Raw genomic sequence first — 72,089 nt, 5'->3', positions numbered from 1 at the left:
ATTTTATATTGATGGGAAAGTAATTGAAGTTACCAAACTATCCTTTTTTAAAATTGCCCTTTATACCAACGATTGTCCAAACGGTAGTATCCAGATATCGTCCTCCTTGTCTCCATCTTTGGGTGTCGTCTCTGTCTCCCTCGTTGTGCCCTTGTGTCGTTCAAAAATCACCTCAACCATCTGGCAAGGCACGGGTCGCGTCTGGTAACTTGAAACCGCAGGCAACTACAACTGAAGAACAAGGTTTGAGGTTATGTAGGTGTTCTGCATTGTACCTGTCTCGTTTCAATTAGGGTTCGAGTTCCCAGCTGTGGACATAAGCAAGGGTAAGTCCATGTTGCGTTGCAGACACTCCATCGCTACCTGATCCTGCGCTGCTGCATAACCGGTATCCATCTTAGTGTTATGGCTTGGCGTGTGTTTCTATTTTGTGTGTTATTATTTATTTATTTTATTTAAAATGATTACTTATCAATCGGTTTTGTATCCGTGTTTTGTGTTATATGTGTTTAATTTTGTATGGTCTGTTTAGGGTTTGTTGAATATAGTTTGTTCATGGTAAGTCAGAAACCGTAACCTTAGCTTACAAAATCCCAATTGCATTTATCGGCAATGTGTGATAATTTTTTGCTTGAAGTTTTGTTTCCTTCTTGAAAATGTTTATACGTTAGGCAATGGGTGACATTGTTGATTGGTTGTTTAGGGGTGTTAGATAACTAAATAGGAACTAAATTAGTTAACTATGGTCCTTTTTGCTCTAAAAGAAGCATAAGACTATAGTACTCATGGCAAAACCATAAATGCAAGGACTCCTTAATTGTGTTAATTACTCATTATTATAACTGCTACCCCCCCTCTACTATCATTTTAAGTTCTTGATATGGCTGTTTGTTTATAAGGTGACTATCGAATGCAGTCCTATTTGTGAAAATTTGATCAAAGTGGTATAAAAATTTGATGCATGGAACTGCGTGTGATTCCATGCCAATTGTAGAACTGGGTAGAACTATTCCAAGAGACCAAGATTCCATATGGGTCATTGGATATCGATTCCTTGAAATTCAGCAATGCTAAATAATCAGTCTCATTTCCTAATGCAGAGGTAGTTGTGTTTGGGCCAAACCACAATGAGTTCAAAGTAAAGAGAAGAAATAGGTGAAGGCCACTAGACCAAAATGCAGGTAACATGAGAGTAAAGGGCTTCATTTGGTTGAGGAATACAAGGTCACTGGATAGTGTGTTTTCTTTTGCTAAATAGGTTTATTGGGTTTTGATAATTCGGTGGAGACACGGGAGAGGCATATTCCTTCCTGCTCTTACTCTGCACTTAAATAGTGGAGGCAACATAATCAACATGACATCTTGAGTTTGAATTTGGATTGCCGATACCAAAAAAAAAAAATCAAGTCAATTGATCTGTTTTGTTTCCTAACATAAGCAAGATAATGATTTTGTGTGGACCAAGAGGCATGACATGGAGCCAACAATATATGCTTAATAGTCAATAGCCAATGCTTATAATAAAAGCTTGGCTTGGCCTTGATTTGTTTTGTACTTAAATAACTATGGCTATTAAATGGTAGCTATATTCTTTGTGTGTTTCATTTACTGTGCTTTTTTTTTTATTTTACATCCACGATGGTTGATAGTTCATAAGCTTAGACTTTTAGGTTTTTTTTATTTTTATTTTTTTAATACAAAGACAACAAAAAAAATCAAGGTCATGAATACCTATAGTAATAGGTCTGTGCAGCTTCTATTCATGGACTAGGATAGGTACCCCTTTTTATGATGTTGAAAACTAAAAGGTTAATAAATTATTAGGATGAAAGTAAAAAATAAACAAAAAAAATTTAAAAGTAAGAGAATTGATACGTACTTGACGTCGTCTTGTATTAATTAGTTCAAATGCATGTATCTCTCTCTAATTTGTCCTCTATTTTTGTTTACTAGTCAATAATCAATGATTCCGGTAGAAGTCAATGCATGTCTACCTCACCTTGATTACTATTTTTTCTATGTTGCTTAAACAATCATATCTTTGTGGGTGGAAGACTGGAAGGTGAGATTTAATGTTCATGCTAAGTAGTTGAATGTATTAATCTGAAAATACATAGGAATTTCTTAATGTTTAGTGAAAAGCCTGGTCTTGTTTCATTCTTCTGTCTTGTTCTCTCTGTGATTATTCCGCTTTTTTATTTGTTTGCCTCGTTGCCCTTGGAAGATGATCTTGCTTAGTCCATGATTGACTCTTTATTTGGAATGTTTATGCGCTTACGTTCAAATTAGTTTGTGGTATTGGTAGAGAGTGGTGGGTTGAGGTGATGATGAAGAGGAAAATAGAAAATTGTATAATTTGTAGTATTTTTTAGTACCCTATCATGTAAACACCAGTCATTAAAGAGGTCTGCAATAATTGTCATTTGCTTTTTTGTGAAACACCAGTCATCTAAATTGTCATTTGCTTTTATCTATTTCCAAGTTGTCTGCAATAATTGTACTTTTGATTTCTGCCTTGGACATTTTGCTTTGCCATTATATTATCAAATCTTAATCTCACGAAATTTTACCTCACTTGCAGCATCTTCAGTTTCAAGAAGTCAATCAGATGTTGTGAGGATCATGAGTCCTCCATTTGGTGATCATGTAGAGGATAAGCTGGTCAATTGGAGAGGATTATTCGTTATTGTCATTAAAGTTAATTGGTTGAAATTCAAGAAGAAAAGATAAATGATGTGATATAGTCATGTGGAATGTTCTTTTTTTTTTTTTAATTTATTAGATGCTTTGCTGTACTTTTTTTATTCATTTTCCATTTTCATGGACTTTGCAGATTGTTTCTGACTCAATGAGAGCATCTTCAAAGAGGAAAATAAACGGAACACCCATCAAGATGCTCATAGACCAAGAAATGTCCAAAGAAGTTGTTTCCAAGCACAATCCACCGAATGCAGTAGCAAAATTAATGGGACTTGAAGCCATCCCATTGGGAGAGCCTAATTTAGCTGTGGAGGGAAGCCAAAGAGGAGTTTATTCTCAACATATGTGTGGTCATTCAGGGACACCATTCCAAAAGCTGGGAACCACTTAGACTCAATGACAACTATAGAAAGTCCTTGTGTTGCTTCAGAAGGATCAGCTGATACCACACAAATGAGATCAAGCACAGAGAATGTTCCAATGCATGGGCTTTATGATTCAAATAGATCTGATGAATCCTTGGATCAGTCAGGAATACCAGGAAAACACCATCTTGGGGTCAACATAATATGATGAGGGGGTGTGAATCAAGATAATATCCACTTGGGGTCAATGGAATCTCTCTGTTTTTTTTTTACATTGTGGTCAAACAATTCTGTATTTGCTTGCTGTTTTCAATACATGTAAAGGAGTCTGTAAAATAGTGAGGGGGTGTGAAGATATTATGTATCCACTTTGTGGTTTTTTTTAGTTCATCATGATTAATAAAATAGAAGATTTACAAGTCTCCTGATTCTCCTGATTTACTAGTCTCCTGGTTAACATCACTTGCATCTTTTCCATCCCTTCAAGCTAAAAAAGTATGTAGCATATATTATATTAGACACATCCATGACAGCCAACAAAGTTACCATATATTTCCTTGACAAACTATTAAATTAAACATCAAATGAATGACTGTAAATGCAATCTTTGACATGGTCATACAATAAAAAAGCTCATGCTTCAACTAATAAACCACATGCAATCTTGGAAATTTTCAAAAAGTCAAATAAAAAAGTCCTTTAGTCAAATAAACCACATGCTTCAACTTATTTTTGTGCCCATCATTGCATGCTCATGCTTCCATCCCTGATGCTCAAGATTCACTTGCAAGAAGTTTTGTAAAATAGAAAGCTTATGAAATGGTAAAATAACTGATCAAGTGCTGGGTGAACTTTACAAAGGTTTTTTTTAACCCCACTCTTACTTCAATTATATCAAATACACATCTATGATATCAACTAGTCCAGTAGACAATCGTATATTCAGCAAATTAAATGTGTCTAGATTCATTAAAGACCCTTGGAAATTGTCAAATAAAGCAGCTAAGAAATTTGATACAATCGAAATTGCAAAAATCTATCATGTAAACACCAGTCAGAAATGCATAAAGCCCACTTTTCTCATTCATTTTATCTCTTTTCCACAAAGACTGTCATATTAAGTGATGACCAAAAGAGACAGAACCAAGACTATAATGACCAAACAAATAAGATCCCAACTCTTATTGGTTTTTTAAGGCTGCACACATATGAAAACATTGTCTTTAACTGAAAAGTGATTACTGATAACCCTTCAAATAAAAGACATTGGCTTACTTAAATGCCTAATAATATCTGTATCCTTATATTATATCTCTCAAACTATAGAACTGAAGTTGATAAAGTGAAGAATCAATTGGAAAATGGGGCAAATATATGGTAGCACTGATATGCGCATGAGGCAATTAAAAGAACTTATTAACCAGAATTCTCAAACCTCAAAATTTCATATAAAATTGCATTCAGTAGAAGTGAGTGTTGTTCCCTGCTTTATGTAGTCAATAGTGATCATTCCAATGTCAAGGTTCAGTGGAAGTTACAAAACCAATACTTACAGAGCAAAGACATCTTAACATCAGAAACAAATCCAATAGCTTTGGAATTTCACAAAAAAGACACTTGGAACATGTATCTTACATACAGGGAAGTACAATACAACATGTACAAATATTGTTTCAGCATATTCAGGTGAGGCAGATTAGAAGATAGTTGTAAAACCAAAAATTACAAAAGACTTTGATTTACATAAACCAAAAAAATCATAGTCCTTAACCATTAACAGTGGCAGTAGCACAACTTTAAACAAACAGATGATGTCAGTAGCACAGTCACACCCAAAAAAGTGGCACCAGTTAGGCTTCCATTCACAAACTATGTCTGCTTAGGCACAATTAATGTTCGAAATTTGCCAATAACCCAGCAACCAGGCACCTTCTATTTACCTCGGAGGATTGCATGAAAATATCTATCAGGCTACTGTCCTTACCCAGTATCACACCCACATGGACCCTCTGAGGCACAGTCAGGTCATCGTATGTGTCTAGCACATCCATAATTGACATTCGCCTATTGCTGCCATCTGCTTGGTGTTGAAAGCAAGACACCAATTTGTCGATGCTGTCAGTTGATTTGCGGTATGTCTGTGTAAGGTCTTTCATCACATCAACAACCTCAACCGTGAAAGGATCTTCACTCCTTTGCCTTTTCTTACCCTTTCTGGCAGTAACAGTGGACACGGGTGATTGAGGCACAGCCTCTTCTGCTGGACAGTCAGGTATGGGAGGATCTTCTAGAGGCTGTGGGATATAGTCACCCGTGAGGTCTAGGTAATCATCGAAGGGGACTCTAGTGTCATCAAACAAGGCAGGATCTCGTTCCATTTCATGTATTGCGTCATCTGCACCCACAACATGAACTCTTGTAGCTACATCCTTACCAAATATAGTTTCGTCCGTCCAAACTCTTGGGTTTCAGAACAGCGCGAAGAAGATTGTGAATGATCAAATATGGCACGCGATGAGAGATAGCTCCATTCACCAAATCGAAGTCAGACAACAAGTTGTTTGGTATGTGGCTGAGATTTTCTTCCTTATATGTGGATAAGACCAGGGGGTAACTTTGTCAAATTTTTCGTCCCTTTTCAAGTTGTCCGATATTATCTCAAAATACCATCGTTGAAATGGGTTTCTTCGACAGGGAAAATTGCCCTGATTTACACTACAACATCGATAGCTGGGGAAATATGATTGATGGCTAATTTTTAGATTATCCCTCAACCAAACGTGGACAACTCAGTTACCCACTACACTTTGCTGGGATACTTAGTGAAAATCCCGAACCAAATACAACCTAAGAAGCATTTCATAACATCATTTTTTGATCTACTTTTTATTTATTATATAAGATATATCAATCTATAAATTAAACTTAGATCAAACGAATATTCAAATAATGAATTTTTAAACAGATGAATTTCATACTGATCAATTAAAATTTTCTTCTTATGTATATGAGGAAGGATATTCTCACTACCAAAATTTTTCACTACCAACTTACTACCTATCTAATCACCATTGAATTAGCATTTTCTCTCTCTTCATAAACTTTTTAACATTCTCTCTCTTTGATCCAATGGTAATTAGATAGGTAGTAAGTTAGTAGTAAAAAATTTTGGTAGTCAAAATATCCTCCATCTATGTATATATAATAACCTCATTTTTAGATTAGTTTTATACCCAGGCTTGATTTTTTCAATATTATTTTTCAATACTAAATTCATTTTAAGGTAAATTCCTTGTATCATATGTATATAACTGTACACTGTTTATATTTAATTTTTACGCAATGGTTAAACATATTATTTTAATAATTCTTAATTTTTTGGTGAAGGAAATCTGTCATCGGGTTAAGAGTAAATGTCCATTTTGGTCTCGAACGAAAAACATAATCCTCACTTTAGTGTTTTACAAAAAAAAAAAAATTAGTCTGGAGGTCCTTAACAAATTTAAAGTAAAATGTGATTCCTCACAAATTCAAAAAAGACTCATAGTAGTCCCTCAAAAGGACTAAAATGGGTCCACTTTAAATCTCATAAGGACCAATCGACTAATATTTTTTTACAAGGGACTAAAACGGGAATTATATTTTTTGTTAGGGATCCAAAATAATATTTACTCCCAGGTTAAAATCAATTAATTGTTTCTATTTATCAAAATCAGAATGAATTTATTCTACATTAAATGACGCGCATTTTTGAAAAATCAAAATAAAAAAAGATATACTTTAAAATTTGAATTTGAACATCTGAATACTTTCATTCCTTAATTAAGAAAAGTATCAGATTTTAACCTATATATTGCTTACTACTTATTTTTTTACATCTATATTATATAAAAAATACTAATATTAATTTATGGATGTAATTGGTTGAATTATGTTAAGTATATTTTGAATCTTTAATGATTGGTGGTTTGATTTTTTTGAATTTTTCGTACAGATATATATTTATATTATTTTAATGTATAAAATCAGATCAGTGAAATGACCCCTGACTTCTCCGTTGAACCCGTAACTCCCTGACCTCGGCCAAGTCGATAGTCGGGCCAATTTTTAAACACTGGTACTTGCCTTTTACATAAAAAGAAAATAGAGTAAATACCATTTTAGGTCTCTAACAAAAAAAACACGGTCTCCACTTTAGTGCTAGTTTTTTTTTTTTTTTTGGATATTATTTTGCAAGGAAAATGGCACAATCATTTGAAAGTAAATTCCTTGTATCATACATAGAAAATTATAAACTAATATGGAAAATTGTAAAGTACTTAGATTCATTTTATGCAAAATGGAAAACAATATAATTTTTTTTTTGGTGGGCGATAACAACATAATTTTAATTGACAGCGCACTTGTGAAATATGAAAATAAATATTTATATATTTACCAAAAAAATAAATAAATATTTATATGCTTTAAAAATTGAAATTGGACATCTGAATACTTTCAATCCTTAACTAAGACAAAGTATCAACTTTTTCCATGGATATGTTTATTCATGATCTTATTTACCAAATAAGATATATTGAGTAGTACTTGCCTTTTTACATTTAAAATATTAATATTGGAGAATCCATTCAAACTGAGATCAACTTAATTTGATTTGCTTTGCTTCAGTTCAATTTCTTTTTTCTTCCAAGCAATTTTTCAGAAAAATATCCGTATACAAACAACTTCGATCTAGCTCTTACTTTGCATGGTTTCGTTACAAAAAAAATCATTTTAATTTATTTATTTTATTTGAATTTTAAGGTTATCTTTAATGTAACAAAAATAATATATGCATTTTTGTTAAAAAATAATTTTTGCACCAAGATAACCTATACCACTATTATATTATTTTCTTTTGGAATAATATAATTAAAAATTCATATTTTACTAGAATCTATTTATATTTTTTAAATACTTAAATATAAAATTACTTTACAAAGAAAATGTAAAAATATTGGAAAAGAAAATATAATTTGTCATATATAAATTTACAAAAAAGATATACATAGGAGTTTACATTTCTACAGTTTCTGTACGTGCAGCAATCAAATACTTGCCATATATATGATATTGTAACAACCAATTAGTGTTACTATCAGACAATTTCACCGTTAGATCGATTATATTGATTCAATGCTTATATTTATTTCCATTTTGTATGGTTATGATTCTCCATATTTAAAAATTATAACCATACAAATGTGAAAATAAATATAACCATTGGATCAACATATATAATCGATCTAACTGTGAAATTGATTGGTAGCAACACTAATTAGTTGTTACAACTTACAATATTCTTCCCCTATATATATATATATATATATAGATCAAAAAAGAGTAAAAAAGGAGATATTTTAATGATATCATTAAATACACATTAAGTTTTTCAAAAAATATAAAATATCATAAATGTTACGTTCGTAAGTATTTAATAACATCACCAAATACATATTAGTTTTAAAAGAAAATAATTAAATGATAAAGATTCCTTTACAGCATTTAGTAATATCATTAAATATATAATAAAAATAAATACATATTAGTTTTTAAAGAAAAAGAATTATATAATAAGATTCCCATGAAGCATATCACTAAATACACATTAATTTTTTTAAAAAAATATTGAATAATAAATGTTACTGAAAAAGAAGGAAAAAATATTTGTCCTTTTAAATGATCTAACTTTATGTTATTTTAGATACTAACCGTTGATTTCCGTCAATCAACAGTTAGGATTTATTGAATTTTATTGTGGATTTTATTCTATGAGAGGGTTTTTTCAAAGTGTAAGTTACAAATACACCATAATTTTCGTTCTAAAATAACGTCATTTCGGTAGGGGTGGCAATATGGGTTGAGCCCGGCGGGTCAACCCGCCAACCCGCCAAAACGGGACGGGTTGGGTTGAGATTTTCAACCCACCTCAACCCGCCCCGCCTAGAAGTGGGTTAAAACGGGTTCAACCCGCCGCGGGGCGGGTTGACCTGCCGGGTTTTAAATTTTTTTATTATTTTTTTACAATTAGGTAGTATTTCATTAGTACTTAAATTTTTGCGATATTCAATTTTTTTTTATCTAAGTACTTTCTAGAAAAAATAAAGAATAACAATTTTATTTATGACAAATGTTATCTATTTATAAATTCCTAAAGAATGTTTGACAAATATTAGTATACATTTAAGATTGAGACTAAAAAAAATATAAAGAAGTGTGAAATAAAATAAAATAATATTAAAAAAATTCATAAAATATAATTTATTTTTGAATTGTAATTAATTTTTTTTAATTGGCGGGTTGGTGGGTTGACCCGCCAACCCGTCAACCCACCATAAAATGGGATGAGTTCATTTTTACAACCCATATTTTTTGGCGTGTCAACCCGCCCCGTCCCGTTTTTGGGGGGGCGGGGCGGGTCAACCCAAATTGTCACCCCTACATTTCGGTGAACATTAGACAAATTTTTCTAAAATAACTTTAGAAAAAACGAACCCAATTTTAAATGATTCTTAACTTTTTTTATGAAGGAAATCTGTCAACAAATTAATAATCAATTATTAATTTCTATTATCAAAAAATTAATACGAAAATAAATCTAAAATAGCGCACATTTGTGAAATATCAAAATAAAAATTTAGATGCTTTAAAATTTTAAATTGGACATCTAAATACTTTCTTTCCTTAATTAAGACAAAGTATAAGATTTTTCCTTATATATGCTTATTGATTCTTTCAAATGACACAACTTATGTCATTTCACTCTTACACATAAGTGGAACCCACACTTTTTTTTTTTTTTTTTGCACTCTCTTTTTTCTTTATCTATCTCTTCTTCTCATTTAAATTGACACACAACTTTATATGGTTTAGAATTGACACATGTTTTTTTCCCATATATCAATCCATCTATAAATTAAAGTTAGATCAACCAATATCAGTAACTCTAATATCAGAAAATCGAAGGAAAAAGAGCTTGCATATTCGTTTGAAGTGTTGCATGATGCGGAGTTCATGTGACATTGTCGTCGGCAACTTAGACCTTGTGACAGAGATCCTTCTTCGACTGCCTGTGAAAGACGTGGCTCGATATAAGTGTGTTTCAAAGCAATGGTTGTCTCTCATCTCCAATCCTCTATTCTGTCATTCCCACACTCGTCGTCTATTCATCACCTCTACCCCTTGTTTCCTTTGGAAAGACATATCCGATTCGGAATTCGAGAGAATCCCCGTAACCAAATCTGACACTGACCCATCTCCGGTAAGAACCTACAAATTTTATAACACTCGTGGAGTCCCTTCAATTATGCAGTCGTGCAACGGTTTACTATTATGCAAAACTATATATGTCTCCTTCCGTGTTAAGATCATGCGTACATCCGTAGAAGTTGTTAACCCAACCACCAAGCACTTACTTAGACTTAAACCAAGTCTAATTTTTAATGATGAAAAATTATCTGCAATTTATTTGTGTTTCGACCCTTTGAGATCCATTCACTTTAAAGTTGTTTTGTTCCTAAGAGCAAAAAGTGGTAGTGGGAGTATCACAAATGATAAAACTTCTTGTCCCAACAAGTTTGAGATTAAAGAATATTCGTCAGAGACTGGTTCTTGGAATGAGGCTGTAGTCTTCTTTACAGGTTCACCAAATTTCATTGTTGATGCTGGTGTTTACTGTAATGGTGCTATACATTGGTACACTCCTGGTGAGAATTCTGTTTATTTTGATGTCTATCAGAAACGTTTTAACTCATTGCCAGAACCAGCATCCAATGACGGTAAGAATATGCATGTTAAGTATTTTGGGGAGTTTAAAGGGCATTTGCATTTGATACTAATTGAGAATGAGGAAAGTTTGGATTTTGATATTTTGGAGCTGAAGGAAGATTACTCCGCATGGATTGTGAGATATCATGTTGATCTTAATCTTATAGGAGATGCATTTCCGCTACACTTTCACCATCCATTTTCTGTGTTATGTGTTGTTCACCAAGCAAATGAAGAGGACTCGATCGTTGTGCTGTGGGTCGACTCCAAAATCGTTTCCTATAATCTAAAGAATCATACTTCGACAATTATCTATGAAGTAGATCTTCCATGGTACGTGAGTGGAGATGAAGCGGGTAAATTATTTGATCACTACTTTGAAATTCTACTCAATGTTGGATTAAATTAACCCCCAGCATATCAATGGTATACTCCAGAGTCAGAGAATCTCTCAGATGTAGAAGACAAAGAATCTATTTGACATTTTAAAATGTTTGTTGTCTTTGTTAGACCATAATCCCCCGTACCTTTTTCTATGTTGTAGTTTTCTTTGGTTGTTATTGTTTTCAACTATATTCCGTATGAGTTAATTTCATGTTGTTAAATTTTTGGTAAGGGAAATAGTTTGTTTCGGTTTTCAAATTTGAGTAATTACTTTTACAACCTGTGCTGGACTGAAATTGGCATTCAATGTGTAAAATATAGTTTTTCCTAGGCCAGACAATTTGGGAAAGCTTATACCTGCTGCATTGTTCGTGATATATATATATAATAAGGATACCTGATCTATTATTTATATGCACTTGTACTTTCATTTCAATCGTTTTATGCTGAGAACAATTTATCCCAAGAATTAATACTATCAAGTAATTCAGCTTAAAAAAACAAACTGACAAATGATTATGGTATTATATATTCTACTTGGGATTATAGGTTTAATTGTTAATATATGAAACGGGTCAACGATATTTAGTGAATTGAAATAAGATACATTTTTTTTTTAAAGAGTAATTTCCCAAATAAAATACATTATGGGTGATGTATTTGTTAAAGCACTTGTGAAAAAGATCAAGGTTTAGTTTCAGACACTTTCACAAAGCTAGTATCTTAATTAATTAGAACATCATTCTTTTTCTCAAAAAAAAAAAAAAAAACGACATTGTAATCTTGCCCTTTCAAACACATTTTAGAGTTCACATTAGGAAAATAGCTTGTTAATATGGTATTAAAGTTTCTATGCCCAAGTGATCATAAGGTACTTACTGTCTCATTCTTTTAATAAATATTTAACTATGAAATTTCTTAACACTTGCGAGAGTATGTGAATTGCCCACATTTCATGTCCAACAAACTCTTGTATAAAGAGATGCATTACAGATAATAAAAATAATAATAACTCAACCCCAAATTTAATTATTCAAGAAATGAAACATCTGCCACTGGTGAAGATTAAAGTGAACTCGGTCCCCACCATCATGCAGAACTTAAATCCTCTGTTCTCAATTTTATTCCTCCAATGAAATGCTATCAACTAAGAGAGAGGTTTTTCTTTACAAATCGAGAGGTGTAACATTTTCCTTACCACGAGAGTATTTTCCTAGGAAGACAAAATTATGGGGCGACAGAGAGAAGACAGAGGTTTAGAACACTTTTAAGGATGCTTATGACAAGCCAGATTTAAAGGAATAGGTGGATCAGAAAATGAACCACCTACGATTTGATCAAACACCCAATTGTTAGCAGCCTGAGTGTAATGAACACCATCCCAAATAACCGAAACCGATGGATCCTTGCATGGTTTTCCCAACAGGATCTCTTTTCCATGAATCTTAACCTTAGCCCCACATCCAATGTGCATATTGTAGTTGTACTTCCCACCGTGCCCACAACAAGCTCTCAGAGGTTCCTTAAAACCTGCATTCATCACATGAAATAATACTCTTATTTCCAAACATAAAACACATTCTCATGAACCAGACAAAGCCCCAACAAAGGGTTTACCATGCTTCCTTGCTTGACTAAAGAGAGAGTACTTGACCGAGTAAACATCAACATAGGTGATTGCTGCCAAGGGAAGTTCTTTTCTGAGTTGAAAAACAGCTTCTTTTAATTCACTATTGAAGAACTGAGCAACTTCATTATAAGGGATTGCACATCCTGATTTGTCCACTTGAGATGCTTTTAATGGATGAAGATCCAAGATATATGGCAAACAACCCACAGGACCCGTATTGTGAATCCAGAATGACCTTCCTCCATGATCATACACATACTAGCAATGCAAACAATTTCAACAAACATGCATGTTAATTATGTGATGCATTATGCATAAGCTAGGACATAGTTTTCTTTTTTTAGGAATTGCATTTAATAAAATGGATTACCTTCACTACGTTCTTGAATTGAATTAAAACATCGGGAACATAAGCTCTAACTTGATCTGTGGACATGTTGTGGAAATAACCCGCAGTCAAGTCATTCTGGCCAATATCAAATGTATATAATGCGCGAGAAAAATCTTCTGCTTCTGGTAACAACGTTTTATATACACCACCTACAAGGAAGAAAAAAATGATGACTAACATTTTCATATCTTTTTAATGGATTCCTACATACTTGGATGCAGTGGGGAGCCACTTGGTTCTTGCCACCAACTGATTTTAAATAATGCTACATATTTTTTTTTTAAATTATGGTATAGTTTTGATATTTGTTAGATTTTTAAAAATAATATAACAATGACACTAGCTAGATTTTACTAATTGGATCTTTTGGCACTAGCCGTGTCTTTTCTCAGGATCCGCCACTCTGTGGATGCCCTTCATTTCTTTAAGGAGAGTTCTATTTCACATGAAGACTATGAATAGATATGATGCACATAAAATAAAATTCATAATGTTGACATTACCTTTATTGCGAAAAAGTTGGGACCTGCGCTGGAAATCATTGAACTGATTGAATTGAACATCCAAAGAGAAAGGGCTGAAACCACCATACTGATGAAGGGTTGTATTCTGAGGTCTAATGGTTGATCCAGCAGTTGCAAAGTTGGCTCCATGCCTAAAATTTGAGCCAACCGCATCAAGGTATGCATTCAAGTAGGGTACGCCCAGCTTCTCAGCTTTTAATCCACAAAATGAAAAATGAACGCACAAATTAACATTTTCTTTTTGTCAAGATAAAAAAAGTTAATTAAATATTATGTCAATGTCATAGATAGATTTTGTTTATAAATATTGAATAGATTTTGTCAGGATTTCTTAATCCAATCTTTTCCATTTTGAATCGCCCTCCGTACGTGGCCTTAATTTTTATAAGAGCTGCCTTTCTTCCTACAGGATTTTCATTACTACATATTTTGTTGCACATGATTCTAAAATAATAGATGGTGACAAAAAAAAAAAACACAAATTTATTGACGTTCAAATCAACAACCAAATTAGAGATTAGTATTGCAATCAATTATTTGACTAATTAATCAAAAGCAGCATAAAAAATTATTGTGTTATGATCTTTCACAATTGTTTTTTAAATGATCAAATAGTGACCCTTTTTTTAATAACAAATTTGCCTTCTCAGATTCTCTACTGTTGCAATTTTCTTGAATTAAATTATTAGATTTGATAGCTACATGATATGTGAGAAGAATTTCAGTGGACTCGGACTACCATTTATTCACTGATCTGAATTAATCAAAATTATGCAATTAATGAAAAAAAATAAAAAATAAAAAATAACTTTTTATGTAAATGTCACTTCCTGAATGGACCATGTGGGGCTGGAGCACGAAAAAATTTTCACGTGCAGATGAATAATTTGAGGAACGAATCTTAAGCTAAACAAATCTTATACAATTAAACTATAATATAGTTCCATGGTGTGGTTGGATTCAGGAATTGTGTATACCGACATAGAGGGATAGGCTTACCAAATTTGTTTGTTATATTGATTCTGTCGGTGGAGAATTATAAAAGCCGAATAAAAACCAGAAGAAAATAAAACGGAAAATGATTTCAGTTCTTCTAAAACCCCTTTAAATGTATAATCTTTAAGAAAATTAAAGAAGCAAATTCTCACAGACATGGGATATTATTCTTAATTTAGAAAATTCCTAATCTTTATAACCAAGCACTTTCTAAATCAAGAGGATATCTCTTAGTATTTGGATTGAGTTTAATTTATGCAAGAAAAATAAAAAAAGAACAACATTATCCTAAGTTTTCTACTCATTCACCCAAAAAAACCATACAAACTAGTTTGAGTTAGCAAATGAGAAGATGAAAAAAAAAAAAGGATAGAGAAAAAGATGAAAGTACCTATAAAGTCAATGGTAAGACGGCCATCACAGTAGCGACCAGCAGGGTGATGGAAGTAGGACTCTCCATGAGGAGGACCAGCTTGTCCAAAGGCAGCAGAAAGACCTCCAGTGTCTGAATTTGAGTCCCCAAAGTTGAAGATGGCAGGGAAATAACACTGCCTTGAACTTGAAGCTGCTAATGATTTTGTAATGGAACAAAGTCCCACACTTAGCACAATCCAAAGGGTAATAACAACTTGTGTCAACTTGCACACAGCCTTCATATTCATATTATTGTAGCACCAGTGTCAAAAAGTTGAGGAAAAGGTTGGGACAATGGAGCCAGTGGCCAAAAGAAATATATATAGAATGATGTTACTCAACAGCAAAAAGGGGGTGAACTGTTTTACATCATATGTTTGGAGTTTATCCAGAGAGAGGAACCGCATTGGATTGAGAGCCCTGAAAGCACTATTGCTTTTTTCTTTGAAAGTCCATAAAGGCATCACATATTTTGAGATAAATTAGTAGGTAGTACATTGGTTTTATTCCAATTTGTTTTGCATAATTTTGATGAATCCATTTTATTCAAATTATTGATTTATTTGGAGGATTTTTTAGTTAATGTTGAGAAGATTATTAAGAATATTAATTGAATTCTATTTTCGATTTATCTAGTATAAAATCACGAGATGTGATGAATAGAACAATTAAGGATTTTCTAATGTTAAATTTTCACATAATTTTTGTCTTGTTGAAATTGGTGAAATTTTATCCAAATATATAAGTATTTATAAAAATAAATTTGAAATTTCAACATGAGTTATTTCATTTAAAATGAAAGTATTAAGTTTATTTGAATATCTTTTTAAAAACAAAAAAATTACTTTTTTTGAAAGATACAAATTTTAACTTCTAAAAAAAATCAAAATCAAAATTTAAAAGTCAAACATTTTTTTTCAAAAATTCAATATTTTTTTAAAAATCTAAATAACTTTAAATTTTGTAAAAAAAAACACTTTTAAAATAAATAGAGTATAAAAGCTGTTTTTTTTTTTTTTAAAAAAAAAAAAAGCCAAACAAACGGGCTCTTAGTTGGAGTAGTAGTAGCTATGTAGAATGAATTCAAACCAATTACCATGCTTTGAATTACAAAGAATAGGTGTGAGGAGAAAATCAAATGCTCTTGAACTCTGTCCAATTACAATTGCAAACCAAGTCGAATACCTTCAAAAGTCTCTCAATCTAAAATCCAATTTGATCATGTTCATTATCTGCCACAACACTAATAAACATCAAGAATTCTAACTACAATGACATTCAATTACAACATTACAAATGCATGGCCTATACATAGTAGGGACTATGAATTGCAAGGCCTTCCTTACCATGAAAGTAATGGGAAAAACAGTTTAATCTGATAAAAACAAAAGCATTGACATCTTTCTCATGAGTAACTAAACTGGCTATCCATAAATCTCTAGATGACTGATTCCACCTTCTACAGCATAATCCTATGCAAAAGGATTACCCCCAAAAGAAGCAACTGGTCCCTGTGTCTGGACATTCCTGTAAATTATCAACTCAAAAAATCAATGAACATCCGAAAACATATAAACAAAAAAAACCATACTACCAGAAGTTGCCCACGCTAACTTTATAGGGTCACTTTTTCCTATGATAGTGAGACTTGTTCCAATCTACCCCCATGCTGAAAATACACCTCCATATAATAAAGCAGCTTTTTATATTACTATTAATTAACAACAAAAATTTAAAATATAAAATAATATTAAAATTTTGCATACGTTACATGGAAAATTTATAGACTTTTCAACTATATAATATATTACAATTGCACATTGGATCTATTAAAGCCAGAACCCAATGGGCCAGCACAATCCGTTCAATATTGGCATACAAAGATCATGTGGCTTCAGTGACTTGATGAAGTTTACTCATGACTACCAAGGATATCCATGAAGGGTGGACAGTGGCGTAGCCACGTGAAGGCCAGCAGGTGCCTTGGCACCTGCTTGTTTTTTTTTGTTTTTTACTTATTATATATATTATGTAATTAATTATAATTAACTAAGGTAAAAATTATAATTTGGCACCACTTAAATAGAAAATCAAATACTCAATACAAAGTAACAACAAATCATGTAAATGCAAACAAATAATAAGGATGTATAGTATGGTTATTTTTGTATTTTACCTTTTTTTATTTTTTATCCTGTATATATTTTTTTTCTGCTTTATTCTAATAAGTTATGTTAGTTATTCTTACTCTTATTATTTAAAAAAGAAAGACTTCTACACTTAATCACAAAAATGAATAGATGACCTATCTCAAAATTTGGGCCCAACTAAATCAAATAAACACATTTAAAAGTAGGAAAAAGGGTTTGTCCTTTTAAAGGACACAAGGTTGTATCCTTTTAGTTTTTGACACTATATCTCACCGGTAAAACATAGTTATAATATGAAAAATTACTTTTTTTTTTTCTATTTCCTCAGTCACTTCAGCTGATGTGGAGAGAATTTTTTTTCCATGTTATAACTATGTCTTACCGGTAAGACATAGTGTTAAAAACTAAAAGGATATAATTTGTGTCATTTAAAAGGATAAACACTTAACCCTTGAAAGTAACAATCATGAAACTAAATAAATAATAGGACTATAATTATGAAATATGAAGGTCCATTGAACTATTTTGTTTTGGGTGATTGCACACACAAAGAATAGTCAAAAACCTAATTCCCAAATGTGAGAACTTTCCATCGTGCTTATGGCTGTTGCAAACAAGGGCGATGTTCTCTAACGTGAGATATTGAAACTTTAAGGAATAGAGATAATGAAAGAGGAGACGAAGGATAATGCTTATTATACATATAATTATTATATTTGTGTGTTTTCATATCCTTAGGATAATATTTGGTTTATTACTTATTATGTTGTGGGAGGAAAGTAAAATTCTTATGTTTGAAATGTTTACCGAAAAGGTTAGTGCATTTTTATATATTTGTTTTGATATATAATCAACGACAATTGTTCATTTGAACTTTTAATATTATGTGACATTATTTAGTACATAATTTAGATAACTATGTTAGAATTCATAGTAAATTTTTTTCCTGATAAATTTGTGTAATTACGATAAATATTTTGATAATTTAATATGTTAAATTTTTTGGCACCACCTAAATTTTTGAGCCGGCTCCGCCACTGGGTGGACCATTCAAAAACTTAAGACAACTAAGTGAAGGTCTTTCTCTCCCAATAGCATTTGCTTGCCTCCATTGTGAGTATTTTAGAGCATGTTATATTTTGAATCATTGATTTTGTATGAAAGGTGATATCAGAAACTCCCCAACAACATTTTTCTAACGGCGGTGACTGGTGACAACTGAGTTGAAAACGTCAATAACTTATTATCTTAGAAGAAAGAATAAAATCACAAGGTAAACACACATTGATAGATTACAATGCATCTCAACCGCCGTATCCAGGAAAAAAAAAAGGGCCATGTATAACTTACGGTATTTGGGAACTTGGTGGTTGTGCAGCCATGAGTGTGAAACCACCTATATAATTGAACCAAAACCAGAATAGGATGACAGTAAGAAAATCTTACCAGATATTTGAAATGCATTAAAATCCTACTAACAGATATAAGAATAGCATTTACTTGTGTGAACATAAATGAGATGATTCTAACAGCAGTGGAGATGAAGTCAGACAACTATAAATAAAATGTTGTTTGAACTTTTAGTATGAGTCTTGAAGGACTACCTTGTCCTGCAGAGGAAATATAAGGGTTCACTGAATTTTGAGGGAGCCATGGTTCAGCAATACCACTGTGGAAGGTGGGTGGTAACTGGGAATCCGGCAGAGCAGCTTGCAAAGAGCTGATATCAAGGAATTGCAATGGAAACTGCACACATATTACAGACAACAGAAAACTGAAGAACAAGTTACTATCTCTCTGTATCCTATATCCCAAAATCCACAGTCAAATTTAAAAATTATCAGTATGCAGCAGTAAAGGTTGAGCTTTAGACATACTAAAAACATCTAAATTATATGTAAATTCAGACGTTCAATACAAGCATGTTATGAGTTTAAATTACGGTGATATAAGTGTATACAGGACTAATACATCAACAAGAGAAAACTAGGCAGTAGTTTTCAGAATGTTAATTTCGATCATAATAGAAGGTGCTTTAGAATTATAAGCATATTTCAGGTTTCAGAAGTGAAGAAAGCATCAAATGGGACAAAAAAAGGAGCTTTCTAGAAAATCTACATAAAAAGTACTTTAGATTTTTGGAGCTGGGTGGTGGGGTAGCAACAATTTTTTATGGACAGTTAGAACATGACATACCATATTATTGTGCTCTACATCAGAATCATAGGGATAATCAAATGGATTAGTTGATTTACGGTTGATTTCATTAGGTTGAACCCCTCCCTGAAAGAAGAAACAAAATAAATGAATTAAAAAAAAAAATTAAAGTAAAACAAACAAACAAGATAGAACTGCCACTTGAAAAACAAGAAATCTCAAGCAATCTAAGATCACAAACCATCTGAGGATATGCAGATGGAGGATATGGTAAGCCACTAACAAAATGTGATGAGAGATCATGATCATCAAACCCGTTAACAGGGGCAATGCCTTGCATCCCACCTTTATTGGATAGCTGGTAAAAGAAATACATGTTGAGAATTTTTTCTATTTTCAAAAACATACAGACTATCATGCTAGTACATCATAAAGACACCAACCTCAGAAGCTTGTATTTCCAAAAACTGATCATCAGTTGACGGAAGATTGTGCACTTGTAATCCTTGATTAAGGGCATCCACAGGAATAGCAGTGCCAGAATCTTCAAATGCATTCCATGGCTGTTCAGTCTCAACATACCAAATCTGATTTAAGTTTCAATTTATTTCATGGTGTCTTCAATTTCGAAAGGTTTAAGAAAGCATAGGATATTGTGTATTTCTTATGGAGTATAGCACAAGAATACAAACCAGACATGCACCAAACTTCATAGTACTTACTTGACTCTTTGTGGCTGTAACAGAAACTTGTTCTTCTCCATTTTGCACACCATCATGCCATATATTAGATTTAACTGAAGAAGGAACACTAACACTAGATGTTTCAAAAGATGGCCATTGCATATTTGCATTTAAGATTAAAAATGGATCAAATATTTCCTGCAAAGAGTCAGCAGTTGAAGATACTGTTGCTGGAATTTCAACTCGTGCAGTAGATGTTGTGTGTTGAGGTGTGTCAAATGTTGCCCATCGTTCATTTTCGGGGACCGATAACTCTACTGACTTCTCATTTGAGGCTGAAGCAGATGGATGCTGAAAAGCATCAACAAAGAAGTCAACAGATGATGGTTGGGATGTTTGCGTGGGTTGAATCTCATTGATAGATGGAACAGCTGATAAAACAGATGTCTGAAACAGATCCACTGCTGAAGCCTTAAAAGGTGCAGCTGGCAACTGAAAAAGATCAACAGATGAAGCTGATGAAGATGATGGTTTATGTGCCACCGGTGCCTTGGAAAGATCTGAACTAACAGAACCTCCCAGACCAGATTGCTGTGGAACACAAGACACTTTATTCTGAAGAGATCCAGAAGCTTGGATAGGTTCTGAGAAAAAATCAACTAAACCACCAGAATTGTAAGATCTTAAGGATGACAGGTTGCTGTCTGTTGATCCTAGTGAAGTAGTTCTCTGGGAAAATAGTACAAATTAATGTCATGTAATAGAGAAACACATGATCAGCATACTACGGAAATAACATCACAAGCACTTTGAATATAACAAAAAAAAATCCCTATTCACCAAGAAAACTCAAACCACAATAAACTACCCAATTCAGTCAATCCCTCACCAATTTAGAAAGGTAGCTTTTGAAAGTCTGGACACCAATATTAAACAAATCAATCAGAAGTCCCATTTGTATTTCAGCAGACGTGAGAGTTAAAAAGAAGACTTCGCATCTTAACTTTTTAATGGACCGTTACAGATGCGATTGACATTAACAGACAGTGAAATCAAGTGAAAAACTGATCAAGAAGACACATTACAGACAAATACAGAGTTTTTTTTACATGCCTACAGCAGGATAAAATACGTTTTCAGCTTAATCCCAAATCTATGGCCTCCAATGTTAAGGGTAAAGAACTGAGATTTATATCTTTATAATTGATTCCTAAATGAAAAACCATTTTATCTGAACCAATATTTTCCAATACAAATTTTAGACATCTAAATCTTTTTGGTTCACATCAGATAATCAGAAAAGTGAAAATGTGAATAACCTTCAGAAGCACTCACCATTAATATTGATATAAGTTTATTAAAATAACTCCTCATGAGACCCCGACTTGCAAGGGTAGGGGTGAGGAAATTCTTGTATTGAACCTTACCCTTTCATTCACAAAAAAATAGTTTGGTCACTGCTCAAGGCTCACCCTCATTGATACAAGTTTATTATGGGAAAAAAAGTTATCTTTAAGCAAGCACGCATCTATTTATCTCCCATAGAAAAAAGAACAAAAAAAAAAAACCTGGGGATGATGAATTCCATCTGCTTCTCTCTTGGAATTTGTTTCCAGAGATGTACTTCTTGCATGAGACCATACATCTTCACTTGAACGGGCACCAGAACGCTGATAGGGTGGACTATTAAACCCAATATCCTTTTCAGAATTGGGAGAGTGAACATCAGATTTGAATTGTTCGCCACCACTAGACACAGAAAAGTCAGAAATTCTGGGACCAGATCCCTCATTTGCAAATCTGTCACCATATACTTGATCACTGAAACGACCAGGACTATAGATAATACTACTCATCTTTCCTTCATAGCGAACTTTATCTGAACCAGGTTTCCTGGTCAGTGCAGCTGCTTGTTTTCCATATCTTCGATCTTCATATTGGTAATCATATGGAGGACTTTGAGAAAACGAGTGATAAGAACTAGCACGCCTTGTATCATCTTCATGGATTCTAGGGCTCTACAATCAGTTGCAAATATAACATGTTCGGCATTAAACTAAAGGGTAAAAATTAATTCCGATTACAAGGATACTGAAGTAATCAATTATGTCTAGTGGATTTCGTTTGTAATTGCAAACATTTAACTTCAATGCAATTCAAAAGTAGAAAATTTACATTAAATACTTATAAGCACAATACAAGAAATAAAACCATGACGATCAATTTATTCATTTATTTCTTTGTATATTTCTTTACTCGTGCAATGTTTAGAACTGAATTGAGTTGAATTAAAAATCTAATATTTTAAAACAAGGGAAACACTAAAACATATTCTGCACTACCAAATATATCCATTACTTCAGTTTCGAGAAAAAATTGAGATATCCAACTCTAAGACTAAGGCAAAATAAGCTTCAGAGAAGAATAGTTATCCTGATAAACAAATAAAACCATTCCCTATTAAATCCCGACTAGCGAGGGTAGAGGTGAGAGTAATCCTTATACACAGCCTTACACTTGCATATTTGCAAAGAGGCTGTTTTCCGGATTCAAACTCGTGACCTTTCAGTCACAAATGAGCAGTTTTACCATGCTCGAGGCTCGCCCTCTTTTATATGCAGATAAACATCTAAAAATATATTGCCTGCACATCTCTTGGAGGCTTGTCAGAAGACCTTGCTGCAGCGTATCCTCGATCCACATATACATTCCTTATAAACTCTCTTATTTTATCAACATTGCTGCAAAATCAAAACATGATAACGTCACATAATGAGTTATATTCAGATATGTAAATATCGTGTTAATTTAATAGCCTTAACAGAAAACTAAAAAAATTGGACCTGCTATCTGGCAACCGCTGCCTTTGGAAGTCCCAATTTTTCAAATATATTTCCCTTGCACGCTGAAATGAAATAATCACAGATAAATCTAATTTTGACAAGGAAATAAAGTGGCACCAAATGTCAAAAGGAAGACGATCCACCATTGTACCTGGTTACCCCCATTTTGAAGAGCATCAACTTCTTGTGCAGTGAACTTTGCCATAGATACAGACTTCACACGATGGGTAAACTCACGACTGCATGATATAAAGTTAAAGAAGTAATTTCAACACTTGTAAATTATACCAAATAAAACCACTAATTCAGCTCCAACAAAATTACATGACTTTCCAAAAAGGATAAATAGTAAAAGTAAGACTACGAATAATTTATTACCATTTGATGGAAGCCAAACAAATGCAACAACAATTTAACAGCAATGAACAAGAAAAACACTTCTATTACTCAATGAGACTTTAGAGATACATGCTGTGACAGTATCCACAATAACAAAAGAGAAACAGAACATTTATAAACTCCATATTCTTCCTACAAACTTCAACAGATAACGATTACAAACTCCACTACCGGAAAATGACGAAAGAAAATGACAATGCAGAAATATAAACCAAAAGAGACCTCAACTCACCCTCAAAGCCAAAGACCTAGGCCTCAAGAGATCCTTTTCCCAATTCCCATTTCACTCAATACATGCATGCCTCACTACACACACTCCCCTCCCTTATATCCTAACAACCAAGAACCTTCTAGAATATTTCCCTAACTAACTAACTAATTCACTCATTCCTTCCCTTTCAGCCCATAAGCCCATCACCATTAAACTATAAAAAATATGCACACAGCATCATAAAGAAAGTGAACAGGATATAGAACATATTGTTAAACTACCCCCCATGAAACCTCAACTTGCAAGGGTAAAGTTGATGAAATCCTTGTACTCAACCTTACCCTTACATTTTTGCAAAAAGATAGTTTCTTAAATTTGAACATGTGACTTTTCAGTCATACAAGTGTAGCTTTACCACAGCTCGAGGCTCGCCCTCTTATATAGAACATATTGTTCAAAAAAAGAAAAAGCAAGGCTTATATTTTGTGTGAACATAATGGATTTATTAAATATAAAAATATATTATTTTCTTAAAAAGCAATCATTATTACTTTAGCGGCTTCCTCGTTTTCTAATTTTATCATGCATCAAGCATGGCACACAAGTAAAACAGAAGTTTAAAAGAACTCCCATTTCTGAGTTTAAGAGTTCCTCTAATTACAAGTGGATTATAAACTACAATAGAGATGAATGTTTTAAAGAATATTGAGGGCACTTAAAATTTTCACATATGCGTTATACATTTCAACCATAAGATCATCTAAAATCACCCATGCACTACAAACATTTTAAGACTTAAAAGTACTATTATATTATCACTGTCTTTGAATGCAAATAGAAACATAACAATTAGCTGAACCTGGTAATACAAAACCCAAGTATACTAACCAATATACTTAAATAAGGTGTTTATGATATATATATATATATAGTCTACACTCAAACCTGAATTTTAAAAGTCAAAACTTTTAACAAGGACTTTATATACGGAATGTGTTATCTCCATTGAAAATGCCAGGCACATTTAAACACTCCAGACTTGACAAACAATAAAAAGTAGCTTACCTTTCTTAAAAAGTAAATCAAAGACTGAAAGAACACAGAGCGTATATTTAATGAAATGAAAATGAACTCACTGTATTCCACTGCATGTCACGCAAACGAAGGACCAAAAATTCGTACAAACATATTGCGGACCCTGTACAAATAATTAAATTACATGTCAATTGACTGGGACTCATCATCTTATAATAGGAGAGATAAAACTTTCAAAAAGTATTTCTCTTCACAAATAGTCAAAAATCCATAAAATAATAATAATAATAATAAAATTATATAACCCCAAAATGGATACAAATAAACAGAACATCAAAGGTTCAATTGCAAATAAATAAATAAATAAATAACAATAATAATAATAATGATAAAATTATATAACCCCAAAATGGATACAAATAAACAGAACATCAAAGGTTCAATTGCAAAAAATAAATAATAATAATAATAATAATCCTCAAATACTTAAACAGATAACATCTTCAGCAAATACTATTTAGTATTTACTATGCAAATTTCATCTAAAGCATTTTAATTTTGGAGGACCCATCATAACTCAAAAAAAAAAAAAAAAATTGAAAATTTCAATTCAATGTTCAACTCAACTTCCTGAAACACTCCCAAGCTTTCTCATTTCAATCCAACCAAACCACTTCAGCGCCAAACGTTTCAACTCTGAATTAACCACATTACACGGAAACTCAAAACGAAAACGAATTGAAACCAAAAACACACTTCCATTAAAAAATTCGAGAAAACAAAAATAGAAAGAAAGAAAGAAAAGGAAGTGCGAAAATTTTACCATACTATTGCAGTTGATGCATCTTCGATTCGGCGGAAGCTTCATGAGACCTCTGATGATTTTCTCATTCCTCTCTTCTTCCTTTCTGCTTCCCATTTCCAAAACAATCACCAGAGAGAAACGGTAAACCCTAGAAACTGTAATCGAAAAGGGGGGGGGGGGGGAATTCCCTCAGAGATGCAAAATTTTCAGCTACGGTGACGGAAAATTCGACAAAGTGAAAACGACGACGTAGTGATGGTGGAATTCAATTTCGGCAAAGAAAGAAGTTCGAGTGACTCAGGAACTTGGAAACGCTCTGTGTGGTTTTTTTTGTTCACAGGAACAACTGAACAAGAAGAGAGACCAATAATGCACACATTTTCTTACAGTTTTTTTTGTTTTTTCTGGGAACAAATTTTAGTTATTTAAAATAAATAAATTTAACTCTGTTTGTTTTTATTTTTTTTAGTTTCCAACACACTCATCGTCTTCTAGTTTCAAGTTACAACTCAAAAGTTCACAGGATTATTTCTGAAAAGTAACGGAAAGAGACAAGTGTTAACGTTTATGTCTGTTTTTTTTTTTTTTTCTAAATGTTTTTGCTTTTTCGCTTTAATTTTTTGTTTTTACTTGTGCAGATTAAAATATTTCTAGAAAATAATGAAGGTGAGATTCAAATCTTGATTAAAATTCACATTAAAAACAAAAAAGAGTACAAGTTTTTTGGTTAAAGTAAGTAATAAAGAAAGGGTGTTTAATGAAGAAGGGGACAAGGGGACCCACTTTGAGGATTCCAATCAGATTCCAGCAGACAGTGACAAAACACACAGATGGGCGGAAGCTATCTTTTTCAGAAATATTAATTAACAATTTTGTGTGACATTTCAACACCCACATGTTAATTTGAACTTTATTTTATTTCTCAATACTATCACAATTTTGGAAATTGTAAATAATAATTAGTCAATTTAAAATATATTTAGATGGAATAATTATATTGCTTATCTATTTAATTTTTATATCCTTAAATTATATTTAAATCCACGATTGAAATAGAGAAAATTAAAATATATAGTTAGTTGAAAAAAATAAGAAGAGATAAACAATAATAAAATTATTTTCTTTAAGACCATTTACTTAAATTTAATCTAAAGGTAATAAAAAAATAAAAAAAATTAGAAAGATTAAATAAATAGGCAATATAACCATTCACATTTAAGATACGTTTAGTTTTAAATTTTTGTATGTGGTTTTTATGTTTTAATGGGAATATTCAATTTTATATATATATATATATATATATATATATATATATATTCAATTATATACATATATTCGATTTTATATATATATATATATATATATATATATATATTCAATTTTTTATTTTTTTATTCTTATTATACTTTATGAATTTATTTTTTACTGAAAATTTTAATTTAAAGAAAAGTCCACAATCTAAACTATTTAAAGTTAATTTATAATTTTTATTTTACTTATCTATCCCTTAAATTAGTCACAGTTAACTTAAAAATCCATAATATTACATTATTTCATATATTACCTTTTTAAAATTAAAATAGAATACATAAACATTTCAAAATACGTTATCTCCGCACATAATTTTTCTTTTACAATATAGCAGGACATATAGATGCACTAGATAGGTAAATTTAAAAAAAATAATAATAATTTTTTGAAGAAAAAAGTATGTGGTTTTTTAAAGAAAAAAGTATGTGGTTAAACATTTTAAAAATGATAAATGAGAATATAGTTTCTCTTGTCTCATGCCCGTGTAAAAAATAAAATGGAGCTAACTTTCTCTTCTTCTTTTTTCTCAAAAACTGTAAAATAGTATTAGGTGACCGGAAGAGTAACGACTTGACTACAATATCAATGCTATCATATGTGAAACTTCTGAAGATGTTTCTAATGGTTTGGTAAATCTGGTTAAGGACTGAACAGAGGGAAGTCATCTAATAATATCCTATCCTAATAGGGTGTGGAATGAGTTGTAGCAGAATGCCAAACAGGCAGGAGGTAGGAGAATTGTTCGCTCAGCAACACAACCAATCAACATAGTCAAAGTTGTCAAACCAATATCAACACAAAATATGTTATCCTAAACATGTCGGTTTAATTTTTTTTTTTATATATATATATAGAGGTAGGATATTCATACTATCAAATTTTTCTACTACCACTTCACTACCACTCTAATTACATTGGATTAGAGAAAAAGTTGATTAAAGAGAGAGAAAGAAAAATAACTTTTGAATCCAATGGTGATTAGAGTGGTAGTGAAATAGTAGTAGAAAAATTTAGTAGTATGAATATCCTACCTCATATATATATATACAGTTTTAATATTTCTAAAATGAATGTAGATAAGTTATCTACATTTGCTCTCAAAATAACGTCGTTTTGGGTTAGAAAATTAAAAAATTATAATGAAAAATACTATTATAACCCTGAAATAAATTATAATTATAAAAATACCGTGATTTCTGCCTCAAAACGACGTCATTTTGGGCTCAATGTAGATAAGTTATCTACATTGACCGTAGAAAAAGCAAACCCTATATATATATAGAGAAAAACTACTCTCATTTTACATTAGATCTCATTTTCTCTCACTTTAAAAATCACACCCCCTCTTTTTTTTTTCTTTTTTGCTTTTTAATAGTGGGCCTCACTTGGATTCTCTTTATAGCATGAAAGAATTACTCCCATGTAATATGAGACTAATATTCCCCATATATATATATATATATATATATATATATACACACACTATGGAGGTTTAATATTTCATTAGCTCATAATATAAATGTTCTATTACCCGGAATACTTATAATTCCAATATAATTTAAAAAAGATAGGATATTAGATCTAATTTTTTTTCATATATATTCTATATATTAATTGTTAACATTATCAAATCAGAATCTAAAAAGAGAGAGAAAAAATTAATTAAAATTTTGATCTAATGGTATTAAAAAAATAAATAGGATAAATATAAAAAGAAAAGTAAACATAATATCCTATTTCTGTAAAAAAATTATCATAAAAATTATATATCATAGCAAGAACTAATCAAATTAAAATCAGCTTGACATATATGAGTGCTATTTTAAAAGTCGGCAAGAAAGTGGAAAAAGGAAAGAAAGGGGTGGAGTGTCTGATTGGGAAGTGATTGGTGTCCGTTTGACAATTTTGCTCCTCATTAATTAATTAATAAATATTTTATCCTTGATTCAAAACTATCCACCAATATGCCCTCTTTAATCGATTAACTTGCATTTTTAATCGATTAAATGGTTGTTGGGAGATTTAATCGACTAAATCTTCCTACGTAATCGATTAAAAAATCATACTGACTTGTTTCCCTTTGTTGTCTGTTGAGATATTTAATCGATTAAATATGGAGATTTAATCGATTAAATCTCCCAACAACCATTTTTGCCTGTTTTGACCATTTAATCGATTAAAAATGCAAGGTAGTCGATTAAAGAGGGGCATTGATAGATAGTTTCGAATCAGGAGCAAAATGGTTATTAATTAATTAATGAGGGGCAAAAGGGTAAAAAAGCCCGTGATTGGTCCTATTTGAATTCTTTTTAAAAATAATTTTTGATTTTTAGAATAAAAATAAAACTTGTTTGATAAGGGTTGTTTCACGAAAATAGTTCTAATTCTAAAAGTTATAAAAAAAATTAGTTTTTAGAATTAAATTTAGAGGATACTTGAGTTATTTTTATTTTGTGTTTTAACTTTTAACTTTTAAAACAAACAAAAAATAAAAATAAAATATTTTATTAACTATCCTACAAAACAATTTTAAGAACAAAAAAAAATAGAACACTATCAAATATACATATAAGTAGAAACTTAGCCAAATATATTTTTATAAAAATTAATATTATAAAAATATTTTTTTGTTATAATAAATAAAAAACAAAAACTTAAAACTCCCAAGAGAAGTTTTTTTTTAAGGTATATACTAGTTTTTTAGAGTTTTCATATATATTCTTCAATTTCACTATTATTCTAAATTTGTAATTACTAATTTTACTCTTTACCCTAATAATACATCCTAACAACAAATTATTTCATCTCTCCAATAGTTTTATATAATCACTAAACAATTTTTAGTTTTATTTCTTAAACTCTTTTTTTTTAACTTTAGCTTAAAAGTAGCTTTTAGCTTAGAAAAGATATATCAAAAGAAATGGATTTCTTTCCTTTATCTTATTTAAATTTAACTTTAAATAAGAAAATGAATAGAGTACTTATCAATTTGTTTAAAAGTGTAAGTCAAAAATTAAAAATGTTTTATTTAATTTAAAATAACTTTTTCATTTTATATAATAATCTTTCATTTTCTTCTTTTTATTTTTAATCTTATTTTACATTTCATCCTAACATTAAAACAGAATCATTATATAGCCAATAAACTATTTGATCAGTCCAATAGAGATTGGATTAGACCACACACAATTAAGTCTGGTCTAATAGCAATCTAGATGTTAAGGAGCGATTTCTTTGTGGATATGTCAATGGGATCCTTATACAAGATGGAGAGTTTGATGATGGGTTGTCTTAATTAGCTAGGACAAATATGGGTATACTTGCAAGACAAGTCAATATTTAATCAATGAGCTTTAGTTAAGATGAATTAGATTATCATACATAGGCTTCAAGCCTATGTTATATATTAGTCGGTTGTCCTGCTTATAGCGCTTTAGTAGGTGACACTTAGTCTCATTGGTGGACTGAGTTGGCTCTTGCAGGCTATCCCGCGCGCGAGATGTCTATTTGTGGTCTATGCCTTCTAGGTGTAGGTGGAATCAGGTGTCTACCCTTTAGCTATTGGCTATTAGAGTGAGTGTAAAGTTCTAAGTTGCTGATATCATAGTTGTATGCGGGCGGGATGACATCAATGTAGGATTAACATGTTTCCTTAGCCTTTATTTATTTACTATTAGACCTTTTGATCCACTTATGGATTGGGTCTTATACCCTGCATAGGATAAGTCTAGCTCACTATTGAAGTTAAAATATTCATAACCCCTTTCATGAAATTTCACAAGCCTAATTAATGAATTATAGGTTAAAATCATGTTAAAAAACACATCAAAGAATAAATTCTTATTTTATTAGAACTGTGTCAAATCTTCAAGTCATGGAATCAAGTCACGGATATAAAAAGGACAATAGTTCTAATCATGTGCACAAAGATTTCGAGATATTAAAACCATAATTTAGTGAAGTCACTGAAGTGATGTCAAGCACATTCGTCTCTTTGATATATGCATGTCATATCTTCTATGACTATACATTTGATATACTTCATTTTCCAGTGCAGAATGAAGGTCGTTCTGCCCTTTTTAATAGGTTTAGTTATAAATTATAGTAGTTAAAAGCAGATTGCGGCCTATTGCGGCCAACCCTGAAAAATGCTATAGCGGGTTGCGGTTGCGAAAATAGCGTAAATAACAGAATAGACTAATAGAACCTAGATATACCACACATATATATGCTAAAAAATAAAAACAATCAATAATAATAAAGAATTGCTCCAAAACAAACAAAAATTTCAAGTAGTCAATTAAAAGATCCAAAACATATTCCATTATGTTTCCATATTTAAATGTCAAAAAGAACTAATTAGAATCTTGAATTCCACCATCACCAAAGTCTGCTTCAGCCTCACTGTCACTAGTATCTATATTGTACAGTTGTTCTGGCACATTTTCAAGTCCTTCAGTTTCTTTAATTTCCTTTCCCTTAGAGCTTGAAGGCAAAGCAATGGACTTTGTCTGCTGTCTAGTGTAAATTAAAGGCTCATCAGCATTAGTTACATCTGCAATGTCACCCCAAGTGATGGTATCATCCTTAAATACAAGTTCATTCTCATTCTATTCTCTATCACCACCCGTATCTCCTACCAACCATTCATTGCTTTCATCAATACCATTTAGGAGAATGGGATCAATCAGATCACGATTGTCAAATCGATATTTAAAAGTTTGGTTATATTTAATATAAACCAAGTCCTCCAACTTCTGATTCTCATGTCTACTTCGCCTCTTGGAATGAATCTATTTGATAATTAACAATAAAACATATTAGTTTCACAATCAGTTATGAAGCTCTATAAATAAAATCATTGAGCATGTACTTACATGCTAAAAAATACTCCAATTGCTCTCACATCTGGAAGAGCTGCAAGTCAGACTCAATACTTTAATGGCAATTTTTTTAGTGCTTTTGTTTGTGTTCCATACGTCCCCCACCATTGCACTATAATACAAAATATAATAACTCAATAATATGACTAGTTAAATAAATTGTAGTAATAAAAGCTTAAAGGGATCAAATACTTACGAATAGACACTTTATCCCTTTGTCTTTTGGCTGAGTCCATGCCAAAGAGACCCTGAGCTTTCTTATATAGTTCCAATTCATTCATAACTTGGTCCATCTCATATGTATTTGCAGTTAGCCTCTCGAAGCATTTTAAATAACCATTAACCACTTCTAAATCATCATCCAGCCTTGGATTAGAATAAAAAAATTGAGGGTTAAGATAATGCCCAGCTGCATGCAAAGGATGATGAAGTTGACAATCCCATCTTTTATCAATGATAGCTAAAATATCTTTATACTTATCTTCTTTTCCAATTCCACGAAATGCTTTTGAATTGCTTATTTGTCCCTATCCGTTGCTTCATAAATGTAATCCATTGTTGGCTTTTTTTCATTATCAACCATCCTCAGCACACCCACAATAGGCCTCATAGCCTTAAGACAAAAAACTACATCATTCCAAAAAGATGTACTGAGTACAATATCAGTTGTCCTTTTCCCCTTAGGGTCTTTGACAGTCTTAGATATTGACCACTTATCAGAAGTGAACATCCTTCGGAGGTTATTTTTCTGCTTATACAACCTCTGCAATGTCAGGAATGTGGTAGCAAACGTTGTCACTCCATGCCTCACCAATTCAGTTTTGCTTGTGAATTGCCGCATAGTGTTCAATGCCAGTGAATGATTATAAATGAAACCTACTAGACTGATGCCTCTTTTTATTGTCCTCTTTACTCTATCAAGCTTTCCAATGTCTTCTAGCATCAAATCTAAGCAATGTGCAGCACATAGAGTCCAAAACAAATGACATCGCTTGGCTTGTAAAAATTTCCCTAACATCACAAGCATATACTTAAATAAGAAAACGAGTCACAAATAAATTGAAATATTAACAATTGAATGAGTTTATTGTCTCTTACCAGCCAAAACATAATTGCTTCCATTGTCGGTCACCACTTGAACAACATTTTGTTCACCAATCTCCATCACAAAAGTGTCCAGAAGTTGACATAATTTCTAACCAGTCTTGACATAAGAAGAAGCATCAACACTTTTGACAAACATAGTTCCTGATGGACAATTCACCAATAAATTGATCAAAGTTCTACCGTTCTTATCTATCCATTCGTCAGACATAATAGAACATCCGTAGTTTACTCTCTCTATCCATGCTCCTTCAATAATTCCTTGGTGTACTCTAACTCCTTTTGAAGGAGTGTAACTCTACATTCATAATAAGAAGGAACCTTCAAATAAGTACCATAGTTCCCTATTGATTCAACCATCAACCTGAAACTTCTAGAGCGTACAACATTGAAAGGTATCCCATTCGTTACTAAAAACCTCTCAAATATTGAACTGTTCTGGCTCTAGCTTCTTATCACAAGCATCATTGATGCTTGTTTGCCTTTCCCCCAACTTGATGTTGTTTTCTGGTTTTTTTAAGAGAAGTAGGTCCATGGGACCTTTCACAATCTTGCTTTTCTTGGCAGGAACAGTAGAGGAATCACTGCCGGATGTTACTCCCTTTTTTCCAGTTCGAATGTTACGGATTTCTCCCACCTCTTCGAGCTCATCATCATCATCTTCTTGTAGCTCATTTAGGGAAGCATTTTTATGAGCTAGCTTCCTCTCATACGCTTCCTTCAAAGTATTTCTTACTTTTGGGGGGTTTTCTTACATGGCTCTACATCTCCCTTTATCCCCATTCGGTGGTATTTAGCCCTGGTAATTCCACTTGTTGTTGTCTTCTGACATAGTCACATGTCATATTCCTTTTGTTATTGATATCCTTCAAGGAATTCCATTGTCATGCCATATCACGATATGGGCCCGAGGGTTTAACCAAAGCACAAGAAGAATGAGACTCTTGTGTACTGTCATTGGTTGCCATCACTAGCTACATTTATTACTATATAGGGGAAAAAAGAAATCAAGTACACGGGTGATGTAAGTCTTGTGGTGCAATTACAGGAAAAAAAAAAGAAATGTGTTCAATAATTCACATTTATAAAATAGTAAAAAAAAATTATAATTATAACCTCCCTTTTTTAGTTTATAATATTTTTTTCAAAAAATATTATTTTGTATTTGAATACAAATTTTAAAATTATTTAAAATAAAAATTATGTATTTTCTTACTTATTTTACTAACAAAAAATTATTAAATTTTAAACATTATTAAGTGTGTTTAATAATCCACAGTTTGTAAAATAAAATAAAAAATATGTAATTTTTTTTATAAAAAAAATTTGTAATTCTTTTGTAAAAATAATTCAATTTTTTTAAAGTAAATTGAAAGTAATGTTTAACAAAAAATTGAAAGTAATGTATCAAAAAATAATTCACAGTTTGTAAAATATAAAAAAGTACATAATTTTTATTTAAGTAAATTGAAAGCTATATATCAAAAACAAAAAAAATTTGAAAGTAACATATGACCAGACTCCACATAGCATTAACCTATTATGAGAGTCAGAAAAAAATAACGAAGAAAAAAAAATGAAGGACAAAAAAAAGGGGGAAGAAATCAGGAAAAAAAATCCAAAAAAAAGAGGGTAGAAAAAAATAAAAAAATAAAAAAAGGAGGGTACAAAAAAAAAGAATAGAATAAAGTTAGAAAACTTATAGGATGCGTAGAAGCTGCCAACAAAAAGACAAAAAAGGAAGATGCAACTAGGAATCCGTGAAATAGAATATATCAAATAAAAAGAAATTAGAAAGCTTCCGACTTGAATAGATAGGTCTTTGTCATTTGGTGGAGTGCGTCAGTGGTATTTAAAAGAAAAAGAGAGGTCCAAAAGTTAAAAGAGAGGCCCAATGTTATTTTAATATTAAATAATGAAAAGGACAAAAATATCCAAGTCTTCTGTTTTGCCTATAAGTCTTTCTTCTTCGTTGCAGTACATCCGCATTTTTCACCGCTTCAGACGCTATTTTTAACCGCTATTGCAACCGTTTCAAACGCGACCTGTGACTGGTGCAATGCGGTGCGGTTGGACGCGATGGTCCTCCGCAACCCGCGAACGGCGACGTTTTTGACAAGTATGTTATAAATATTAGTATAAATGTAATAAAGGTTAGTCTGCATTGAGGAGTGACTGCCAACATGGAAAAGCGAGAAAAGAAAGAGATAAAAATAGTGGTGAGATGTCTTTACTTTTACTTTTGATCTGCTTTTTGCTTTTCTGCATAGTACGGTTACAAAACGCCTCCAAAAAGGGCACACACGTGCAATAAAGCAAAAAAGGATGTCGCGACATACAACAGCGTGAACAAAGATGCAGAACGAGTCTAAGTGTCAGAAAATCATCCTTGGGAAAACAAAGCAAATGAGACAGCTTAGTTCCAATCTTATTCCCTTTAATTAAAAGTCCATCGTCTGATTGAAGAAAGGAAGAGACATCTTCGATCCAATGTGTAGGGAATGACTTGCAATAATCACAAGATTGTCTCTATTTTTCCCAGCCTATAAATAAAAGATCAAATGAAGGCACAAAAATCTTTGGCATGTTGGTGTAACTTTAGTGCAACACCCTTCTCTGTTCTATTCTCCTCTTGAGACTCCTCACAAGAAAACTATCACTTTCTTGTTTATCACCGTATTTAGTTATTGTGTTTTAAGTTTCTGAGTCTGTAAACTTCTCTTGTACCATTTCATCTTCATGAACTTAAATCTCGAGTCTATGGGATCTCAAGTTGTTAAGATCATGTTTGTATTTTAAGCTATGTCTTTGAACATGAGCTAATTTCTTTTTGGAATGGAAAAGTTGTGAAGCTGTTAAATCTCTTTGACTGAATCTCTTGTATTTAGTTCAATGGGGTTTTTGTTGTTTAAGTGGAGTAATATCTTATATCAGCGGAACTTGAAAATAACTAAAAAAGAAACTTCCATAAGGAAAGAATTTCAGATAGTTGAACAATAGGAAGAAAGTGAAGAATGTGGAAACACTTTCACTGGTTGCCTTAGGAAAAAGGGACCCCCTTGTTCATTGAGGCTCTGCCTAGTGTAAATGTTAGGAATAAGGCCGCCATAGGAATATGAGGCTTTGTATACCATTTTAGCCCAAGGGATGAGGAATTAGTATTGGCAATGAAGAGACCTGAATAAATACTTTGGATGAGGTCTTGAGCATATGCTATAGTAAGTTTAATAGTGGATCAGTGTATCCATTCCTTTTCTTTAACTCGCCGTTCCATTCATCACTTCACCATGTTAATCCTGTTATTACTGCTTTCCGCTGCTCACCTCATTTTTTGCAAATTTTTCACATCACAAACAATATCTTTTCCTATGACTTATCGTTCCTCCTTAAATTAAGAAGAACTTAAATATATAATGATGTGAGGAATTTTTTTTAAGTTGCTCTACACCTTTTGTCACAGAGGGACACCACTTTGATACTGGGGAACGACTAACCAGAATATTTCAATACAGCTAATCCATTATTTTATTCTTTAACATAGTTTAAAATTAAGTTTGGCAATACTTTCTCTGTGCGAACAATAATCGGAGACTTAAACACTCCCCTTTATTACTTGATGCGTGCATTTGCGCAATTGGTCTTCATTCTTGGGAACAAATGTGTTTCCCGTGACTGAACTATAAAGAGACCATAAAGTTATAATCTTGGGAACGAATGTGTTTTTCTTGATAGACTGCAAGAAGACCAATATGTGACATCCTGAAAAACCACTAGAAGAAGAATCAGTAGAAGAACTCAAATCAGAATTGATCAGCTCGCTACGGAACCAAGCCTGCGACACCTCATCTAATCGTAAATCCCTAACTATAGCATCCCAAATACCATAACGCCTTATTCGATCGTCCTCCGGGTGCAATCTACCTTCTCGGTTGTCCGTGGACTCATCCATCTTTCGACGATGAAAAGATTTTAGCATCTGAGGAATATATCTGACAACGCGGATGGGGATAGGGCAACGAAAGAGCATTGGTAAATGTTGGTTTCTAGGGTCTCAGTTTATGTTACAGATAAGGCGTGAGAAAAAAGTATGTTGGGTTCGATACTTAGGGCGACCAGACTGCTGACCTACTTGACCATCAAAATGCTCAGCTCGACTGCCATGACCTCTAAGATTTCCCCACCGTCCTCCTCTATTTCGATTTCCTCTACGACCACGACGAGGAACCATGTTACGGATATCTTCTTCCTGGAAGCCTAAAAACTCAGGAATTCTTTCATAAGGCCCTTCAACTCCCCTAGTTCAGAAAGACCATCGAAACCACCACTTGGTCTGCCACCAAGACAACTAATCTCCCCCCTCTGCCACAGTAGGTGGAGGAGGACCGTGGAATGACTCTATTATTGTACCCGTAACTTCCATATGGCGAACAAACAGTTCGCGAATTTGAGACCCAACGTTTACTTCATTCAAATCGATCTCCTCAATCTTCGCTATTCCAACAAAGACATTGATAGAAAATGACCATACTCAACCTTTTTCCCTCACAAAAATAACGAAAGCATGAAAGAAAAACCAAAGAAAGGAAGAGTGATATACCTGCTAAAAGTAGTGAGTTTGGAAGAAGTGAAGAGATGAAACCGAAAACTTCAGTAAAGGGGAAGAGTGAACAAGATGAAAGTTCAGAGACAAACAAGAAACCGGAGAAAACAAAAGAAAAAGGGAGGGAAGACAATCTTCCTAAATAAGATCATTGGGCAAACGAAGAACGTTGGATCTGGGGCAGTTTTCTGAAATCAATGGCACAGATCGAAGACAAATGAAGAACTTTGGATCTAGGGCAGTTTTATGAAATCAATGGCGCGGATCAAGGGAAATTCTGCCTTTTTCTAAGAAAGCACACTTTCGCGCCGCATTAAATGCACCCCCACGCCGCATTAAATATGCCTCGTCGCGTTAATTGCAGCAGAAGATGAAGCGTAACTGCCGTATCAATCAAGAGAAAAACTGTCAAAAGAGGAATTTCCTCCACTCGGAAATTCACACGTGGCCACGACCAGCTATAGGAAATCAAGACCAGTAAGCATATGATACGATTACACAAAACGACACATTTGCAAGACCTTGCAAAATGAAGAAACAAGAAAACACTAAAACAATCTTAAGTAAGATGATAAAGAATTCTTGGCGACTGGATGCAACAACACCCTATCATTGGTGATCAGATGGAACCATTTCCCTTTATGAGACAACGATCAAGGCACGTTCGCCCTCCCACAACTCAGTTAGTGTATATGCTCGGGATTTGACCTGATACATCTTACTATCCTGACTCTGCAGGCTATTAAACCGGGGGGCTTCTGTTTTGACCAGCTCAAGTGGATAACCCTAAGCCTAGGCCCAATACCCCAGCCCACACTTAAAGCCCCTCAGGTCACCTTTCCCTCTGAGGAAGTAGGTACCTTTTCCCCTCAATCCCAGGAACACGCAGCCATGGTAACGCCTTATACAAAGGCAAATACAACTGACGGCGGATGAAACCATCCCATCCAGCCTCACTCGCCCTTTTCGCATTAAATGCTAAATCCCACCTATAAATACACATTACTGTTCAATTGGAAAACCACCTTGACCATTAAACATCATACCCTTCCCCCCTTTATCATTGTCTCATAGCATATGAAAGCTTCTGAAGGACCTTGGTTCATACCATTACCATAAGAGCTACCCTATATTAAGATATATCCGGTTTTTGATCGCCGGACAGCTCACAATTCTAGTCTATTAGATTACCCATTGAATTTATTTGGTAAAATTCAATTCATTCTTAATAATCTGCTTGGACATTGAATTCACTACTTTTCCATTTGCTTTTCTTAATTTGTCCTATCTCTATTGCTTCATTAGTCTGTTCTGATTGGCATATTAGTACAACCATAACACGTGAATCTGTTATAATGTGAATGTGAAATTTACAGCAGTTAAATTAGCCTTGCCTCTGATCAACATAGCAAACTGTATTTATAAGTACAATTTTGTCCTAAAGTTCATAAAGTCAGTCGTGTTAGTTAAACTTTGGAATCTATATAATTTGGATTATTGTTACAACTAGCGTGATAAGTGAATACAATTGCGCATATGAAATTGTTAAAGCTTAAAGGTATATTTTTTATTGCTATACATCGTATAGAATAAAATTTGGGCAATTATGGGATCTTGTATATTCATTCTTTGTAGTATACAAGCTGCTTGATTGAGTCTTCATTAGATAATTCTAGGACACCTAAATAAGTCTGATCATCATAGTTAAGGTCTTGTGTCTCAGGAGCTGAATTAGTTCACTTTCACTAGGTATATCAAAGTTTAAGTTCTATGCACGATTTTTTTTTTTTTTTTTTTGAAAAACATGAAACTCCTATCCACCCCCTCTAGGTGTTTCCTATTATCTCATGATTCTAGCCTGTTCCCAAATTGTTGTTTCACACTTCCTATAAAATAGTTTAGTTGGAGATTGATTATTTGAAAAGAAGTTACAATTTGGGTTAGTAATAGCAGGCACTCTATACAAGCATGAAAGGGGAAACAAGGGACAGATGAACTTTGGCACGAGCATTGGTAAGAAGGGCTGAGGTAGACATGGATGAGATTAGAAGGGTTTTCGAGGAGATGTATGAGAAGGAACTCGCTGAGGTTATACATGAAGGAATTCCATCTGGGGACTGCAGAGACTTTATAGTTGCTTTAGCTACAAGATCTAAAGTTCCTTCTTAAGTAGCTCCTTCTTCTTCTCCTAAAATCTATAGCAATAAAACTTGTTGAGAACAGTGTAATTCATATTAGCTTTCAGAGTTTGTTTTGTGAGTGACAAGAAGTGAAAAACTTGTTAAGCTTAACTAGTAGTGGCATACAATTATATATTGTGACAATGAAAAAAATGATGTCTCTTTCTATAAAGCAAAGCAACTTTGCATTGTTAAAAGTACTTCTTCTGTCTAACAACACACAACCTTTGTTCTTATATCTTTCTGCCTACTTCTTTATGCTATGGTTCTAGACTTGAGTCAGAAGCATATGAACTGTGTTATCACTTATCAGTTATTTGGGACCTGCTTCTCAGTACTTTAGCGAAACGTAATAAAATAATAAACAAATAAATAAATAAAAGGCTACTTGTCATTGTCCTCTTCATTTTAAATTTCTTCAATCATCAAGAAATTAGTGGCATCTAGTAGTCAATATTCTAAATTGTTTCTTCTCTCGGACCACTTATATCTTGCTGCATGCTATGATGTTGCCAAGTTGGTCAACTGATAAATGGGAGAGCATATAACTAACTAAACAGTAAACATATGAAGCTACAATAGATCAACAGTTATATTGAAGAAAACAAGATGCTACAATAACTTGACAAGCAAGTCCTTGAAAATAAAATTGCTGAATAAATAATAAGAGTTATAAATTAAGAATTTATTATTCTTATGTTAGATAAAAAAAAAAATTTATCTCTTACATATAAGTTTGAAGTGAGTCTCACTTTATTTTTTTTCTCTTTTTTCCTTACCGAGAATCTCAACTATACAAATAAATTTATTGGAAATAATAATTTTCTCGTGTAGAATAAAAAAATTATTACCCATAATCTAAATATAAAAATATTTAACTTTATTTTTTATAAGTTTATAACTTATTATTAATCTTATAATATTTAAGTGTACAACCGAAATTAAAATGAAGTGACGGCGACAACTCGCGATTGTTCCAGATCTTTCCTTCAGGGTTTTTCCTCTACAACGAATGTGTGGCAAGTGGCAACCACCACCGCCCGATTAAACTACATAAACCTTATCAAACGGGCCTCGTTTCCCACCATTTTTTTTTACAATTCTTAGGCATTCCACATTCGCCACCTGCCCCTTATCTCTCTATCGATGGCCACCATCCTCAGAACTCCGACATTCCGGCCACCACAGCCGTCGCGCACGGCATCCGCCAGCTCTTCCAAGTCCTCGAAACCCTCATGCGTTGTCGTTTCGTCTTTCAGACAGAGCACTACCTGCAGGAGGAGGCCCTCACCCCTCACCTCTCTGCGGTTCTCTAGCATTCCCTCCCTGCGGTCCGTCAAGTTCGTTCCTTTTGCTTTTGACGGCGACACCGAGGCCCCGCAAGTTCAAGAACCAGAGCTTGAAGTTCAGGTGAGTTTTTTTTTTTTTTTTTTTTTTTTTTTTTTAATTCTATGCATTTTTCTTTTATTAATTGTTTATCACCTTGTTTTGGAAGCTGAGGAAGTACATGAAATTGGAACCACGTTGAATTTTAGATTCCAAATGTGTCGAATTTTAGCATTTTCCGTGTGCAAAATTTGTTAGTGAGAAGAGATGTATTGAAATGAGAGTTTTTTTTTTTTTTTTTTGCCCCTATGAACTTGCTATTAGAAACAGGGGAATGTTAATTAGAGGGGAAAATTTGCTTTTGATATTTGGTAAGGACAACTACTTCATGTCATAGTAACACCTGAAGTACTCACCTTATTGCAAAGTCTTGGGAGGCCATTTTTTTAGCTTGTGGTATTTTTCATTGGATAAGATTGAATGGATATTTGATATGGTGGATTAACTTTGAAATCCCCTTATTATGATCATACATTTTGTATTGCGATATCAACTATCAGTTTAAGCTTGGTTTTGTTCTTAGTATCTTATTTTCCTGTTCTTTTGCTCACTTTCTTAATTTTAGTTATATGACGTACTAAATGCGGAAATGTGCCTTTGATCCACTAATATTTTATCTCTCTTCTCTTTACAATGGGACCCACTCATTTTTATGTTAAGTGTGACAGAAATTTTTTTTAGCAGCAAAAGCAGAAACATTTTTCCCATTATTTAATTTGAAGGAGTGTGAAAGCTAGGCAAAGCTTAAATTTTGAGTGACATTTGTAAGTTGTGAGCTTGTAAATGCTTAGGGATGTGGGTGGGAGACCAATAGGGTGAAAGAGGATGTAGGACTGTGATCAGAGTAAAGGAAGAAAGGAATCTCAGGATATAACCAGAAACAAATTTGTAAATTCTAAATATAAAAATATGGAGCATAACATGCTGCAAAGGAACTTCCAGAAAATTTAGGCTTTGAGATAGTTGGCATTCACCCAGTTCCTTCAAAAGTATTATCGGTATGCTCTTGCAACAAAATTCTGTAATTAGACCCACATTAGATGTACTATAATGTCCCACAAGATTGCCCATAGACTAAAATGTTTGGATGTTCAATGTTAATGCTACCAATTAATGTTTGATGGTACTATGATATTGTAAAAAGACCACTTCAAGGGTAGGGGTGAGGAAATTTCTTGTACACAACCTTACACTTGTACTTTTGCAAAGAAGTTGTTTCTTGGATTCAAACCCATGAGGCAATGACCTTTTAGTCACCAAGGAGCAGCTTTACCGCCGCTGTAGGCTTGCTTGAGTTGAGGGTACCATGATATAGTTTTTAAAATTAATTTTGCAGTAGATAAGCTTGTGATGTGGGGCTAGAGTCTATCTAGGGTTACTTCTACTAAGGAGCAGAGGATTGAGAAAATAAAGAGTCAAACACAGCCAATGGGTGGTTCTTCTGGTGTAATGTAACAGATCAGGAAAGAAGAATGCTTTTCTTGATAATTATGTGTTTAATACTTAGGAAATAGGATTGCTGAGGCTTAGCTTTTATGGTTCAAGCTAAGACCTTTTAGATTCCACGACCTTCCAACCTAATTTCGTAGGTATATCAAATTGCAATTATTAAACTACAAGTCTACAACTTCATAGGCGCAACTTAGAAGAAAGCAAGTACAAGAAAACAACTCCCAAATTGTAATCTTTGACAGACGCGAGCCCATCTGGCGTCCTTGGGATTTACGAGTAAGACTCTTGAACACTTAATTTAAATCTAACCTAAAATACTACCTATAAACAGAAGCCACAAAAATCAATAATAATAATAAAAAAATCCACTCCCAATTAAACTCTGACTAGCGAGGGTAGGAATGACCGAATGAGAACTGAGAACAATCCTTATACGCAGCTTTATCCTTGTATACTTGCAAAGAGGCTTTTTCTTGGACAAAAATCAATAATGATATCTTGAAATTACAAAGATAACCCCACTACGAATTATTTTTGTTTTTACTGATCCTGTATTAACTAGTTTACTCTCCCCCCATGAGTTTACTTAGTTTGACAACCTTGTAGGCAAGTATTATGATATGTGGTATTTTTCCTGTCTATATTTTGTGGCTTTCCATGTCTCTCATTCTCCTTTCTATTTTATTTTTTAGTTTTTTAATATTATATTTTTGTGTTTTGTATGTTATTTTCTTAAGCATTTGCAGGATCACCATCATCTTTATCACAATGCTTGTTTCTTGTTCTTCCTAATTTAAGAAACATTTTAAAATTACATAAAGCCTTGTTGACGTTTATGTGTGATTACCAATCTCACTCTTCTTAGTGGAGCTTTTTTTTAACTACCCCTTCCCTCTTTTCTGAGTATGATTTCACCCTTGAGGAATACATATATTTGACATTTGGAATTTTGGCCACCTCTAATAAATGAAATAGTGGTCAAGAATTTGAAGTTTTAGTTTTAGTTCCTTGTCCTACCTCAATATTCTGATACACTAATGTAACAGGACTCTTCAGAAGGTGCTGTTAGTGTGGAGGACAGTACAGGGGATAACGAGGTCAGCGATGCTGGTGAAACACCTGCTTCACCTTTCATAGTGTTACTGCAATCTTACAAAGAAGCATTAGCTGATAATGATGAAGTCAAAGTTGCTGAGTTGGAGAAATCATTAAAATCCATTGAAGATGAGAAAATAGGTCTTGAAGGGAAAATAGCTTCTTTATCTGAAGAGTTATCAATAGAAAGAGATCGGATTCTAAGGATTAGTGCAGACTTTGACAATTTCCGGAAGAGGACTGAGAGAGATCGCCTTTCACTGGTCACAAATGCTCAGGGGGAAGTTGTGGAGAGTTTGTTGCCTGTATTGGATAATTTTGAGAGAGCAAAAGCTCAGCTTAAGTTGGAAACTGAGGCAGAGGAGAAAATAAGCAACAGCTATCAGAGCATATATAAACAGTTCAGTGAAATTCTATCCTCACTTGGAGTTGAATCAGTGGAGACAGTTGGAAGACCCTTTGATCCATTGGTAAGTTAATCAGCATTTTCAATTTATAGTAGAATTCAAATATATTTGACTTCCAAGAAAAAAAATCTAGTTATCATGTAGTTGATACTTGATAATGTTTTATCTAAAAATGAAACTGATAAGTTCAATTTTTTTTAAAGCTTGGAGTGTACCAAACAGTTTATATTACATTGCTTTAATACAATATATTTTGTTTTGTACACCAGCCAGTTTAATTGTCAATTTTGTTGGTGGACACTTTGCACTTAAGCTCTGTTTGACTTCTGCAATATAGTTTTTGTTGTCTTTGAATTGTTGCAATATTTCTTTCGAGATTTTCAAGTCTTTTTTTCTTTCCATGAAAATGTTGTAATTTTTGTTTTGACATGTCCCACCTCTCTTTTTTCACATAATGCTGTCATCTATGATTGATGCAGGCACACAAACCAGTTGGCTCGAAATTCAATCGCGTGCTTGATGAATTTTTTCAAACATTTAATCAAGTTTGTTCAGGTTTCCTGAAGACCTTGATACGCTTTTAAGTCAAAGCAATTCTTGATTGTTTCGAGCCAACTTGGTGAGTTTAAAATTGTTTCCAAAAAATGTCAAGGAAAAAAAGGCGTTGCAGCAAAAATATGTATGAGAATCTCAACATATTTTCTTAGAGAATTATTTTCAGTTGGTTGCTGTAAGATGATTTATTTGACTCAACATTTTGTATCAGCTACTACCTGGAATGAAACTAGACGCCTGGGTCTGTTTTTCATGAATTTTTTATTTAGTAGTTTTTGAAGGTATGGGAGATAGACAGTCATGAGCATTTTTCTGATGAATATATTTTCATTTTACTTGTAAAAGCTACATGAAGCAATTATGCGTGAGGATTCTGCGGAATTTGAGGATGGCATCATTATTCAAGAATTCAGAAAGGGTTTTAAACTTGGTGACCGCCTCTTGCGTCCATCAATGGTGAAGGTATCAGCTGGTCCAGGACCTGCGAAGCCTGAACAAGAAGCACCGCAAGATGAACATGTCACAAGTGAAATTTCTGAGGGCAGTGAAGAGAATGAGGGCAGCCCAGAAACCCAGTCTGCTTGAAAGGCCAAATCTTTTGCCAGGATTCAGTTTTGTAAAATGATATCAGTTTAATCTCCAGGAACCTAATGTTGGGTGTAAAGTTGCTCAAGAAATATTCCAGCCAAGTTCAAAGGAAGTTAGTATTGTGAGATTTTGAATTATGATTTCAGATTTTTATGCCCTTTTGCATGGCTTTGGTAGAGATGACTAAATTTTCAGAGGTAACATTTTTCTGAAAGGACACTGAGTAAGTTTCCACTGTTCAAGTGCTTGGCACCTGGAATTAGGAGTTTCAGATTGTGAGCTTTTTAATTATTTTATTAAAGGTTTTATAATGACATAATGTCTTCATCATATTGCCCATTAGGCCATTACAAAAGGAAGAATATTGCATAATGTATTGTATTCTTTGGTTAAGCGGGTTTTTAGATGATTTCTTAAAGATTGTTTTTATTTTCCTTTTTGCAAGCCCAATATGTATAAGCTTGCGGTTAGATTTCCACAACTCAAATATGCCCAGTTCATATAGGCATCATGATTTTTTTTTTTCTTTTTTTTTGAATACTATATATTAGGCGTCATGATTTGACGGTACGGAGTTAATTTAGTGCAAAGCCCATGAATCTTAATAAATTTCAACTTTTGTTCTCTACATTTTCTAACCACCATATTCCTCTACTGTAAGTGTGATGTGAAGATTAGTGTGTTCCTAGAATCGAAATTAATCACTCAGCCATAAAATTGTACGAAAGGCATGTTCCAGTATTTTTTTTCTCACAATTTTAGTAGTTGTAAGTACTTAACAGTGTTTCATCCAAATGCAAATTAACTTATTTTTCAAAATAAGCTCTGATTAGCTACTTAAACCATAAGCTAATTGTTTAAGCTACAATTTCTTATCGAAGCTTTAAGTTTTATTTTAATATTTTTTCCAAACGGGACCTAAAAGTTAGGGTTCATCTAAGTTGTGCATATTTTAATAGTTGACGAAAAATAGGGGTTAAAAGTTTAGGATTGAAATTACTTTTTCTTTTTTTTGAATATCAGAAATTACTTTTTCTGGGTCTAACAAAAAAGTGATAATATCAAAATTAGAATGCAACTTTTTTTTTCTCAATAATTAAAGTTTAAGTGGAGTTAGACAATGATATTTTATTAGGAGAGGACAGATCTTTCAATCTCTTCGAGGATTTTTGGAAGGAATTACTGATCGTTCACCAACGAAATTCTCATATCGACCAACGAGATTTGAACTCACATTTTTATTTGTATTTTATTGTACTCGTTTTAACCATTCCTATAGTATACGAAAATGAATTTAAATGATTGTATTTTAATCAAATAATAATAATAAGTAACAATCAAAATACTCTATCTCATTTCGATTTTACTCGTTTACTTATTTTTTTTTTTTTAACCTTTATGTTTTCTGATTGAACAAGCACAAAAACTGTTTAGAACGAGGATATGTCCACGATCTATCGGTTCTCACTTCTCACTGTACTTGGCCACACGTCATTTGTGAATCTTGATCAAGTCCCTGCCTTTGCCTTAACCTGACCTTATAAGGGGCGTTGGATTCGGATCCTCTAATGTGAAAATTCACATTACTATGTCATGTGGAGAATCATAACCATACAAAGGTAGATCAATGGTAAAAAAGTAAGAGAGAGAAAAAAATGATAAAATAGGTAGTTATAAAATCATAACCGTTGATTTAGCTTTGTATGGTTGTGATCTTCTCACATGACCATATCATTTTTTTTGACACATGAGAGGATCCATTTCCAGAGGCGTTTGGTAAAGGAGATATTTTTTTTACTAGGTAAATGCAATTATAGAAATAGGGTAGAAAACTGAGTTTGGTAAGAAAGTTAAAAAAAGTTGTTTGTGTTAGAATAGGAAGTTTTGAATTTGAAATATTGTAAATGTATTTTTGAATTACTGTTTGTAACAGAAAGTTTGTTTAGGGAATTGTTAGAGGATTTTTAGGCTTTAGATTTATTCTGTTTATAAATGACTTGTGTATAAATACACCTCAATTAAAGAGGTAAAGTATGAATGAATTGAAAGTATTTTAGTATTCAGCAGTTTTACATGGTATCAGTTTAGAGTTTACGATCCAGGCACATCAGTTTCTTATTTTTTATTCTATCTGAACCATTTTTTTTAATATCCCACTTATCCGACCCGCACCCACCCGTCACTTTTTATTAAAACACCTGACCCGGATCCAACCTCTTCTTTCCCCTACCTTGCGCCGAATCCCTAATTCCATCTAATGGAAAACGAAAATACAAACAGCAACCCCCCCCCCCCACCTTCCCCACCTCACGTCGCTGCCAACGTCCCACCGTCCAACATCATTATCCAGCAAGAAACCTCCTCCTTTCCGGTTACCCTCATCCTTGATGAATCAAACTACTCGCTTTGGTCCCAGCTTATGGAGATGCGAATTGGTGCCCGAACCAAGTCTAGTTATATCACCGGAGCTACGGCGAAGCCCACCGTCACCGATCCTACCTACGACGCCTGGGTGACGGACAACACGAAGGTGAAAAGTTGGCTCATCTAATCGATGAGTCCTCCTCTGATGCAGCGGTTTATCCGCCTTGAATCTGCCGCCACCATCTGGACGCGACCTGGGGAACGTTCTATGACGGTTCTGATGAGACCCTCATCTTCGAACTGTATCAGCGTGCTTTCTCCACCAAATAGCTTGGCCACCCCCTTTCAACCTACTACAACGACCTTCTGTCCATCTTTCAAGAGATTGACCACCGGTTATCCTCCTCTGCTGCCACCGTCGCTGATGTTGTCCAGAACCACTCCTCCATGGCGCGCATGCGCTTGTACATTTTCTTGTGTGGATTAGACTCGGACTTTGCTCAGGTTCGAGGGGAGATACTTCGGAAGGATCCTAAATTGGATCTTGAGGGAGCTTATGCCTTCCTCCGCCGTGAATATCAACAAAGAGTCACCATGAGCCGACCAGCATCTACACCGGAATCCTCCGCCCTGGTCTCCCACGTTCGTCGCTCCTCCACCACGACCCCTGCTCAAAAAACTCGCAAGGATCCATCACTCAGCAAACCTTTTCTTTGCAGTCATTGTGGAGATTCTGGACACTCCAAGAGTCGCTGCTACGAACTCATTGGATATCCCGAATGGTGGGATTTCAATAAGAAAGCACGAAGGAAAATTCTGAACAAAGCACTGCCTCTCTCCTCTGATACAGGGCCTCCTCCTTCAGCAAATGCAGTCTACGAAGGAATTCTAGGTGAGTCTCATGCTTTCTCTACATTATCTGAAATTGATTCATGGATAATTGACACTGGTGCATCCGATCATATGATTCGGGACCCTCATCTCCTCTCTAATTTTTCCCCTTCCCCTAAAACTGTAATTTCTACAGCCAATGGTGGAACCTCTGCCATTGTTGGTCAGGGTTCAATCTCTCTTTCCAATCGGTTACACCTTCAATCTGTGTTAGTCGTTCCCTCCCTTGATTTTAATCTACTCCCTGTTAGTCAACTAACCTCTAATCTTAATTGTTCTGTGATTTTTTTGCAAAATAAATGTATTTTCCAGGACAACCAAACACAGGAGACCATTGGTTATGGTGTTAGAAAATGCAAGTTGTACTTCTTGGATGTCTCATCTGGTAGCAGTGACTTCCCCCCTCGTGCATCTACTACTTCGGCTGTGGAGTCTGCAAAAAACCGTATTTGGTTATGGCATAGGCGATTAGGCCACCTTTCTTTTAGCTATCTGAATAAATTATTTCCCAATTTCTTTTCTGATGTCAGTATTAGTGATTTTCATTGTTCTGTTTGTGAATTGGCCAAGAGCCATAGGAATCCTTTCTATCCAAGTTTGAATAGAAGTATTATTCCCTTTCAAGTGATTCAAAACTTTTGAAGGCTATAACTTTTGACTCGGGTATCCAAATTAGGTAATTCTCTTTTTGATTCCACATAACTTTACGAGATCTACGCAATGACATCTCATTTGATATATTTTATTTCTCACAAACATAATTTTAATTTGCAAGAATGGTATTATAAGAACGGTTAAACCCAGAAGCCTCTAAGTTCTGGGTTTGTCATTTACTATAAAAAAATAAATAAAATTTTGATTTTTGATTTAAATTTTTTTTATTATAACAAAAATTTGGTTTGTGATTTAAATTAAAAATAAAAATAAAAATTATTATTAATAAGGAAAACAAAATAAAGATTTGATTTGTGATTTAAACTAAAAAATCAATTTGAAAAATCTGTAGAAATAAAGGAAATAATTAAATAAATATTCTAAATCTGTAAGGAAGAAGGATATTATTTTTGAAATTAATGATTAATGCTATAAGCTTCTGGGCTATTATTCGTGGTCTGAAATTAATGATGGCTTATGAATGTTTTTCAAAAATAAAATTACATAAATTAGGCGTGATTGTCTCTTGATTGAAACTCAATTTAGACATGATTGGTGACGTGTCAGGTGTTGACACGTGTTGACATCTGTCACATTTTTAAACTCAGAAGCATCTGAGTTCTGCGTTTGTGATTTAATATAAAAAATAAATCAAGATTTGATGTGTGATTTAAATTAAAAAATAAATTTTTTTATTTTTATTATAAAAAAAATTTGATTTGTGATTTAAATTAAAAGTAACAATTATTATTAATAAAGAAAACAAAATAAAGATTTGAATTGTGATTTAAACTCAAAAATCAATTTGAAAAATCTGTATTAATAAAAGAAATGGATAATACCTGGGATATTGGAGAGAGGGTATAGTATGGCCCAAGCGCAATTACTGAGCGTGTGAATGTTTTTGACACGTGGACTTTCTTTTTAATGATTCACATCCTACTATACGCAAAGAAAGAATTTTTTATAATTATCAGTCAAATCACCTGCCTCAACTCATTAACCTGGGATTTAAAAATAAAACACCTAAAAATTTAAACTATGAATCAATTGATACAGTTTAAAACTCTCTGATTCGATTATCAAATAAAATTATTTGGAATTACTGACAAAAATTATTCCATTAAGTCTTAGCTTATTTGCTTTAAATAAAATATGAATTTATAATCTCGAAATGGATAATACTTAATGCTAAATTATTAGGTGCCTTCTTAAAGATATTAAAAGGGATAAAATCCTATAAAAGGTTAAACTTTTACAAGTTCATATTATAGAAAAAAAATTATAGTTTTTTAATATACATATAAAGAGCTTGCGCGAGCGTGTGTATAACGGATGATATAAAAGCTTGTATATAAAGGATAGTGAATCCACAATATAAAAAGAAAAAATATTAATTTGTTAATTTTTATTGAATGGAAAACGTAACATTTATGATATAGAATTAATGTAAATTTTATAATAGTCACAAAAGAAAACAAGTTAAGTCCAACAAACCAACTCACATAATCAATCAAAGTTTTGTTTGGCTGTAATAAGCCAAGGTGAAAATTAAGGTACATGACCCTAAAAAATTTGACCACACTGATAAAGCATCTTTATAATATGTTGCTTAGATATATAATTACAACTTTATATATATTTACCTTTGTCAAAGTAAAAGATAATAATCGTGGTAAAGGTTGGTTCCATTATAAGAATCAAACTAGTTCACTTATACTTAGTATTCAAACAACCTAAAATTTGGGGCTTTTTGACCCTTATGACCCTTAATTAATAATTAATTACCAAATTGCCCTTCATTCAAAACTATTTCGAAAATTTACCCTCCCTAACAAACATAACACCAATCTGCCCCTGTTTGACCGTTGACTACGAAGCCTACCTGGGTACACCATTACCTACCCGGGTAATTTTTGAAACTTTTTATCTACCCGAGTATGTAGGGGTGTACCCGGGTAGAGTTCTTGAATCTGGAAAAATGGTTGAATTATTTACCCGGGTATGGAGCAATGTACCCGGGTAAACATCGACGGTAGGGTTTTAAAATACCCCAGCAGCCCCATTTCGAAAACCCACAAAAGGGGTACCCGAGTAGAGCTGCTGGATGAGTGTCTTCTTGAGCGATTTCAGGCATAATCTTGCACCAATTCGTCTTGTTTCTGATCATTATTCGCGGACCTTGCAACCTCTCTGCCTTCTACCGATTGAAATCGATCAAAGGTGCATTTTTTTTCTTCAGTTTTTTCAATTATGTTATGATTTCTGTTCTGATTCATTGTATTTTCGTTTATATCATTTGATTCTGTCCGAATTATTTTATCAATTTGTATGTCATACGCTTACCATAACCCTAACCCTAACCCTAACCCTGAATCTAACCCTAACCCTAACCCTAACCCTGAATCTAACCCTAACCCTAACCCTAACCCTAACCCTAACATGTATCTAATTTCTGATTTTGGTTATTTTTTCAGTTTAATAGTGTGACACAATGACCTCTCGACGCGTTTCAAAGCTGCCAGTGACCCATTCCGAGAGAAGAACAAAGAGTCATCACGATGGGTCGTCATCCTCTCAGCCCCAGGCTGCTTCGAGTCAGGCTCCGGACTTGACGTTCGGATGTTGTATCCATATGTTCCCTGTATCCTCTCCTGTATCAGAGCTGGTCTTGTGAATGGATCTTCCTTTAACATATCTGGAAAAAAAAATAACTTTACCATATTCTCAATTAATCTGAATCATTAAATACACAGTAGAATACATACTCATTATAGCCGCACAAATGACATTTGAATCCAACTGTCTATGATCCTGTGCTAGGCCTTGATTTAGGCATGTGTGACCTTGACCCCATTTACGGACCACCCAATTAGCTCCCTTCTTCGGCTTAATTGCCCTCATATACCAGGGACAACCGTCAGCATGGTTTTTACACTACATAACAAATCTTGACTCGTCGCTTTTTTCAACTATGGCTGTCCTGCGCCCCTTCATACAATGTATCTTCACAGCATGTTGCAATTCTGGTTTGGACCCAAATTCTTGTTGCAAAAATAACGGATCTCCTAACTTCCAACCTCCGTGCAAGTCATCATCGCCATATAGGATCTCCAACTCGTCATTAGGGTGCGCCCAGTTAATGAATGAATAATGTTGCCTTTCATTCCAGAATGGCTCCTCAGACCCTGCATCTAAAGATCAACTCTCATTTGTCTGAATGAATACCACCACAAATAATAAATTGTCTAAAGCAAATGTTCAAATTTAATAACTTACCACTACTGACTGGGTCGACATGAAGTGGTGACAAGGCTGGGGTACCGAGACTTACGGCGCTCATGTCAGCCTCAAAATTACCGTCCACGTCAGTGTCTGACGAATCACCTTCTGGAATAGCACTTTCAGGTTCTCCCTCATCTTCGCTGTCCACATAGTCCTCGTCTTCATCCTCTTCATCCTCATCCAATGCTACCTGAGGAGGTGCAGAAGATCGTACAACTGTATCTTCTTGACCGGTACAGTGTGCAGTAGTGGTTGTATGCACCGGTAAAGATGAAGATTGACCAACATCAACTTCAACATATATCTCAATATATTTTAATACTTTCCATTCAACAAACGCATCTGTTACGAACTCCACATCTTCATCATCATTTATATCGTTTCCAATGTAGTATATTGTATCCATATCCACTACAGTCTCTAACCTGGCTATCATGCGGTGGATGGAATGTATGCCTTCTGACCCCATTTTTTGAAGAATTCTCTCCTTCAGTTCATTGCATGTAGTGCCCACTTTGATTTTCATCGTTTTTGTTTTTCCTTCAAATCGGACACCGTTCGGACCTTCAAAATGCCTCCCATTGTAGTAAATAACTATAGGAACCATGTTTGGACTTGAACTCATCTTTCACACAAAAATTAGATCTAGGTTTTGGGTTTGGAGGTTGGTTCGGATTTTTGAGCACAAAATGGGAGTGTGGAGATGTAATCTCAATGTCCCACCAAGATTCAGCTTTCTGAAATGATGAGATGAAATATGTGTGATGTTTCGGATTAGAGAGGGTAAGAGAGAGAGATTTGGGGTTTCAAAAACCCTATACCTCGCAACAATGGCCGAAACCCATACATATTGGGGTTTCTGGACGCGATTTACCCGGGTACACTGCTCCATACCCGGGTAAATAATTCAACCATTTTCCCAGATTCAAGAACTCTACCCGGGTACACTCCTACATACTCGGGTAGATAAAAATTTTTCAAAAATTACCCGGGTAGGTAATGGTGTACCCGGGTAGGCTACGTGGTCAACGGTCAAACAGGGGCAGATTGGTGTTATGTTTGTTGGGGAGGGTAAATTTTCGAAATAGTTTTGAATGAAGGGAAATTTGGTAATTAATTATTAATTAAGGGTCATAAGGGTCAAAAAGCCTAAAATTTGGTGTTAAAATGATAGTTAAAAAGATGCTTCATTTGTCATAAGGATAAACTAATTCAAGTAATAACTTAAGAAAAAAAGAAAGCAAGTAACAAATGGCAGCAATTACAAATATCAGAAATTTCACAAATTTCAATGAAATCTCTACAAAGCCTTACTCGTGCCTCATTTAAATCATCATATATTAAACTCACTAGTCATTACCACCCCTTATTAATTCATCTTAAAAAAGAAAACGATAACATAAAAAAAACTGTAAAGAAACAATATAGAGTGGGAAAATGGAAAATTGAATTTTTTTAGGATTAATAATTTATTATCATTTAAAAACCCAGAAAAGATATTATCATTAGTTCGTCACATGATTTGATTTTTTTTCTGTTCAAATGATGTAATTTTAGTTTTAATTAAAATAATCGATCTTAATATTTTTTGTTATATATATGGCGCAATCTCGTTAGGATACATGTATGAGCACAGATAATCATGACACCACATTCATTTTCTCGTTTCTTTTTTCTTTTTTTTCTCACTGCTGATTTCCATTATTCTACGCGGTTTCTATTTACGCTTACCTAGTTCTATTATTAGTGAGGTGAATCCTAGTTAAAAGTGTAAGTATAAATAAAAATAAACTACTAGGACTAAAATTGGGTTCATAGTTCAATTTTTTGGGTTAGTTTAGGTCTAAGTGGCTTCTTCTAGAAAATCTCACTAAAACTTATCATTTTATATTTAAAAAATTAAAAATATATGAAGTTATGTAATTAAGTTGGGTTAGATTTTTTTTTTTTTTTAAGGTATAGGTTGTTCTACTTACCATTTTTTTTATCTACCTTTGCCTATCACTCTTCAATATTGTTAGATCAGAATCTCAAGAAGATAGAGAAAGATAAATATTAGTTAAGATTTTGATCTAACAGTGTTGGAGAATAGTAGACAGAAAAAATGATAGGTAGAATAACCCATCTCATTTTTTAATTATTAACTTAGTGTTACTGAAAAACTCTGGAAAAATATTATTATTATTATTTGTTTGTAGATAAGTTTTAATTTGGTTTCTTCTATTATAAAAGTTTGATTTTAATTTATTAATTAAAATATATTTTATATATGACTTTTAGATATCTAACGCAATTGACGTTGCATTTAAAAGCGTAATTTACTCTCCTTTTTCTTCTAGCATACGTAAGTCTTTATTTCTTCTAGCATACTCTTCTTAGAAATGCATTGATTCAGTGCCCCATGTTCAGCGAAAAATATTTAAGGGTCCTTGCACCAAGTTAGGTGGATGTGAGGGGTTAAGAAGCTAGCGTTACGCCATTATTCACAAAGTGATGCACCACATTGGTGCCCAGATGTGGTGAAATGTGAGCTAGACTCTTCACAATTTTTTTTTTTTTTTTGATAACAGACTCTTCACAATTTTATGTGCTAGTATGGGGGTAAGAAATGCATAGGGGTGGGGATTCACTTGAGTAGTTGGAATCTAGGAACTTTAATAGGAATTTTGAGGGAATTAGCACATTCCTTTGTTAGAAGTAGGGGTGTGTAAAGAACCAAAAAATTAAATTGAATTATGAATTGAACTGAACTGCTCTTAAAATAATTAATTTTTAAAACAGTATATTTATACCAAGGGTCAGGATTCAATGATACTACTAATACAAGGCAGGGAACACATGGTCAACTAGCTTAAAGCGAGTACTTTTGAATTTTGATTGATTCAACTGTTGAATTATAATTGGCATACTGAGCTCACAAGTTAAATATGATAAAAATTGGAAAAAAAAATAAGTCTTATACCATGGTTGAATTTCTCTTATGTTTGAAAACTCTATAACTTGTTAAGATATTTGATTGGTGTACAAAACTATTTCAAAAATAACATGAATACTTGTACTATCTATGAGAGGTAACAATGTGGATTAAATTTATGTCACAATTTACAAAAAAAGTCACTTGATCCTTATCCTTTTACAATAAAAAATTAGAAAAGAAAGAGGAAAAAAAAAACTTTTCCTTATCGGCAAGTAAAACATCAGTCGTAACTCGTAACATGTGGGGACTCCAGAAATTCCAACAACTTTGTAAACAGTTCCTCTTGAAATAATGTCTTATTAATAATTTTTTTTGAAAAGACAACCTATGATACCATACCAGAAAGAACAAATATTAGGTCAATACTCACCTTCTTCATACCAATCTTAACTTTTGTATGTTGAGCACATCACAGAAGTCCACCAACTTTTCTTTCACACATTTGTCAATCTTCTCCCGTATCTTGGCTCTCTGTTTTTCTTGCCAAGAATTATAAAACCATATAATTATGCCACATTGTGTTATCTAGTCCACCCAATCCCCACTTCCCTTCATATAAATACTCCTCAACCCAACCGAGTCTGTCCTACTCTCTTAGGCTTACCGTCTAGGTGGAACACCACATACATATCATATGGCTCTTGCACTCAAGCTCAATAGCATTTCAAATATTCATCACGTAATTTCACAAGAACACATCATGCATATAAACCATTCCTCCATGAGGTATGATGGAACCAACAATGGCAAAACCGAGGACACGAAAGCTTATCTGTAGTGCCAAAATCTCTATCCAAAGGCTCAGTAAAAACAGGCAACCCAACAGTCTCACCACAAGTCAATTGCAATCTATTCGTTATGAATACACAAGTTAATATTCAGAAATCTTAATTTCATAACCATTAAACAAGGTCTTCTCTTTCGTTTTCATCCTTTCTAATTCATAATTATTAAGCATTAAGCCCCACAATTAAAGGTATTAATGTTTCCCAACAGTAACACTGACTTCCTAGGGCCTAATGCCCAAATGGGGACTTTCCCACGCAATAAAAATTGATTTCTGGTCATTCTGACAGGTAGGAATCGATTACAAAACCTTGGGAATCGATTCCTGCACTTGGTAATCGATTCCCAACAAGAGGGAATCGATTCCCACGCGAACATAACAGATTTCTGCAGAATTTTTCTGCATAATCTGCGACCCAAATGCTTCCCCAAGGTTCAAGGTTCGGTTTTTCTCAAAAATAGATGTTCAAAAACACTAAACAAGCATAGATTAACAACTTTTAACTTGATTAACCAAAGTTCCATCTTTTAGTGACTTAATTAAGCTAAAATCATGTATTTCAAAAGGAATGATCATGGTATACCTATGGAGTCTCAAAAATAGTAGAACAATGTCCTCTTGGAGCTCTTAAATTAGTCCCAAAATCCAGATCACACAAGGCCACGAAATTTGATCACAAGCTTGGCCTTTTACACCAAAAGGTGGCTTCTTGAAACCACAAATGGCATGGAAATGGCTCCCACTCCTCACCACCACAAGGTCAGCAACCTCTATATAAGCTTATAGAGTAAAGCCCTTTAATATATCGAAATGATGTATAACTTAATCAGGTCTAAGGGGCTGGGATTAGGCCTGATAAGGAATTTGATGTATTAATATTGTTTACAAGTACAATTTTCAAGAACTAATATATCATTTCAATATTAATATATTAATTTTTAAAATATTGGAAGATATTATCTTATAAGGTACTATACCAAACACTAAGTAGTATTAAAATTTAATCAAGTCTTATACTATCAGATCTTATACTATGAAATCTTATCTATTAATATGCACCAAACATACCCTTATATACATAAAATGGAATTTCAAGCTGGTAATATGGACCGCAGGGACAAGTCTCGACTGTCAGAGGTGTTATCCCAAATGTTCAAGTGCGACATTTGTCTGAATTTACAGCTCACTAGAAGTACCATTCCTATTTCAAAAGAAAAAAGATCCACTTAAGATTGAGAAAACACAGGTGAAATTCATTTTTTCTTTTTAATTTTTCTTTTCTTTTCATATGAGCCTACATAGAACCCACATATTTTTATATGCATAAAAAATAAAATTATTTCCTACGACAAACATTTAACCACACCGAAGACTATATTATTTTCGAATTAGTATTTAACCACATCGAAGACTAAATTTCAAACTAGTTTACGAAGTGATCAATCCAAGGATCAAATTACACATATTTCTTTTATAAAAATGTGTAATTGGGTACGAATATAAAGATAAATCTATCTTCTACAGAATGAATTACATTTTTTCTCTAGCATATCTTAAATGAAAAATTAAGCGCAATAACAATTTCCCATTACAAATGACCCACCGAAGGCACAATTTTGCTAAAATGATATACTTAGAATTTATTTTTGTTTACAATCTCTTATAATGATATATTAACCATTGATTTTTGTTAATCAATGGTTATCATTTATTACAAATTAATAATTAATTAATAAGTTTAATTTATGAAAATAATAACAATTGATTGACGAAAATCAACGGTTAAATATAATTGTAAGAGGTTGTAAACGAAAATATGTTATAAATATAATCTTCTTCCAATTTATTTATAATTAACAACATTTTAATTAAAAATAATATATGTATAAATACGTGAGTAATATTATTTCAAAACTTGTGGCCAGAAAGTAAAACAAAATATGGGCTTATGTCATTAATGTGGGCTTCTGGGAAAAGCCCAAAATGTTTCTGAGGTAAGTGTCTCAGTCGGTGGGCTTTAATTTGTCATTTAATTTCGTAACTTGCAATTTGCAAAGTATCAAAATCAGAATCACTGCCCCTCCTTCCTTCTTCTCTTCTCTTTGTTCGTTTCGTCTTTGATCTTCAGCCTAACTCTACGTTTCTTCACAACATGGCCACCGCTTCAGGTGCTTCTTTTTTTCTTCGTTAAATTTGGATAATTCTTTTTAGCGATTCTCGTTGTCTAGGGTTTCTGCTATCAATCCCGCTTTATTATTTTTGGAGCACCTGTCATTTTTTTTTCCTGCACAATTTGTTTCTCAAAGCTAATACTCAATTACTCATCGTGTATTGTTATTAGTTAATACGAGATTGTAATCCTGGCAGGGTTGGAGAACATGAAGATTCTAAAATTTTATTTATTTGTTTTTCGATTAGATTTAGGCCAATTGGTTTAAGCTGTTTGCATCATTGTTTAATACTATTTCTACCTCAGATGATTAATATTTATATAATACTATTTCTATATAATACTATTTCTACCTCAGATCATTGTTTGCATCATTGCATTGATATTTATATAATACTATTTGTACCTCAGATGATTAAAATTAATATATAGATAATGTATTAGATTGTCACATGAAAAGTGAAAAAAAATGAGATTTATAAAGGCCAACCATGTCTCTTCTTTTTTGGGCGATTTCAAAGGAACAAACTCCGCTTTATTTGAGGGAGAGTGTTTTTGTAAAATGATTCAAAACATCAATATTTTCGTAATTTTTTATTAAAATAATAATGTTTTAATTTTTTTTTCCTTTTTATTGCTTTCATTATCATAATGATTAATTACCAAGAGATATATAATTTTTATAACCGCTTATCGGATAATAATGACAAAAATTACAAATCAGGAAATATTATCATATCAGAATCTTCCCAATTTTTAAAACACAGTCATAAATCAAATTAGGGATTTGGTTTTAATTTATTAAGATTACCTTCCATTCAAACAAAATTAGGATTTCCCTTGAAAGAAATAGGAAATAAAAGGTCATCTCCTGGTCAAATTCGTTGACTCCCAAAACACACGGTCAACTCTGTGTATATCAGGAACTCCAGAAGGAAGGTTTTTTGTTTCTTATCATTAAAAAAAATCTAAAAAAAACACACACATCGTATCATTAAAATTTCAAAAGAGGCAAAACGGAAAGGCATTTATTGCTAATTGGATTGAACCCTTTTCGAGGTAAATTTAGATGACTCACCTTTTTTTTCCTGATATCTCTATTTTGTACCTTAAAATCTCTCTCTCACCCATTATAGTAGCTTCAGAAACTCTAATATCAGTAGATTCTACATTGCTATTTGCAATCTCAGTCCTTGTGCCATTCATTATTTTCTTGAAAGTTGAAACTGATCAGCGAATCCTTAACGTAACACTGTTGAATAATCAGGTTGGCTTCAATTTATTTTCATCTATTCTCACTCCTTTTCTTTTGTTTTTGTATACAATGTTCTAAAATCCTCGTTTTGGTTATTATATTATTTTTTGTTCTCTGCCATTCAAGAATGAAGAAATATTAAAAAATTTCAATTTCTGGAAAAAATTTCATGCCTACACATGAATACAACAATTGAAATTCCTCTTCTTCTTTTTTTCTTTATGAAAAAAAATATCTTTTTCACGTTTTTTGAGTTGACTCGAGTCAACTCACCTGGTTTTTCTATTCTGGCTTGATTTAAAAGGTTGAAAAGAACTTGAGATAACCAATGAATAAATTATATATATATATCAACATCGTCTTATTGATTTAGTAATACATTATATCAACACTGAATTATATATTGGTTTTTCAGAATTTGGGTTATTTGCTTTATGTATGGCTAGATTACTTTGATGCTCAGTTTCCTATGTCATGCTTATGAATGTGGTAGTGAACTTATGCTGGTAGTATGTATGCATAGTTAATGAATTCATATTCTATACACACATACACAATACATGTTGTTTGGATTTAAGTTACTATGTAAGATTGTCATGTTGGTGTTTGAATCATTGAATGACTGATAAATAGATAACCTATATTATAATATTCGGATGTTAATCCATTATCTCATATTAATTCCCTGTTTTTTCTGCAGTAGGAATGGACCTTGTACTTTCACTGCAAGGAAAGTCAAATCCTCAGACTGAAGATAAGTTGTTCTTAAGGTGCTCAGATTCCTTCGAAATTCAAACGAGAGGAAAACACAGATATGGTTCAAAGAAGAGAAAGGTTCAAGAAGGCATTTTGGCAAGTTCAAAGAAGAGAAAGGTTCAAGAAGGCAGAGGAGACATTTTGGCAAGTTTAAAGAATACTAAACTTCCTTCCAGGAAAGTACACGAGCCAAAGAAGAGTCTTTCTGGCTTGAACAAGAAAAGAAAATTGGAAGACAATATCAGGATTAACAATTTGGAAGAAGATGAGGAAGTTCTTTTTCTTCCAAGGACAAAGTCAAGAAGGCAAACTAGAAATATGGACAATATGAAGGTGACTGTGTTTCTGAATGCTTATTTCTTACATTTATGAAAAGTGTCTTAGTTTATGACATTTTTTTGGTATTTAAGCCTTATAACACAGTTTAATAAGTGCTTTACTATTTGTGTTAACAGGATACGGAACAAAATTCCAAAATATGTCATCAATGCATGAAAAAGGAAAGAGCAGCATTTGTACCATGTACTAAATGTCAAAAAATGTACTGTTTGTGGTGCATCAAGAACTGGTATGTTTTTTTTACATCTAAATAATCATTCGAAAGGTTTATTTATTTGTTCATCTATTTTATTAGATACCTTTACAAAATATAACTATTTTCTTATTTTTGCACATAGGTATCCCGATATGAAAACAGAAGATATTGCAGCGAGTTGCCCCTTTTGCAGGAAAAATTGCAACTGCAATGTCTGCTTACGGTCAAAGGGAATGATTAAGGTTTAGTTTACTATAGTGTCTAGTGGACACCCTTATTTTTTCTCTTGTTCAAAAGTATATTTTTTATTCCTTTGTCTTTGGCCTTGTCCTCTAATTTGTTATCTCCATTCAGACATCTAACGGGAAGTTCACAGATTGTGAAAAGGTTCGGTATTTGCAATACATGACTAATTCACTTCTTCCGTTTGTGGAACAAATTCGTGAAGAACAAAGTCATGAGCATGAGATTGAAACCAAGATACAAGGTTTTAAGCTTTAGCTCTGTGTTTTTCTTTTTTTACTTAACTTTTGAGACATCACTAACTAAACTCTCATGTCAGGAAAATCATGTTCTGAGATTAAGATACCTCAAAGTACTTGTAGTGACGATGAACGTATCTATTGGTATTGTATCTGTCCTTTTGCCTGCTATATACTATAGCATGATTCCTTGTATATTTTTCAAGATCTTTTATTTTAATTTTTTTGTTCTTGGAGCAGTGATCATTGTGCCACGTCTATTGTTGATCTTTATAGAAGCTGCCCCAAGTGTTCGTTTGAAATCTGTCTTACTTGCTGTCAAGAAATACGAAATAGAAGTATTTCACCCCGGCCTGAACTGAAGTTTGAATATGTTAATAAGGGCATTGAGTACATGCATGGTGGTCCTCCTCAACCAGTATATTGTGATTTAGGGACTTCAGAGGGTACTATTGAGATATATACTGATTGGAATGCTAACAGTGATGGAAGTATTAGATGTGCTCCAAAAGAAATGGGGGGTTGTGGTGACTGTGTATTGGAGCTAAAGTGCATACTTCCAAATGGAACAATTTCTAATTTGGAAGCCAAAACTCGTAACATGCTGGAGAAATTTTGCAAAATTGAGCACAAAACTCTTCAGAAAGAAGCAGTATTAAGCAGTAATTCTACGGTAAGAGCTGCTTTTAGAGATGGCACGAATGATAATAACATATACTGTCCAGTGTCAAGTGACTTGTCAGAAGAAGGGCTATTTCTCTTCCAACAACATTGGATTAAAGGTGAACCAATCATAGTTCGGGATGTTCTTAAACAAGGGACAGGTCTGAGTTGGGAGCCAAATATCACTTGGCGAGCATTATGTGAAAATTTGGTTTCAGGGAACAGCTCAAATGCGTCAAAAGTGAAGGCCATTGATTGCCTGTCTTGTTGTAAGGTTTGCTTCTATCATCCTTTTTGTGCTTTTATACTAACATTTCCCCACAAAATCATTGTCATAAAATAACTATCTTTGAATTGGGTAGGTGTAAAAGCATATGATATTATATTTATTTTATATTGCTACGGACAGTAGGTAGTTTATTCATTTCCAGTAATCATGTCTTTTTTCTTATTCATTTCCTTCTTAATGTTAAGAATAACAATTTCACTTTGTATTTCCTGCATATAATATTAGAACTCTGATTAACACCCTTCTAAACCTTTGCAGGTAGAAATTCTCATTCGTGATTTCTTTAAAGGTTATACGCAAGGAAGAACATATATGAATCTCTTGCCAGAGATGCTCAAGCTAAAAGACTGGCCCCCCTCTGACAAGTTTGAAGATCTTTTGCCCCGGCATTGTGATGAATTTATCTGTTGTTTACCATTTCAAGAGTACAGTGATCCTCGAGCTGGAATCCTCAACCTTGCTGCAAAGTTACCAGCTCATGTCCTAAAGCCTGACATGGGTCCTAAAACCTATATTGCTTATGGGACTAAAGAAGAACTTGGCAGAGGGGACTCTGTAACAAAGCTTCACTGTGACATGTCTGATGCGGTATACTTGAAAAAGGGTATTCTAATATATTATAGAATTGTGTATTAATATGATACAAAGAGGTCTCTATTTATAGAGACCAAAAACCCTAATTCTTGACCTAATGGGCTTGGCCCAATACAACAAATAATAATAATAATAAAAGGCCTAATATTTACAACACTCCCCCTCAAGCTGAGGAATAGATATTTATCATTCCCAGCTTGCTAGTAAGTTCTTGAAATCTATCTGAAGGAAGTCCCTTTGACAATAGATCAGCTAATTGACACCCAGTGGGAATGTATGGAGTGGTAATCAACCCGCTATCAAGTTTCTCTTTGATGAAATGGCGGTCGACCTCAATATGTTTAGTCCGATCATGTTGAACTGGATTATGAGCTATACAAATAGCGGACTTATTATCACATAGCAGCTTCATAGGTCCCTCACATTTTATTTTGAGATCATCAAGTACAATTTTCAGCCACAGTAACTCACAAATGCCTTGAGCCATAGCTCGAAATTCAGCTTCTGCACTTGATCTGGCAACCACATCTTGTTTCTTACTTCTCCATGTCACCAAGTTACCGCAAAGAAACATGCAATAACCAGTGGTAGAACGACGGTCAGTCACGGATCCAGCATAATCAGCATCAGTGTAGACTTCTAAAGAGAGATTACCATCACGTCGGAATAACAATCCTTTACCAGGAGTAGCTTTAAGATACTGAAGAATTCTCTCTACTGCCTGCATGTGTTTCTCCTTTGGATCGTGCATAAACTGACTAACAACACTAACAGCATAAGCTAGGTCTGGCCTAGTATGGGCCAGATATATCAATTTTTCAACTAGCCGTTGATATTGTCCTTTATCAACTGGAGGACTCTCCTCTTCAAAGCCTATCTTGTGATTCTGCTCAATAGGAGTATTAGAGGGCTTACACCCGAGCTTCCCTGCTTCTTTGAGAAGATCCAAAACATATTTCCTCTGACTGATAAAAATTCCTTTGCTTGAATGAGCTACTTCTATCCCTAGGAAATATCTTAGTTTCCCAAGGTCTTTGACTTCGAACTCAGAGGCAAGTCGTGTCTGCAGAATCTGTCTCTCCACAAAATCATCACCTGTGATAATAATATCATCAACATATACAAGGAGCACAGTAAGCTTCCCATTTTGGGAGTGCTTGAAGAAAAGAGTGTGATCTCCTTGACTCTGTCTATATCCTAAGGTCATCATAACCTTAGTAAACCTTCCAAACCAAGCACGAGGTGACTGTTTCAATCCATACAAGGCCTTTTTTAATCGACAAACTTTATTTTCCCCTTCACAGAATCAAAACCAGGCGGGATTTCCATGTAGACTTCTTCTTCTAACTCACCATTGAGGAAAGCATTTTTCACATCAAATTGATTTATATCCCAATTGTAATGGGCAGCAAGGGACAACAAGATTCTCACTGTATTCATCTTTGCAACTGGAGTAAAGGTTTCTTCATAATCAATGCCATAGGTTTGAGTGTAGCCTTTGGCGACTAATCGAGCCTTGTATCTCTCAAGAGTGCCATCAGAATTATATTTCAGGGCATAAACCCATCTGCACCCTACTGCTTTCTTTCTGTTGGGTCTATCAATAACCTCCCATGTTTTATTTTTCTCCAACGCATTCATCTCCTCTTGCATGGCTTGAGCCCAATTCCCATCTTTCAAAGCTTCATGTACTGATTTTGGGATTGAAGTAGAATCTAGTGCTGAAACAAAGCTTTTGTGCTGCACAGAAAGATCAGCAGAGGAAACAAAATGGGAGATAGGGTATTGAGTACAAGAGGGACAGGAAGAACAAGTTTTCTTGGAACAAGATCTTTTTCCTTTTCTTAAAGCAATGGGTAAATCATCTGAAGCAGTAGTAATGGGTAAGTCATCAGAAACAGTAGTAATGGGTAAGTCATCAGACGTACTAACATCATGATCAGAAATATGAGATTCAGGACTTACCAGTGGTTCAGACGATTGAGGTTGCTGTTGAGGCAATGTGGGCTGTTTCCTTCTTTGATATACCAATTCAGGTGTTACAATCTTCCGTATCTCTGGTGTATTTGATGTATCAGTCATAGGAGGATCAGTCACAGGAGGATCAGACATAGACACATTAGGAACAGGAACAAGAGGAAGAGACACTGACACAGGTGAAGAAGTAGACACTGAAGATTCAAAGAAGGAAGGTGATGAGTCTTCTGGTGAATTATTCTCCCCCTTAAGATGAGGACCTTGGAAAAAGGACTCAGATTCCTGAAATGTAACATCCATAGAAACAAAAAATTTCCGACTTCCAGGGTGATAACACTTGTAGCCCTTCTTATCAGGAGCATAACCAAGGAAGACACATTTAAGAGCCCTAGGATCCAACTTACTGCGATGCTGTTTATGAATATGAACAAAGACAACACCCAAACACTCGAGGAGGAAGACTTTGCAAAGTTGGAACAGAAGGAAAAAAAGAAGTCATGGAGTGAATAGGACTTACATGATCGAGAACCCGAGTGGGTAGACGATTGATTAAGAACGCTGCAGTAAGAATGGCATCTCCCCAATAGCATTTGGGTACATGTGTTTGAAACAGTAAGGCACAAGCAACTTCAAGAAGGTGACGATTTTTCCTTTCAGCAACCCCATTTTGTTGAGGGGTGTCTACACAAGTAAGTTCATGAATCATACCTTGATTTTGTATAAATTGGGAAAAAGAGTGATTGACATATTCAGTACCATTATCTGTCCTTAGTCTTTTGATATTTTTACAAAATTGAGTCTCAATCATTTTATAAAATTGAAAGAACAGTTGTGGTACCTCAGACTTTTCACGCATTAAGTAAACCCAAGTGACACGAGTGTAATCATCAATAAAAGAAACAAACCATTTATTTCCAGAAGAATGAGGGACCTTAGAAGGACCCCAAACATCAGAATGAATAAGATCAAAAGGTTCAACACTCTTAGTAATACTAGAAGGAAAAGACACACGATGATGCTTAGCAAATTCACAAACATCACAATGAAAAGACTCAACAGACTTAGACAAAAACAATGACGGGAATAAAGATTTGAGTAAACTAAATGGAGGATGACCCAAACGCTTATGATGCAGCCAAATTAAAGAATCAGCAGTTGATTGACCATGAGACATGAATGTGTGATGTATTACTTTATTTGCGGGAGATTGTGACACCAGATAGTACAGCCCACCTTGCTCTTTAGCACTACCAATCGTCTTCCCTGTGGCGAGATCCTGAAAAACACAATGGGTAGGGAAGAAGGTTACAGTACAATTCAAATCTTTTGTAATTTTGTGAATAGAAAGAAGATTCGTGGAGAGTTTAGGAACATGAAGAACATCCTTAAGATGTAAGGACTGCTGTAAGTTTATGTCACCAGAACCCGCAACTGATGTATGTGAGCCATCAGCTATGGATATTGTATGAGTTCCAATGGTAGGATGATAAGAAATAAAGGAGTCAGCACAACAAGCCATATGATCAGTAGCACCAGAATCAACAACCCAAGAATGTTTAAAATCATTACATGAAGAAATGAAAGAATGAGTTTTGGAGCTCATACCAGTCATAGCCAAAGCACTAGTATCAGATGGCTTACTCAGATAATCAAGAATGGTTCGGAGTCGTTCCAACTCATCTGGACGAAATGCAGATTGGGTCTCATTAGGTGCAGGGGTTATTTCAGAAGAAGTAAAATGCGCTTGACCACACATCCTTGCCATCTTTTCTAAGACAGTTTGCTTTCCATAAAGGCGAAAGCATAAATCCTTGATATGACCTGTTCTTTTACAATAAGAACACCATCGATCATTTCTCTTAGGTCTAGAAGAGGTACCATCATAAAATTTTGAAAAAGAACTCCTTTGAGAAGAGGCCATACTGCACAGCAAATGGTCAAAGAAAAGCTCCAAGAAGCCACAAAATCACAAACAAATACTAAACAACGTCAGATCTGACCGGAACAGTAACACAGCGGCCGAAACAGTAACACAGTGACCGGAACAAATACCAAACAACGTCAGATCTGGTCGGAGGAAAGAAATTGGTGAAAGAACAAACTCCAAGAAGCCAAGAAATTCTGAAAAAAATACCGAACGATGTCCGATCAAAGTAGAGAGCACAGATCCAGAACCGGCTTGGAGAGACGATCAGAACCGTGGTGGTCCACGGCCGAGAACCACCGTCACGCGCTGTCACGCGCCGGTGAAGCTGGCGGCGCGTGGGATTCACGCGCAGAGACAAGGGCGGCGCATGGAGGCGCGTCTGACCTCCGATTGTGCTGGGTTTTTCAGGCGAAGGTCGTCCAGCGAGCGCGATGGTTTCTGTGGCTGTTCGGAGTGAAGAATCCACCGGAAAAAGGTTCCAATCACGATGAACAGGTTCTGTACGGTGGTTCTGTACGTTGATTCTGTGAACGTTTGTTTCTGGTTGTGTAATAGACAAGAAAAAAGAAAGAGGAACAGTGAAGCAATGGTCTTCACGGTCCAAGAGGTCCCCGGAAAAAAAAATTTCCGGTGGCGGCTGATGGCAGCGAGAGACGTAAAAAAGAATAGAAAGGTTTCGTAGGCGCGGAAGCAGAGCCCTCTGGATCAAGAGCTCTGATACCAACTTGAAAAAGGGTATTCTAATATATTATAGAATTGTGTATTAATATGATACAAAGAGGTCTCTATTTATAGAGACCAAAAACCCTAATTCTTGACCTAATGGGCTTGGCCCAATACAACAAATAATAATAATAATAAAAGGCCTAATATTTACAACAGGTATGATACCTTGTAACATATAATTTCTATTATTTAAAGGCTTGTTAGAAGCTACATTATATTTGTGCATTGAATTCAAAATCCTAGTTTTCTTCATGTTATGTTGGTGCTTCTTAAATAATTTTTTAATTGTTCTTTGTTGAATTTGAGTAATTCTTTTGGTTGCAAAAATTATAGCTTTACTTTTCGTAGTTTAAGATGTTGTTTTTATATAGTTGAAACTTGGAATTTATAGTTTGTTAATATGGGTAACCATATTGTAAGATGGAAAATGATTATATTCTATTCTTAGAGAATGGATGAAACTTCTAATTAATCTAAGGAATTTTTGCAAAATGCAAATATTATGCTCTTTTAATAACAGATAATATATTTCCATCTTTAGAAATTTCCTTTATATCTTGTGTCAGGTATCAAACGCTAGCACATTTACTTTAATTTTTATTTCTAATTTCTTGTTCAATAATTTCCACAGGTGAATATTTTGACACATACAGCTGAGGTTTCATTAACTGATGAACAACAACCTGTTATTTCAAAATTAAAGAAAGCACACAAGGCCCAAGATGAGAAAGAGTGTCATGCTCAGGTTTCTGAATGCCTGAGGAAGTGCCATAAAATCAATGAAAAGATATTTCCAAATGATGTGCCTGCTATCTCTAAAGAAACCACATAAACAGGTGGTGCTCTTTGGGACATCTTTCGGAGGGAGGATACTGAAAAGTTAGAAGCATATCTACGAAAACATTCTAAAGAATTTAGACATACTTATTGTTGTCCAGTTCAAAAGGTATTGTTATATTTGTCTTATATTTGTGCTTATCCTTGCTTCTTATGCTTTGGTGTTCATTAATTTCTATTCTGGTTAGGTTGTCCATCCAATTCATGACCAATGTTTTTATTTGACTTTGGAGCACAAGAAGAAGCTGAAGGAAGAATTTGGTTAGTAGTTAGTTCATAGAATTGCAAACAACTTGGGCAATGCCTACAATTAGTTATTTACCCAAATCTTAACTTTCAGGTGTAGAACCTTGGACGTTTGAGCAGAAACTTGGAGAGGCAGTATTTATACCTGCTGGATGTCCACACGAAGTTAGGAATCTCAAGGTAAAACATCTCTTTGACACATATTGGATTGCCTCATTATCAAATTTTATTTATTGTACCCCTTTAACTCTAATTACAATAATGGAAATCTTGCAGTCATGCACTAAAGTTGCTTCAGATTTTGTGTCTCCTGAGAATATTCATATGTGCTTGCGATTAAAGGATGAATTCCGACGTCTTCCTAGGAATCACAAGGCGAGAGAAGATAAGCTAGAGGTGATTTTCTTTCATAACATATTTCCTTATCTACTTTCATCCTCCTATCTTCCTTAGCTTCAACCTACTTAAGTTGTAGAAGAAAATGTGATGTTAGCCAACATTTTCTTATTTTATGCTTGTTTATGGTGGATGATTTTTAATAAAACAGATAAAGAAGATGATCGTGTATGCTGTAGATCAAATAGTCAAGGAATTAGAAGCATTGGTGGAGTGTTCTTGAGACTGGCCTATATGCTGCTTCCATAGCTGCTATGATTTTATTAACCTCATAGTTTAGACTTTTATTCAGATAGAAAATTTTCTGTTGGGTAATTTTTCATTGGAGGCTCAATTTGATTTTTTTGCCTTGTTATTCAATCATGTATTTGTATACATACACAAATAAATAATTTTCTCTCCATCTTCCTGCATTTGGATTGCCCCTTGGGTTTTTGTGCTCTATGCACATAACTCTTCGGTACATTTTTATTATAAAATTTCACAGTTTTGAAATTAAACAAATGCATTACATTATAAGAATAACTTTGTTGTCAGTGATAAATGTGATTGTAAGAACCCGCACCGTTAAATTAGAAATTTAATTAATTAATTATGAGCTGAAGTGAATAATTTCATAATTGACCTTAAATAATTATGGTAAGGTAAGAATAATTAATATAAGGTCTTAATAATGCTGAAAGTCGCTTTTATGATGAAAAGTGCAAATACCGGTTCTGCTCCACGGTATAATTGCGTACTGATGAAGTATCCCGAAAAAGTATAATAAGTACATGAATATTCCTAGAATAATATATAGGGCTGGTATAACAAGTTTCAAGTCAAAATAATGAGAACTGGTGTCAGGACTGATACCGGCTACGTAAAAGCGCGTACCGGGAAAGTGCTGCAAAAAATAAAATAAAAATATGACAAATCTTAGGAAAATGGTTAGGTTCTGAATCCAAAGTTTGGAATTAAAATGATAAACGCAGCCATTAGTGCTAATACAATGTGATTAATCGTAATAGGCCTATATATACTTAATGGCACAGATTTCTAGGTCAGAAATCTCAACATTTCTGAAAATATTTTAACCTACTACACAGATTTTTGGTAATATTTTGACAAAATTCATTTTCCCATTATATTTCAAAAATTATGATTCCCAAATAAAAAAAATATTCTTCTGCCAAAAAAAAAATATATTACGCTAGTAAATTTTTAAGGGACACGCCACAGGTAATACTCAATCAAACTGGTTTACCATATAAGACACCATCATTGAAACAAGTAAACTTGGTTGCACGTTGCACGGATCATTACGCTCGTGAATAGCAAATTGGATAAATCATACACGGTTGAATATTGAAGACTTTGGGTCGCAAAGAGTGTTTTGTGGGCTAAAGACGTTCACTGTATATGTGATGGTTGGTGAAGACTTCTGGTGCAATGGAGATGACTAGGGGTACCGACAAAGATACTCCGACGCTCAAGTGAGTATCAATGCAAGGTTTATGTTATGTTTTATGGGAATCAGATTATCATACCTGGGTTTGTACCCTTTATATTTATAGCAAGCCTTATGCCGCCTTCGGTAGACGACATGCCTCCTCATTGGTTGTTATGGGCTGCAGGCTTATCTTTCTCAGCTGGTGCCTTTCAGGCTATAAGTCTACACATTTGTTTATCTTCTTAGAGTGATGGCAAGCTGAAGCTGTCTTTCGTGTGTTGGTCTGCATGCACAGTGGATCTCAGCCTGTCATAAAATCCTTCATTATCCCTTAAGTTACATAAGGCGGTTCTGTGCAATAAAGCAATTACGCTTCTTGGTCCTTCTGCGAAATGCATGTATCGCGCGTTATGAAGCCTGTGTTCTGCTTGGGCCCTTTCTGGGCGTTAACCCTGATGTCCTGTATAATTATCCAGGTCGGTATCTTTTAAATTAATTCAAATAATATTATCTTTTAACAAAATAGGGGAAAACATAACAAATAGTTGTTACAAAAATATGATGAGTAATTTAGTAGTCCTTTGAGAAAATTGAATAAGGGCGATCGCCTACATAATTTTATAATGTTTTGGGGTTTTTCCTTTCTTTTTTTCAATTATCCAATTTGCTGCATTAATATGATGGTTTCTTTTATGCGTTATTTATATGTTTTTTGTTATATTAGAACTTCTGTAAAATAGTTTTTTCTTTGTCAAATCAAAAAAATAAAATCAAAAATTAATTTCTTATGTTTGCAGACATAATCATTAATATAATAACAATAAATATATATAATACGATGTTTATTTTTTTTATATAGACTCACTATTTAAGGATTTATGGAAAAATAATTAAAATTTTGTTTATATTTCACTTGTATTTGTGTGCAAATATTATTTCTTTAAAAAATTAAATTATGAAGAAATAATATTTTCTATGGAATATTTTACGAAAGTTTCAAATATTAATTTATTAAAATAATTTTAAATGCATTGGATTCAATAAAAGTAATGAAACTTTTTGAAATTGTAATTTTGTATAACCAACGGGTTAACCTTATCCTATAAGACTTTTGAAGTGTGCATACCTTTACTATTATAAACCTTATCCTATGGACTTTTTGCCCTTAAGCATAGAATAGTGGCTAATGGAGCAAGTTGACCCATTTTTATATCTCTAGTACGAGTCTCTTTCTCTCTTTCAATCACACAAGGTGGACCTGTTAGTGATGTCTTGGTCATATCTCTTTGATGAACCGCAGCCGCTAGATCTCTGCTTACAATCCAACAGTCGATGATTGATGAGGAACCTATTAGGGGCTGTGATAACAAGAGCTCTATGGACAGGCCCATTAGAGTTTGGGCCCAAGATTATGTGTGCTGAAGGGGAAATCAATTGCAAGGGAGTTAGTTTCTATTGGGGGAAAGTTAGGTGTAATGGAGGAGATTCTGTTGTAGTCTTTTGTGAGTCAGTTAGTACTTAGTAGTAGGGATGTTCAAAAAAATCAAATGATCCAAACCAATTCATAAACTGAACCAAACCAGTTCCAAAAACTGATTTTTATAAAATGGTTTAAAAAATCAATCCAGTTTTTTAATTTTGGTTTAGGTTTGGTTATCCATTTTCACAACGGTTTGGATATCCAAAATAACCAAACCATATCCATTTTTTAATGATTTTTTAATTTTACTTTTATTGGATTTATTATGTTTACCTCTTTTTTTCTCGTTGATATTTTATGAGAAAATGTGAG

The 72,089-nt window shown here is 33.6% G+C and overlaps 5 protein-coding genes and 1 pseudogene across 9 annotated transcripts; 3 read left to right on the top strand and 3 right to left on the bottom strand.

Moving 5' to 3' along the window:
- The first annotated feature begins 10,107 nt into the window (after nt 1-10,107).
- Nucleotides 10,108-11,280, top strand: LOC133314994 (F-box protein At5g07610-like). The gene has a single exon (XM_061516549.1). It carries the CDS (start codon nt 10,108-10,110, stop codon nt 11,278-11,280), a length of 1,173 nt encoding a protein of 390 aa, XP_061372533.1.
- A 1,068-nt stretch (nt 11,281-12,348) lies between these two features.
- On the bottom strand, nt 12,349-15,458 carry LOC133314993 (GDSL esterase/lipase At3g26430-like). The gene is made up of 5 exons (XM_061516548.1): nt 15,188-15,458; nt 13,780-13,992; nt 13,256-13,425; nt 12,873-13,143; nt 12,349-12,785 (listed from the first exon to the last, which is right to left on the bottom strand). Exons 1-5 carry the CDS (start codon nt 15,456-15,458, stop codon nt 12,523-12,525), a joined length of 1,188 nt encoding a protein of 395 aa, XP_061372532.1. The 3' UTR covers nt 12,349-12,522.
- An 880-nt stretch (nt 15,459-16,338) lies between these two features.
- Nucleotides 16,339-25,818, bottom strand: LOC133314979 (probable ADP-ribosylation factor GTPase-activating protein AGD14). Of its 4 annotated transcripts, none has more exons than XM_061516529.1 (13): nt 25,512-25,818; nt 24,790-24,851; nt 23,195-23,282; nt 23,044-23,105; nt 22,845-22,941; nt 21,769-22,218; nt 20,240-20,929; nt 19,961-20,104; nt 19,759-19,875; nt 19,557-19,643; nt 18,965-19,106; nt 18,711-18,756; nt 16,339-16,737 (listed from the first exon to the last, which is right to left on the bottom strand). In XM_061516529.1, exons 1-13 carry the CDS (start codon nt 25,605-25,607, stop codon nt 16,683-16,685), a joined length of 2,136 nt encoding a protein of 711 aa, XP_061372513.1. In that variant the 5' UTR covers nt 25,608-25,818; the 3' UTR covers nt 16,339-16,682. The 4 variants fall into 4 exon arrangements, 3 of the variants coding, with proteins under 3 accessions (XP_061372513.1, XP_061372514.1, XP_061372515.1); XM_061516530.1 differs by having other exon boundaries at nt 19,961-20,089; XM_061516531.1 differs by having other exon boundaries at nt 19,961-20,080.
- A 5,341-nt stretch (nt 25,819-31,159) lies between these two features.
- Nucleotides 31,160-32,852, bottom strand: LOC133314992 (uncharacterized). The gene is made up of 6 exons (XM_061516547.1): nt 32,786-32,852; nt 32,268-32,698; nt 31,884-32,214; nt 31,696-31,721; nt 31,471-31,597; nt 31,160-31,359 (listed from the first exon to the last, which is right to left on the bottom strand). Exons 1-6 carry the CDS (start codon nt 32,850-32,852, stop codon nt 31,160-31,162), a joined length of 1,182 nt encoding a protein of 393 aa, XP_061372531.1.
- Nucleotides 32,853-40,634: 7,782 nt separating this feature from the next.
- LOC133314977 (uncharacterized) lies at nt 40,635-45,660 on the top strand. Of its 2 annotated transcripts, none has more exons than XM_061516528.1 (3): nt 40,635-40,981; nt 43,456-43,974; nt 44,391-44,791. In XM_061516528.1, the coding sequence occupies exons 1-3, from the start codon at nt 40,718-40,720 to the stop codon at nt 44,493-44,495; spliced, it is 888 nt and encodes a 295-aa protein (XP_061372512.1). In that variant the 5' UTR covers nt 40,635-40,717; the 3' UTR covers nt 44,496-44,791. The 2 variants fall into 2 exon arrangements, with proteins under 2 accessions (XP_061372512.1, XP_061372511.1); XM_061516527.1 differs by lacking the exon at nt 44,391-44,791 and adding an exon at nt 44,812-45,660 and having other exon boundaries at nt 40,647-40,981.
- A 1,819-nt stretch (nt 45,661-47,479) lies between these two features.
- On the top strand, nt 47,480-69,088 carry LOC133314991 (lysine-specific demethylase JMJ26-like; annotated as a pseudogene).
- Nucleotides 69,089-72,089: the final 3,001 nt, after the last annotated feature.

Source organism: Gastrolobium bilobum, unplaced genomic scaffold, assembly GCF_033153095.1.
Source record: "Gastrolobium bilobum isolate Gb01-03AN ecotype WA unplaced genomic scaffold, APGP_CSIRO_Gbil_v1 utg1154, whole genome shotgun sequence".
Lineage (NCBI taxonomy): Eukaryota > Viridiplantae > Streptophyta > Magnoliopsida > Fabales > Fabaceae > Gastrolobium > Gastrolobium bilobum.
Note: the sequence above shows the minus strand (reverse complement) of the source record. Positions and strands in the feature narration are given on the sequence as shown.

Coding starts and splice junctions, on each gene's coding strand:
- LOC133314994 (XM_061516549.1), top strand. CDS start 10,108: ATGCGGAGTTCATGTGACATTGTCGTCGGCAACTTAGACCTTGTGACA.
- LOC133314977 (XM_061516527.1), top strand. CDS start 40,718: ATGGCCACCATCCTCAGAACTCCGACATTCCGGCCACCACAGCCGTCG. Junction 40,982..43,455: donor AACCAGAGCTTGAAGTTCAG/GTGAGTTTTTTT, acceptor CTAATGTAACAG/GACTCTTCAGAAGGTGCTGT. Junction 43,975..44,811: donor GAAGACCCTTTGATCCATTG/GTAAGTTAATCA, acceptor TACTTGTAAAAG/CTACATGAAGCAATTATGCG.
- LOC133314993 (XM_061516548.1), bottom strand. CDS start 15,458: ATGAATATGAAGGCTGTGTGCAAGTTGACACAAGTTGTTATTACCCTT. Junction 13,993..15,187: donor TCTTACCATTGACTTTATAG/GTACTTTCATCT, acceptor GTGGATTAAAAG/CTGAGAAGCTGGGCGTACCC. Junction 12,786..12,872: donor TAGTCAAGCAAGGAAGCATG/GTAAACCCTTTG, acceptor TGATGAATGCAG/GTTTTAAGGAACCTCTGAGA.
- LOC133314992 (XM_061516547.1), bottom strand. CDS start 32,852: ATGGAGATTGGTGAACAAAATGTTGTTCAAGTGGTGACCGACAATGGA. Junction 32,215..32,267: donor TTGTGGGTGTGCTGAGGATG/GTTGATAATGAA, acceptor AGCAACGGATAG/GGACAAATAAGCAATTCAAA. Junction 31,360..31,470: donor TGATCCCATTCTCCTAAATG/GTATTGATGAAA, acceptor GTGACATTGCAG/ATGTAACTAATGCTGATGAG.
- LOC133314979 (XM_061516529.1), bottom strand. CDS start 25,607: ATGGGAAGCAGAAAGGAAGAAGAGAGGAATGAGAAAATCATCAGAGGT. Junction 20,105..20,239: donor TTACAGCCACAAAGAGTCAA/GTAAGTACTATG, acceptor AACTTAAATCAG/ATTTGGTATGTTGAGACTGA. Junction 19,107..19,556: donor ATGTAGAGCACAATAATATG/GTATGTCATGTT, acceptor ATATGTGTGCAG/TTTCCATTGCAATTCCTTGA.